The sequence below is a fragment of the Lactuca virosa genome, chromosome 2 (assembly GCF_052849685.1).
Source record: "Lactuca virosa cultivar CGN04683 chromosome 2, Lactuca_virosa_CGN04683_v6, whole genome shotgun sequence".
NCBI lineage: Eukaryota > Viridiplantae > Streptophyta > Magnoliopsida > Asterales > Asteraceae > Lactuca > Lactuca virosa.
Genome location: NC_136427.1, coordinates 22588234 through 22660322, shown reverse-complemented (window position 1 = coordinate 22660322; position 72089 = coordinate 22588234). Strand labels below are relative to the sequence as shown.

The 72089-nt window shown below is 37.8% G+C and overlaps 3 protein-coding genes and 2 pseudogenes across 3 annotated transcripts; 3 read left to right on the top strand and 2 right to left on the bottom strand.

The window, feature by feature from the left end:
- The first annotated feature begins 15802 nt into the window (after positions 1-15802).
- Positions 15803-27514, top strand: LOC145158962 (ABC transporter B family member 13-like). The gene is made up of 9 exons (XM_079077822.1): positions 15803-16171; positions 16270-16324; positions 17422-17597; positions 21816-22016; positions 22668-22927; positions 24273-24586; positions 24696-25691; positions 25817-26058; positions 26143-27514. The coding sequence occupies exons 1-9, from the start codon at positions 15899-15901 to the stop codon at positions 27352-27354; spliced, it is 3729 nt and encodes a 1242-aa protein (XP_078933948.1). The 5' UTR covers positions 15803-15898; the 3' UTR covers positions 27355-27514.
- LOC145156180 (uncharacterized) lies at positions 18218-19467 on the bottom strand (annotated as a pseudogene).
- Positions 27515-38432: 10918 nt separating the features above from the next.
- Positions 38433-39384, bottom strand: LOC145157288 (lycopene beta cyclase, chloroplastic-like; annotated as a pseudogene).
- Positions 39303-42497, top strand: LOC145158961 (uncharacterized). Its single transcript, XM_079077821.1, has 6 exons — positions 39303-39719; positions 40402-40536; positions 40646-40721; positions 41000-41094; positions 41492-41659; positions 42149-42497. Exons 1-6 carry the CDS (start codon positions 39383-39385, stop codon positions 42316-42318), a joined length of 981 nt encoding a protein of 326 aa, XP_078933947.1. The 5' UTR covers positions 39303-39382; the 3' UTR covers positions 42319-42497.
- Positions 42498-45614: 3117 nt separating this feature from the next.
- LOC145158960 (uncharacterized) lies at positions 45615-49274 on the top strand. Its single transcript, XM_079077820.1, has 4 exons — positions 45615-46421; positions 47318-47404; positions 47828-47980; positions 48161-49274. The coding sequence occupies exons 1-4, from the start codon at positions 45690-45692 to the stop codon at positions 49070-49072; spliced, it is 1884 nt and encodes a 627-aa protein (XP_078933946.1). The 5' UTR covers positions 45615-45689; the 3' UTR covers positions 49073-49274.
- Positions 49275-72089: the final 22815 nt, after the last annotated feature.

Genomic DNA, 72089 nt, shown 5'->3' with positions numbered 1-72089 from the left:
TTTACATACGACTTTCATATACCGATCGATCATAGAATGATCGGTCGGGGATCATAATATAAGGAATCACTACTAGTATTCAGAACACACTTACTACCAATACTACCTGTTGTGATATGAATCATTTGCAGTAACAATAACACCGATCAAAACAGAGCACAATAACAGGAATCACATGATACTCTATTCGTACGAATACAACTTAGCACATGTATTACTAAAAAGATCTGTTGTCGTCATCCAATGTTGATTGGTATAATCCTCACTTTCCCGATTAATCGGCTACGAAAAGACCCTTCACCTAACCTCGAAACCCTCGTCTCTTATAAACGTAAATCCGACACGAACCTCCGGGCCATCTCTCGCTGTGAAACCTCAAAACACTCAACAGAGGAGTGTTACACTTTCCGCACCTTTTCAAATTATTCCTAGTAAACCCTTCGAGAATATCACACGTATAACAGGACAAGAGCAAGCACAGAAGCTTGAGACGGATACAGTTAGTCTATCACTACGAAGTGTATACGCGAGGATAATATATAATTAAGATTCTATAGACATTGGATGTGTGTTTCCGCCCTATTTCCTGTTCCTTGTCTGGTTGTGGACTTGGGGCGGAGTCACCCATCCAACTGTTTTACCAATCCTAATTACATACGACCTCTATACGCAAGTTAAAGATAGATGGACCAGGTACGAGTCCTACCATGAACTTCGGGACAAGGCTACCCAGGAGTGCGAATGAACGTCCTACCATCCAAATAAGTCTAGTCTCGTAAACCGAACCCATATGCTCCCTACCGACCTAATCAAACGAGGAGCACTAAAGCAGACCCTATGCAGCGCTCCGAGGGGGAAGTTATTACTTACGACTTAGTATAAATTCGAGAAAGGCTGAAAGCATCTCGAAGCCGACAAAAGAACTGCACAGATAAGGGACACAAACCCTCGGAATTGCAGGTTGGCGACCGAGTTCTACCGAAGGCCTCACCATTCAAAAGAATGATATGTTTCGGTAAACAAGGGAAACTAAACCCAAGGTACAACGGGTCATTCGAAATCCTTGCTAGGATTGGCCCAGTAGCATACAAACTCCGACTGCCCCAAGAACCTAATGATGTACATCCAACCATCTACGCATCAAATTTAAAGGAAGGTATGTCCGACGAGACTCTTGTGATACCTACCAACGAAACCAAAGACGCATCCCTGTTGTGAAGGTCTGTTGGATCGTGAAACAAGGACCTGAGTTCACCTGGGAACGCGAAGACCAAATAAAGCAAAAAAATACCCACATCTATTCCCCAACCCTTGATGTCCCACTCAAATACAAATTTCGGGACGAAATTCCTTCTAACGGGGGGATAATGTGACAACCGTCAAATTCAAGTCAAAGTCAACAAGTCAAACCGGTCAAACTTAACTAGTACTTGTATGTTAAAAGTTATTCTAGGTATAAAAATGTGCATCTTTATGTCAAAAATTCAAGTGTCTCGAAGAATCTATGTGTTAACAATGTAAAAACCCTAAAAAGGGAGTTAAACGCATCAAAACACGACTAAGGACCCTTTCGGGGACTTAAAACAATCATAAACGAAACATAACGGGGTTCACGAACCTTGCATTACGAGATTATACAATAATAAAGGCTAAGATTAAAATCTCTCCCAAATCTCTCCAAGTATGTGGAATCTCCCCCAAATCTCTCTAAGTATGTGAAATCTCTCCAAGTATGTGAAATCTCTCCCAAATCTCTCCAAGTATGTGAAATCTCTCCCAAATCTCTCTAAGTATGTGAAATCTCTCCAAGTATGTGAAATCTCTCCCAAATCTCTCTAAGTATGTGGAATCTCTCCAAGAATGTGAAATCTCTCCCAAATCTCTCCAAGTATGTGAAATCTCTCCCAAATCTCTCCAAGTATGTGAAATCTCTCCCAAATCTCTCTAAGTATGTGGAATCTCTCCCAAATCTCTCTAAGTATGTGGAATCTCTCCAAGAATGTGAAATCTCTCCCAAATCTCTCTAAGTATGTGAAATCTCTCCAAGTATGTGAAATCTCTCCCAAATCTCTCTAAGTATGTGGAATCTCTCCAAGAATGTGAAATCTCTCCCAAATCTCTCTAAGTATGTGGAATCTCTCCAAGAATGTGAAATCTCTCCCAAATCTCTCTAAGTATGTGAAATCTCTCCCAAATCTCTCCCAAAACCTCTTTTGATCTTTTTGTAATCAATTGGGACATCCCGACACTTGACTTGGTGAAAAACCATGCGAAACGGGAAGATACCTTGGAAAATAGCCTTTTAGAGCCGGAGTCCCTCTATAGGGGCCAAACTACTTGAACCGGAGTCCTTCTATAGGGGCCAAACCCTACTTGAACCGGAGTCCCTCTATAGGGACCAAACCTTACTTGGACCGGAGTGGGACTACTAAGGACCAAGGCTGCTGAAGACCGCAGCCACCTAGCCGCAGCCGGACCGCAGCCAAGCCGACCGCAGCCAAGCGAACCGCAGCCAAGCAAGCGCAGCCTCCGAACCGCGGTTCTCCTTCCCTTCGGATCCACTTCAGTGACCAAGCCTGACTTCGGATTTTCCCCTTTTCACCCGGTTTTCGACCACGACTTCGTTTTAAGCCCGTTTTTCATGATTTTAACGTGGGATTTTCACTAAAATCCATATTTTATCATTTTTAACCCCCGGACTCTTATTTTATTTATTTCTCAAGAGTTTATTAATTAAAAATCATTAGTTTATATTAAGAAGATATTAACCCCACAAGTGGGTCAAGTGTGCCTACTTGCCTTCCATGTGTCACCCACTCACTTGCCACCTTATCAACATCACACAAACCAATGCACACATCACTTCAAGCTCACAAGTTGCTCCAGCAACCTTCCATATAAGGAAATCCCTGGAGGATTTCTTGAGTTACTTGCTCATTTCAAACATACACACTTCTCATATCACCACTAAAGAAAGCTTCTTTCTCTCTACTTTCCACCACCTTGTGCAAGTGTTCTTGAGTTGCTACGGCACTTTTTGGTAAGTATTCCATCTAAACTCAAGTGTCATTCCATAATTTCATAACACTCTTGGATCATTGACTCATATCTTAAACACCCGAAAAATCGTTCTTAGGATCATCCAAACTCTCACGTGTTCATCAAGTGTTCTTGACTTGATACTCCCCGTCTTCGACCTTCCACTCTTCAAGTCATCACTCAAGGTGAGTTCATACCCCTACATTTTCTAGTTTTCTTCAGTTTTCAGGGGGGGGGAATACAAGTTAAAACACCAAAACATATTCAAAACTCAACTTGACAGCTTACAACAGAAAAGTTGTGACCCGTTCACGAACTGTTTTACCCAACTTAAACTTAATATCTTTCAAAACTGTATAATATTCAAATAGTTCAGGTTTATACCTTTAAAATGACTACTTGCACATCTCCATATGATGTTTCTACGATTTATGGTGATTTTTACAAAACTGCCTATCATTTCAGAAACGAATTCGGACCAGTCTGTGATTATGAACACTTTCAAATAAGTTAGAGACTTCTAAAAATCATAATAAAAATTATGAGTAAACTAGACACATTTTCTAAACTCTCAGAGTTTACGGAGTTAGTTTTTGACTCCGTATGATTTTTCTATGATAATTTCAAAACAGTCCAGAAAGGATAAAAACTAGTTGCATAGTTTACCATATTAACAACACTTTGTATTATGTTGAGCAAAGTGCATAACAATAAGTTTCTCAATGTTTGGATGCATTCTTTTTAGTTTATCATCATAAACAAAAATTAGTCATTCATGTTAAGGATTTCCTCCATTCATTTCGAACACATCTAATAAACTACATTAAGTATAGTTTATGAATTTTCGATAAAAGCATACTACATGGAAAAGGTTTTACTCTCAAAACAAATGGGTTTTTCATATACTACTTGATAAACTATTATAGTAATAGTTTATGGATTTATATCACAAATGTATTTTCATAAAATGTGATTTCATTTCCTCCACGGAAGAGGTTTCTTTCTCAAAACTATATGTAAACTAGTTAACGTAAGTTGTGAGACATTCTCCTTCGCGGTACTCTTAAGTACCACAGAAAATCCTGAATTAGTTATAACCAGAGTCTCTTGTAGGGAAAGCGTGATAATTGTGTATAGATCTATATTGGGATTGACAACCCACACCCACGCTGCTTGCATAAGTCCGATCGGCCGATCGGGGGTGACAAATGTCATTTCGATTCCGACATCTGAAGAACGTCGCAGCAGGTTATTCTGTCATAGTATGGTTATAGCGACTCACATAGGGAGTTAACAATCTTTCAAGTTTACATGAAAAATTCTACTTTGAAAAGGGGTTTTACTTCTAAATTAAACGAGTTTATGCCGATTTAAACTTGCATGAATTACTCTAAGTATGGAAAAATACTTGTAGATTCTCGGTCTTGACGCTTAAGGCTACATGACTTTTTATAAGGAAAATATTGGATTTTCTTTGGAAACACATTCCCATTATGAACATTATAAGCACAAAACACACACATACTCTATGTCTTAACAATTAGGACTACATGACTTTTTATAAGGAAAATATTGGATTTTCTTTGGAAACACATTCCCATTATGAACATTATAAGCACAAAACACACACATACTCTCTGTCTTAACAATTATGACTACATGACTTTTATAAGGAAAATATTCGATTTTCTTTGGAAACATATTTCTATCAAAACTACATTTCATCTAGAATTGTTAGACTTCAGCTATAATTGCTAAGTGTATATGCTAGAGTTATATAAGAATCTAGCCGAAATCGACCTAGAATTGGTGGGTCCGCCTTACTTCCTGTTCCTTGTTTGGTTGTGGACCTAGGGCAGACCCATTATATTCGATGATTTATGTCAATTAAATTTTATATAACTTATATACACTGGGTGATTATAGAAGGAATCTACGGGTCTTTCTAGGGTACATTATTGCATAACATAGGAAAATATTAAATTTTCTAGAATCATATTCTATCGCTTTCTACAAGGAAAACGGTTTCTTTCTCAAACAAAACTCTTATGAACTCACCAACTTAATTGTTGACACTTTTTCAAACTACTTGTATTCTCAGGAATTCAGTGAAACAGGAAATCAACCGCTTTTGAGGATGGGACGTTAAATCGTCAAACATTTCATTTTTGTCGTCATAAGTGTAATTGATTGGAAACATGTAAACACATACTATTGTATAACTTTTTCAATTATATTTATGATGGTAGTACTTACTTTGGGCACTATTATACTCGTTGTTGTGATACTATACATGAAGTCCTCCACCCCCGGACGTTTCCGCCATCCTTGGTTTGGGGGTGTGCACACTCAAACCACTCCAAACATGGTAGAAAGTAGATAAAAACCTAGATCTAGCATGCTTAACATAAAAAGGTAGGAGCTTGAGGACTTACAAGAGACCTAAAATGGCACAATATAATGAGGGGGGTTTGCTTGTTGAAAGAATACACCAAGAACATCTTCTTCTCCTTCTTCTTCAAGAGGCTAAAATCATCCCAAAATCTCACAAGGTCAAAAATGGAGGTTATGGTTTCTTCTAGGGTGAAAGGGAAGGTGATGGAGGCTGAGGATGTGAAAACCCTAGCCATCAAATTCCTTAAATAAGGGGAAAACCTGGAAAATTAGGGTTTGCACTCTAGTGACTACCACGTCGTGGCCATACATCTGTCTCTTCATGGTGCAGAAGAATGATGTGTGTCTCATAAGGCCATGATCATGTCGTGGTGTATCATCCACCACGTCCTGGTCATAAAAAACCCATATTTTACTTCTTTAATTGCAAAAAACATATATGAATCATTTACCTAGAGCAGGTGTTACAAATAATGTATAGCCTTTTTGCATGCATGGGATATATAAGAAAGTCTTATGCATGAAAGTTGCTAGCTTTTTTGTCTTCCATTCTCTAAGTAATATGTAGCTTATTCTCCTTCTCTTACTCTCTACCTTCTGATGTTAGTTGTCTAGATTTGGTTCTTCCTTTTGTTTCTCCTTTAGCGCTTATTTTGTTAAGCACTTAAAGGCTTAAGAAACTCAAGAATACAAGAAGGAACTAGCATTTAAAAATGCCTTATTCTTGGTTATAGATACTTATAGAGAAGATCATACTCTTTGATCTTGCCATTTACTTCAACACCCTAAAACCAAGTGGGTTCAAAGGCTCCAAAGGTTGTCATTATTAAACATCGTATAGTTGTTTTTTATATCATTCTAACCTATGTAAAAGGATCCTTGATGTTTTGTTTTAAAATGCTCTTAAATAAACAAGTTATTTTATAAATGTTTCCCTTGCGGTTTTTGTGAAAAACACTTTATTTTATGTATCAAAACCCATCATCGGTATCAAAGTTATCTTTTATATGTTAGAATGATTTTTTATGTTTGATGATCTTTGGTGTTTTGGAAAACATGGATAGATTTCTTTTTTGCTAAAGAAATGTCCATATTTGTTTTCTATAGCAACTTGTAGTTTAAAAGTGTTTATTTTTTATATAACCATTTTCCATGCTTTTTGATTATATAAAATTTGCCTTAGAAAAAACTGTAACAACCATAAAATTCAAGCCAAAATTAAAACTTTTTAAAACATTTCAAAACCAATCAGTATTACAATTGTATTTCCAAAATGGTTTTAATATCAGAGTTTCCCAGAGACCATAAGTCCAAAACACGAGGATGTGTACGATCACGCCTTCGCCTTGCCGAGACATCTGAAGCACCTGAAACAATAAACTGAAACCGTAAGCACAAAGCTTAGTGAGTTCCCCCAAAATACCAACATCATACAAATATGACCATATTATATAACAATTATAGAACAACATGCATACTGAGCCTTCAGCCTTACTGGACCGCCTCACAGGGCCTACAGCCTATCTGGACCGCTCCCGAGCCTTCGGCATGACTGGACCGCCTCGCAGGGCCTACAGCCTATCCGGACCGCCTTGGGTATGTTGGCCTTCAGCACAAAGCAGGACCGCCTCAACCCAACCTGAAATCAAACAAACATGTGTACATAAATATCATACACTTGCATATATATGACAGTCATACCGATCTAACAGATCATCAATCATAGCAACATCCTATAGCCAGGATACCGACCTAACCAGGTCACTAACATAGCATCATCCTATATACCAGGATACCGATCTAACAGATCATAATAGCATAACAACATCCTATCTACCAGGATACCGATCTAACATATCATAATAGCATAACAACATCCTATCTACCAGGATACCAATCTAACAGATCATAACAACATACAACATCCTATCTACCAGGATACCGATCTAACAGATCATAACAGCATAAAACATCCTATCTACCAGGATACCGATCTAACAGCTCATAACAGCATACAACATCCTATCTACCAGGATACTGATCTAACAGATCATAACAGCATACAAGCATACTATAACCAGAATAACAATCCAAAGGGTCGGCCTTGGTGCCTTAGACCCTGTTGATATAGTGAGGATAACTCACCTGGCACTGCTGAAGTCCCGCAGATATAACTCCAGCTGCTGGTTGACAGATTCCCAAGCTGTCAACATCAAACAATACCAAATTAATAATTGGGTTCCAAGCCCAAGGTCCAACTCACACACCAAAAGCCCAAAAGTCAAGTAATGGGTCAAAGCCCAACATATGGCCCAATTTTCCAAATTGGGCCCGGACCTCTACCTGGTCTTTCCTTAAGGCCCATCCAATTATTCTAGTCCAAACTCTTGGTATTCCCATGACCCAATATCACATAATCATAAAGGCCCAACTATGGCCCGCCTATGGCCTAATTATCCAAATTGGGCCCAAGTCCTTCACATGGGCCTTACCCTAAAACTCATCAAATTATTTTGGTCCATTTACTTGTTCTTGGATAGCCCATCAATAGTCCAACCACCAAGGCCCAAGTGAAATTAGGTTTCCTACATGAAATAACGATTAGGGTTAAGTGTTTCTTACTTAACCCATTAAGGACTTAATCCATTAAGTCCATTATTGCCTTAGGTTAATTTTCCAATGATTATTAATTATTATTTTAGGTTTAATAATTAATTATCATGTGGTCCCGATCAATCCCAAAATTAGGGTTTCACATAAAATGACAATTCGGGTTAGGTGTTTCTCATTTAACCCATTAAGGACTTAATCCATTAAGTTCATCACTCTTCTAAATAAATCATATGTGGGTGGGCTTAATACGCAATTCCATTCCAATGGTCCAAATGTGGGTCCCGATAAGTCCAAGCCCATAAATCCAATATTAGGGTTTTCTAAACCCTAATTAGGGTTTCCAACCCCATCTTAGCCCAATAGGCCCAATAGCTAGGTCTTTTGACCATTTAGGGTTTATTAGGCCCATTAGGGTTTCAAGCATCCCAAAACAAATCACAATACAAATGAGGCACACCGCCACCTGACACGGCGGCCGGTGGCGGCAGGAGGCGGCAACCACCACCTTACGGTGGTGGTTTTGAGTTTCTTTCATTATTCTTTTGGCTTTTACAGTTTTTACAATGAAGACCCAAAATAAACACACACACTACACTAAAATAAACACACACACGCAACCACCTTTGTGGTGGCCGGCGGTGGCACGTGGCGGCAGCCACCACCTCACGGTGGTAGTGGTGGCCTCCAAGGTTTTCCAGCCACACAAAACTCACACACACTCACTTCATAATGCACTCCAGCGGAAAATAACATGCACACACACATCCTCTTTGCTCGGAAATAAACCCAACACCCACCTAGGGTAGGTAGCGACGGCAGTAGCACAGGAAACAGCGGCAGCAGCGGCCATTCGCGGCAACAGCATCGTCATCTGCGGCAGCCACCATGGTCGGCGGCCATGGTGGTTCTTCATGATCTCCAGTCGACAGAAAGCCACACACACACCCACGCGACTACATCACAAACCACAACCCAGCCACCGTTTCACGGTGGTATGCAGCGGACGGGAACATCAGCGGTGTTGAGCAGCCTCCAGATGGCAGCGGCGGACGCCGGTCATTAGTTACGGAGAAGTAACAGGAGGGGGAGGTGGTTTAGGGCGGAAACAGCGGCTACAGCCATGCTTGTCGTCGGCAATGAAACAGTGGCGAGAGATGTCTTCGCCGGCAGCATGGTCTGCCGATGGCCTTGGTTGAACGGAGTAGCTAGGTGAGGAGGAAGGTGACGGCCGGGTTTGAGGGGGTTAACGCTATATACCCGCCTCATATGGAACATCTTCCCATATTGACACAACCGGCCCCTCCTCCCCTTATTCCTTTAAAAATGAGTCCTAATTTTACCCTTGTAGCCCTCAGCATTGACATTCTTTACATTTCAGGTTCAATATTTACTAATTTCACCCCTGCTTCCATAATTATTCTCAAATTCGATCCCTAATTTACCAAACAGCCCCTTAGCCCCAAAATCTCTTCAAATGAAGTCCCAGAAGTTACCATTTAGTCTCTGCCTTCATAAATACTTACAAAATAAATCTGAAACTTACATTTTAACCCCCAACTTCTATAATTGTGACTTTTAACTCCTCGAAACCAACACCTTGCTCGATTATTATTGATTTTAGGGCTTCTATTCATTTATTTATTTATTTAATAAACGGGGTGTTACAAAAACAAATTGTAGTTTGTTAATATGTTTTATTTTGTGTATAAACAAGTCATTAGGACATTTGTGGTTGTTATTTATTTATTCATATGATGATATAATAGATAAATATGTATTATTTCATTTGTTCATTTTTATGTGTAATAAATTAATTTAGTCTAGTTTGTTTATTTTTTTTTTTAAAATATATAACAAGATGGAGCAATGAAGACTTTATTAGGACATTGAGCTTTTAAAGATCTTGAAGTGTCCTAATAAGTCCTTTAGAAAATGACTTAATAATTGTTGTGATGGCTCACAATAATTATTCCTAGAAAATAGCTTTGTTTTAGATTTACTTATGGGAAAGAGTTCACCTAACAATTTGTGAAATGTAGTTCACAAGTTTTTTAAATGGATGATTTAATCAAGTATCTTATGTGGTAAAAGTCACCTAAGCATTAGAGAGTAGAGGTATAGATGGGATTAACATGCCATTAAAAACAAATACATATTTTTTGGATCCCACTATTACTAAGAATTACATAAGAGTTGTAACTGGTTATCACAACCTACCGATCAACAAAATCACTTGGGTTGTGGGTCACCGCCTCAAGTTATTTTGAGTGATGTGGATCTTAGCCTTTCAATCTTAATTTAAAGGGTAACTAAATTTAATAGAAACTATATCAAAGATATTAAAATGAATCTTATTATTTTGTAGATGACTATCCCAACTATAACCACCTCATCACTCACCATCCGATCCATCCACGTAAAGGAAAAACTAAGCGGACCCAACTTTCTTAATTGGTTCAGAAAACTTAGGATTGTCCTCAAACATGAGAAAAGTACTATATCCTTGATGAGCCTATTCCAGAATAGCTCCCAAAAAATGCCACCAAGGCATTGAAAGATGCTCAGGAGAAACATGTAAAAGATTCGACCGAAGTAGCATGCATCATGTTTGCCATAATGAGCCCTGAGCTTCAGAAAACTTTTGAGTTACATGAAGTATTTGACACGATTGAACAACTAAGAATCATATTTCATGTTCAGGAACCTCGTTCCATCTCAGATATGGAACTATCTCAATATCATCTTCATCTCGGTTGAGAAGTGATCTCGGAATCACTTCTCCATCTCTGAATCTCACTTCTAACATTTCATCTCTGAATTAGGCTATCTTTGAATTGCTATGTCATATCTGAATCTCTTTACATCATGGATTGTCTGAGGGGCACTTTCATGTACTAACATGATTTAATTAACTTAAAACTAAATAAACAAAGGTTTAACTACTTTTATTAACTTAAAATTAAACAAAACGAATCTAAAAAACAATTAAAATTAAAATTACTGGTTTACCTACTTCGTTAACTTAAAATCTAACCAACCAGAGGCTAAAACACGAATATTCAAACATGATTACGAGAATCTATAAAACGTTTTCAAATTGTAAAAATCGATTGATACTTGGATGATGATCGACAATGGAGAATAAAGGTTTTCACGAAACTCGGTAATTATTGAACGAAATTGAAGACACATAACCAAAAATTCGAAAATTGAAGTCGAATTTTGTAGTTTACAGCAAGATTTGGCGTCAATTATAACATCTTATAACTTTTTTACAGAAATATGGAAGGAATAAAAAGGAAGAAGTAAGAGGAAAAGAGGAGAATATCGATGTAAATCAAGTCAGTGTTTAGATGTGAAATTTGACCATAGTACCCTCAAATCCTTTGCCCTTAGGAAGAAAAAGATAAAAAGTTCCAACAAATTGCAAAAATATCACCGCCTATTTAATTAAAAAAACAAAAATCCGAAATAATCACAACCACACAATTTTTAAGATTAAAAGTTTGGATTTGTCATTGCAGTCCTCATCGATTCCACCCGTTCCTAATTCTCTATTACAAGATAAAATCTTTGGATTTTTCTAGGGCTTTTTGGTAGGGATAATGCCATAAAAAGCCTTAAGTTTGACAGAAAATGTCGGTTTTACCCTCTGACGGATTTTTGGTTTGTTTATGCCGCAAACTTGTCACTTTTTTGTTGGTTTTGCCATTTTTACCTGTAATAGCAGGTTTACAGGTTACCATAAAATATTATTTGCGAAAGAACCATTAAGTTTACAAATATTTTGCAAAAAACCCCTTTAGATTATAAACATATAAAATATAATTATATATTCACAATTTGATAAAACTAAATAGTTTTTAAATTTTAAATATCAAAATTTTATATCAAACCAATATAAATTTTACCGTACTTATATTACGAAACCAAAACCGAAATATATTTTTACCTTTAAATACGATAAATTTTATATTGGTTTGATTTAAACTTTTGATATTTAAATTTTAAAAAATTATTTAGTTTTATCAAATTCTAAATATATTTGTTAATTAATACTTAAACTTTTCAAAACAAAATTGTAGAAAAAAATTAATAAAAAAAACGTTGTTAACTAATAATTAACTATGCTATAATAGTTAAACCTTTTAAACATATAAAATATTTATGTTTGTGTTTCAGAAATAATAACTTTTAGAACTATATTTATTTTTATAAAAAAATATGATATATTATTATTTCTGAAATACAGACCTTTTAAACATATAAAATAAATTTTCCCTTTAAAAAATAATTGCATGGAAATAATCTCACTACATAGTGATTATGATCACCTCTAAAACTGCTTTACGAGCCATGAGTATATACTACGAATCCAAAAAACCACGTAAATCGCGGATAATAATAAGATTAGACAAGCATATATCACACCAACGATTTATCTTGAGAAGAATTTGAGATGTCACTTAACACTTTATGTTGATGATTTTATATCATCAATATTATTTAAGTGTAATAGGATTAAATTTGTTGACCAAAAGTGATTTTGTTGAATATTGAACAAGTTAGGATGGTGTAGGAGTGCACACTTGTTCAAGTTTTTCAAGATTCAAAGTACATTGTTATTTAGGGGCGAAGCCCCTAAACAAACGGGGGTCAGGGGGCAGTGCCCCTGGGAGCAGGGTCCCAGGGGCGGCAGCCCCTGGCGGGGTCCAAGGGGCAGAGCCCCTGGCTGGGATCGAAAATCCAATTTTAGAAAGTTGACCATTTTTTCCCTGAGATCCGTTTAATGACAGGTTTGGTAGTTTTATGACAGTTTTTAACTGTCTATTGACAGTTTTCAGACATGAATGATATATCCGTTTTTGGTCATTTTCTGGTACATCTTGAAGAACATTTTCACATACATTCTCAGATTTCATTCTCTGAATTTCATCCAATTGAGTGTTCGATCTGTACCATCGAAATACTTTAATTTGATAGTGAATCACGACTTTCAGAGAATCCAAGCAATCTATTCATCCCCTAATTTCTAACACTTGATGAGCATATGCCAAATATTTTTTTGTAGAGTTGTTACAAATCGGTCATAAGGAAGAATGAATGTCAATACCACAACTAGACAAATTTGTTTTGGTAGTAAAACTGTCCAGGACAGCTCTCTATCGAAATATGTTAACCTTACTAAGAACAATTTTATTACATTCGGTCTTTATATGAAGCGATGTCACTTTGAGGTTCCTTAATAACATATTCCATACGATTATTAAAATTTATAATCTTAAGGGTTTCTTTGTGAAATATATGTAAACTTAAGGGGTTTTCGTAAATAATATTTCATGGCAAAACCAATAAAAAAAAATAACAAGCTTGCAGCATAAACAAATAAAAAATTCGTCGGAGGATAAAACCGACATTTTCGGCCAAACTTAAGACTTATCTCTTTTAGGGTAACCTTTTATGCAATAGATAAATAAAAATACTAGAGGGCGCGTACATGTCTTTGGTCGGTTGGAACGCTCTCCATCACGGGTTTGAAGTTACCGAACACATTCGAAAACCCCACCAAAAACCATTTTGAATCAAAGACTTTGGGGGCTCATCAGTGAACAGGTAAGCACTCTCAAGTCTCAACACCGTTATATTGAAAAATCAATACTGCTCGTAGTTAATTCCAACTAATTTTACCTACAGATTGACACTATTTTGCTGATTCATTATTACAGTTGTCAAAAATAAATGCCATTGAATGCTCACATGTTCTCCGGTACTAGTTTTAAATCTAATTTATACTTTTCTTCATCTTCTTTGTTCTAATGCTGATAATGAAAATGCATATTTCATATATTTTTATATTACTTTGTTAGATTTCGGGGGGGAGTATTGCTATGTAATTTGATTATTTTGACTTGTAGTTACTCATATTAATTGGAAAACCATTGAAGCAGCTGTCATTCAGTAATTGAAAGTTATGATCCGTACATGCTTTTTCTAACATACATGTAAGGCGATGTAGGTGAGAGTTTATGACACTTTATTTAAAGCTACTTGGATGTGTATATTTTTGGCCGAGTTGATTTTTCTTTTTTTCCACCCAAAACCTTCATTTCTAATTTTGGAAATAAATTCAAGTTTGTACATTCAAGAAAAGGAAATATCATTGTATTTTAGACAAAAGTGAGTGTTAATTATAGTCATAATTACATCATATACACTACTTAGATGCAAAGGGGAATTTTGTAGAAAAGGAAAGTAGTTCCATGAAAGCATGATACTACATGCCCGAAATGTGGAATCCTTCGTATTGATAAGAAGAATACGTTTCTTCTGCTAGAATCCAAATGATACAAAACATATGTACCTATTTATTACAAAGAAATACTACAACCATCGAAGCTGTTTAGTTAAAAAAAGGTATTGTACGATTTGTATGGTAGAGTTTTTGAGTGTCTTGTATTTTACCATGCATGGAATTTTTTAAATTGATTACCATATTAGGGGTAGAGCTTAATTATAAGAAGTGGTACCACACTAAAGTATGTTGTTAGCTTCAATATGTTGAAAAATTTCTCTAATAATTGCATCTTTCTACCTTGTCCTGATCAGAAAATATTTCTTTTATTATGATTGTCATGTGCAAAGCTATCAAAGTCTACCAACAATATATTAAGACTACTAAAGTAGCTATCACATGATCTGGCAACTTACCCCACATAAAGTTTGCATATACTTTTACATGTTAATGAATAGTACTCTCTTGCAAAAGGGTAAACACTAAACACCCCTACCAACCGGTCTAAATGAAAAAAAAAAACATACTTCATGTTATTTGTGTATTATAGCATCATACTTGTGTTTCTTTCTATTACAACATTATAAATTTCAAATCTTTTTCTTGTTAAGGCATTGTATTTTGAAAAAAACTTCCTTAGTACTATACTTTGAATAATCCACTCAATTGTAGCAGTGAAAATTGTTTTGTATTTGGATGAAATTGCTATTATTCGGTAGAATGTTGAAAATAAAATTGTGTAACTAAAATAAATGAAAGTAGATTTCTACAATAAACAAATCAAGGAATGTAAGTAGCAATTTCTTGCATGTAGGTACATTCTTTAGCAACAAAGTTACTCAAAATCCCAATTTATGCCAATTTTCATTTCTATGTAGGACCAGTAATTTGCCTATGGTATATATATATATATATATATATATATATATATATATATATATATATATATATATATATATATATATATCCTTGCTTTTACCCTGATTGTGACTGATGATCATTTCCTTTTTTACAAGACCATTCATATGTTCTTTTATGGAATGTACGCATTAATATTTCAGTGGATGTTACCAGTATTACCCACAAAGCATTGTTGTTATAATTTACAAAACTGGAAAATCAAGAGTTATTAATCCTAATTTGAGTTGGTTATTTGTGCATTCGCTTTCATCAGGTTAAACAGCCGACAAATTTGGTGCATTGGGTTTGTATTATTTTGTGGCCCATGGTTCTATGTGTAGCTATAGTCATAGTAGTTATTAGCTTTAATTAGAAGACTAAATCACAGCCATTGAAGATTTCAGAAAAATGAGGCTATGTGCATAATCTTGATCTTTTTCCTTTATTAAAAGTTATAGTTAAAAAAAAAACGAATTGTTAGTTGCTCAACTATTAACTGCTTCATTTATTGGCGGGAAATTGACATCATCTTGTGCATAATGAAATGAAACTTCCCACATTTCATTTTTCATTTCTAACATACTCTCTCTCTCTCTCTCTCTCACACACACACACACACACAAACATTCTCTTTGCAAACTGTCAAAATAGCTTCAAAAAATGGGGGAAGTTGAAATTTTATCAAATCAAGATTATGGTGAAAACCCAACTCCAAAGGTGGAGTTAAAAACGGATTCAAGTTCAAAAGCTTCATTTTCGGTATTATTTTATGCAGCTGATAAATGGGATTTGCTTTTAATGTTGTTTGGGAGCATTGGAGCTTGTGTTCATGGTGCTGCTCTTCCAATTTTCTTTGTTTTGTTTGGTCGAATGATTGATTCTTTGGGCCATTTATCTTCACATCCTCATAGATTGTCTTCAGAGGTTTGTAAGGTAAAAAAATATGATCATTTTATTAAACTTTATTCATTCTCCCACTTAGTTAAATACTCACCATTTGCATTTTTTTTTTTTTGTGTGTGTGTGTGCAGAATTCTCTATACTTGGTTTATCTTGGACTCGTTGTTTTTGTGTCATCATGGATAGGTACATTTCTTTTGCTTTGCTCTTACTCCCTTCATTCCATCGTTACTTTTTCTTTAAAAAAATCTTGAAAGTTAATATGCGTTTCTTAAATAACTAGCTTTGACTTGAGGATAATTTAACATGGCATTGCATTAAATTATTTCAAAATTTTGTTTTTGCTTTTTTCTGAAATGTAGCTGTTTTTTCTCCCTTTTTTTCAAACTTATGTAGTTCCATTTTTCTTGTTTATAAGTTTTCATTTTGCAAATTTATAAAAGATGGTAAAGTGCACCATCTTAGTGGATAAACCCGCCCTAGGGCCCATCACATGGGAGGTTAATAGTGTTTATAATTCTAAAATAAAGTATATAAGTATATAACATGCATTTTTTGTAATCTTTAAATATTAAAAATTTCCGTTTCTTTTGTTCAAAATTTCTATCTATAAATTTTAGGAGTAATAATTATAAGTACTCAATTAATGATGTATATTTTATAAAAGAAAAAATAGAACCCAAATTCGGCAGGTCGGGGGACTAAGATAACAAGTCAAAATGACTTGAGGTCAAAATGTGTAAATATTTATTTTGGGTGAAATTGTACAGGTTGTGTTGACCCCACCACCTTACTAACTTTTTGTCTTTTTTTAAATGGGTACTGATATTTTCACGATGAATCAAAACATCTTATTTTTATTTTGATGAATCAAAAGTGGAAATATCTATCGGCATTCACAATGCATTGAACTTTATAGAGTTCAATAGATTGTCACATCATCTTCTTATAATCTATATAATTCTATCATTTTTTTCCTACAATGCATTAAATTCTACAAAGTTCAATAGAATATTACAAAATATAATTTATATTATATATTTAAGAATTAAAAACTTTCTTTTTTTCAATTGAAGAGTTCAATAGTCTTTGAACACCAAATTCATTGAATGTCAAAGTGGCATCTCACAATGATAGAGTTTCATCCATTGAATGATACATAGACTTGCCATTTCATTCAACTCTCTCATTAAATTCACAATTGTGGATGTTCTTATATTTGACGGATAAATAAAATATTTAATATGATTACTAATACTTATATTTAAAATGGTGATTTACAGGTGTTGCATGTTGGATGCAAACAGGAGAAAGGCAAACAAGCCGTCTGCGTTTCAAATATCTCCAATCTGTGTTGAGAAAAGATATTAAGTTTTTTGACACAATAGCCAAGGATAAAAACATACTTTTCCACATTTCTAGTGACGCGATACTTGTGCAAGATGCAATAGGTGACAAGGTACAAAAAAAAATAATAATAATAATAATAAAAAGAACTCATAACTATAAAAAAATCGTTTATCGGGTGTTTGGATGTAGATTTTGAAATTGATTATGCAATAATCTATTTTGGTAAATTGCAGGATACTTATATTTTTTGCCGAAAATTATAATATGTAACTCATAAGGGAGGAGGGAGTCATTCCCTCGCAACCCATTGAACCTATTAGTACATCAGCTTTTTTTATTTTCTCTTTCTTCTATATTTCCCAACCCATATCATATGCAAACCTTATCTTTTCCAACCCACTTAACCCACTTTCCATATCATTCTTTTTCATTTTTTCATTTTTTTTGCTAATTTAAAAAAAATTCTAAAATAATATTAAAAGTAACATTTAATATTCTTTTTTATTTAATTAAAATAGAAAACATAAATTAAAATAAAACATAACTTTTTCTTGATTTTTTTTTTGCTAATTTAAAAAAAATCTAAAATAATATTTAAAATAACATTAAATTAAAAAACCACACTACAAATAAAAAAAATACACGATAATTATAAAACACGATAATTAAAAAAGAATACATTTAAAAAAAACAACATAATTTAAATCCTAAAACGACAATTGAAATTAACTAGTTATTATCTAGAGTTGGAATGTAGACATGTTCAATGTGATCAGTAAGATCAGATCGAAGTTGGTGGTGGGTTTCAGCATTGCGCAATTCGTGTATTATTTCTTGGTCATCAACTTCGTCGGTGGGGGGATCGAACTGATACACAGGAGATATCGCAGCACCCTCATCTTTCAATATCATATTGTGTAGTATAATACAAGCGTACATTATATTTTTTTTGTTTTCTTCACCGTCATAGCTCGTGCAGGCATCTTTAATATGTCCCAACGTCCTTTAAGGACCCCAAAAGCACGTTCTACATCCTTTCTTGCTGATTCTTGTGTCGCCTTGAACCGTTTCTTTTTGTCGGTAACCGGATATGGATATGCCTTCACAAATACAATCCATGGTTGATATATTCCATCCGCAAGATAGTAACCATGTTTATAGTGTTCACCATTTAGATAAAATGAACAATCGGGTCCTGTTCCATGATATTTCTCATCAAACAATGGTGATTGGTAGAGGACGTTTAAATCATTGTTAGACCCAGCTACACCATAGAATGCATGCCAAAACCATAAATCTTGTGACGTCACCGCTTCTAGTATCATTGATAGATACTGATGGTCACCTCTCATGTATTGGCCTCTCAATTCCGTTGGACAATTCCTCCAATTCCAATGTGTGCAGTCAATGCTACCAAGCATTCCAGGGAATCCATGTCTAGCTTCATGTGCTTCATACAAAAGTTGAATGTCAATGGATGTTGGATGGCGTAAATATTCAGCCTTGTAAATTTGGACAACACCATAGCAAAAGTTTTCAAGAGCTTCACGAGAAGTTATTTCTGAAATATTCAGATACTCATCTAACGAGTCTGGGTTATAACCCTTCGCTAATTGACGTATTGTTGATGTGCATTTTTGTAGCGCACTAAAACTTCTTTGATTTGTTGCATCCCATGTTGTTTGAAAATAAGGATAATTCGTCTCCAGGTCACCAACAAGTCGCATAAACAAACCTTTGCTCATACGAAATCTTCTGCGGAATTGCACGTGACCATAGGTTGAATCATCTGCAAAATAATGTCGGATCAGCAGTTGTTCAGCCTCTAAACGATCTATGTGGAGTGTGTTTCTCCTTTGAATGTTGCTTGAACTAGCATTATTCTGAAGAAGCAATTGTGCAGTACGAGACAATACATGTAACAAATTATTGTTGATAAGTTCATCCTCAGATGATGAACTATCATCGTTAACTTCCATTACTATTTTCCGAATGTTTGGATTCAAACATACATATATATAGATAATGAAACAAGCATAACTATATATAGATAATGAAACAATGATACACATAGAGAATCTTAATAAAAAGAAAATTAAAAATAAAAATAAAAATAAAAAACATAATAATAAAGAGAAAGATTCTCCAGTCATACGATGTCGACATTTTGAACTTCACATGTTATCCAACTCCCAACCATACTTAGTTGCAATTTGTCGTTTCCTTTCAAGCACCGTGCGCAAAATACCTCCAGTCAAATGATCATGCGGCCGGAGAAAATACTCCATATCTTGGTTCTCTATCTCCCGATCCAACAATTGAGCTTTTCGTTCTTCATTGGTTTCGAGAATGCGTAATTTTTGTTCCCGGTACAGTTGTCTCTATTCCGCCTCTATTTCGGTTGCAGTCTTGATGCCGACAATTTGTTTGACGATATCAAACATTTCATTTTCTGTTGATGATGTCGATGTCGCTTTCTTTCCTTTTCTTTTTCTCTGGGGCGGTGAGTCTTCAACACTAAATGACTATTGTTGTTGGGGAGAGAATCCAGGAGGATACTGTGGATCAGATGATGATGTGTAGGTGTTGGATGAAGATGTTTTGGTTCGTTTCGAAGAAGGATGTGGGGAATCTTCACCCACTTTTGTAACAAATGCCCATTTTGCGTTATCTTTCAACCACTCCCAAGCTTGTTGATGAGGAAAACCTTTCTGGTTAATAGTCCTCCGATACTCACTTAGTGAAGATTGTAAAACATCAGCCTCAGATCTCCCGCTAGCCACACTGTTCATCTTATGGTTATAGATACCGTTGAAAGCATTACATTTCTTTTGGAGGTCTTTCCATTTTGAGTTTACTTGGTGTCGTGACCGATCCGAACCTCCCATTTAAACATTAAAATGATCTAGAACCCTCTCCCAAATACATCGAACCTTTGTTGATTTCCGCGTTGTTTATCTTTAGAAACATCGACATATGCCCTAGCCAAAGCCAACTCTTCGCGTTCCACCCATTTCTTTCGCTTCTGGCGGTGTGTATAGTTGTGTTTTTTCTCAGCAACGGGTTGCAACTCCTCGCTAGTTTCTTCTTCGTTTCTTTCGGGAGTCGGGTCGTCACTAGAACTGTCAGATTCTTCATTCTGAGCATCACGAAACTGAAAATTCTCGGGTTGAGAAGATTGGAATTGGGTTTCTGGAACCCTTTGAGAAAACTGATTCCATAGATTATAACTCTGATTTTCCTCTGGAAGCCTAAATGTGTTGTAAGATTGTTGCACCAGGAAATATTGTTGTTGGTAGTTTTGGTAGTTTTGGTATTGCCGATAGTTTGGATTTTGAAAATCTTGAGAAAAAAATGAAATATCTTGACTTGAACCGCATTGTGTGGATTTACGTTTTTGGCTAGAACCGGTTTGTTTAGATTTGCCTCGGGAATCCATTGAATGTAACTAAAGGAATCGAATGAAATATAAAATTTTCTAGAGTAAAAACACTACAAATAAATGAAATATGTATTATGTATTTATAAACTTCTAAAACAAAATAAATAAATAAATAAAAAGAATCCGTGACTATGGTCAAATGGAAAGTGTATATAGTCAAAGTGATAGTGACGTTTAATTGAATTGAAGTAATGGTGCAGGGAATCTCTTTTGCTTCTGAAAAAGTATTTTACATTCATTCACAAGAAAATTAATAGTCCTTATATTTTAACGGGTTCACCAACCCACTTTAACACAATTAAACCACGGAACCCGCTCAACCTAAATTGAAGGAATTGTTTCCCGGCGGTACCCCCGGTACCAACACCCAAACCCACAACGACTCCGTCTTCCCTAAAGCAACATTCTTACATTTTTCTACACATAATAGCAACCTAATTACAATTCATTACCCATGCATAATAGCAATATATTTATATTTTTTACCCATAGTAGCAATATGCAACAAATACAATAAATTTGTACATTGCTATTGTGGTGTAAAAAAAATACAAGTACGTTGCTATTATGGGAAAAATGGAAAGTATATAGCTATTATTTGTAAAAGAAATGTAAGTATATTGCTGTTATGGCTATGATAAAATTTGTACACTGTGAATATGTGTAACAAAATTAAGTAATTGCCTATATTGGTAAAAAAAAGTAGAGTATGTTGTTGTTCTCCTTAGTTTTCCCTAATATATTCTAGTGTTTGATGATATCTTCAACAATACTAATTAGTAAATGGTGGAGTAAAATAACTTAAAGCACCCTTAGTCACTTAAAAAGATGACCTTAATATTATTTGAACAATTTTGTTAAGTTTTTTATTGTGTAAAAATGCAGATAGGCCATGGTTTACGTTATCTTGCACAATTCTTTGTTGGATTCACTGTGGGATTTACTTCGGTATGGCAACTCACACTTCTCACATTGGCAATTGTCCCACTCATAGCTTTTGCTGGAGGAGCTTATACAGTGGTCATGTCTACATTGTCTGAAAAAAGTGAGGCTGCTTATGCTGAAGCTGGAAAGGTCGCAGAGGAGGTAAAAACACTTGCTAAAATATTTATTTTCAGTTATAGCAACTTGAAAAAATTATAAAGAAATTAGTTCAAGATTGCAGAATTTGAAGTGTACAATGAATTACGTGTCCACAATTTTTTTTTCGTAAAAGCCCTTTCATTACATAGCTAGGAAGAATCATAACATAATGTTAATAGCAAGTTGTTAATATAGTAGAATGAATTGTTTCTAGTATCATTTTTCAAATCAAAGTATGCAAGACAAACTTTAAATCGGAGGGTACAATGAATTTCATCTTCGTCCCATATAAAATGAGTAAATTTCCATGTTATGTGTTTGCACTTTTTTTTAGTTCAGGACCAAAAAATAATTGTTTTTTTCAATTTTGGTACCTACTTGAGGATTTCATAACGTTTTTTTATCTCTGTCCCAAGTAAATGACTATTTTTTCCCTTATCTTATTTTCTTTTACAAAAGTGTTATGGAACCCTGAAACTAGGTAGGGACCAAACCTGAAAAAAGTTGTTTTTTTGAACCTAAACCAAAAAAAAAAAGTGCAAACTACATAGACCAATTTTGTAATTTAGTCTCTTATTTTAATTTTTTTCACAATACAGTTTTTTTTTTCATGCCTAAGGGAGAATTTTTGTTTTGTGTATATGGATTTGTCAGAATATATCACAAGTTCGTACTGTATATTCGTTTGTGGGGGAGAATAAGGCAATTGAAATGTACTCTATGTCACTTCAAAATGCATTAAAATTTGGGAAAAAAAGTGGGCTTGCAAAGGGAGTGGGAATTGGGTTCACATATGCACTTTTGTTTTGCGCTTGGGCTTTACTTTTATGGTATGCGGGTATACTCGTGCAACACCATCGCACAAATGGTGGTAAAGCATTCACAACAATCATCAATGTCATCTTCAGTGGATTGTAAGTTCGCGTTATTAAATTTCAGCATAGTTTTTTGAACAATATATAGATTAGTAGTTGTAATTTCCATGTTTTAGCGATTATTTCACCCCTTGACTTTTTAAATTACTAATTTTCATGTTTATCAAATTTTAAAAAGGGAAAAATACTGAGAAACACAACTTGCTTTCATCATATTATTGATTTAGCCGCTTAACTGTGTTTTGTATACCATTATATTCTTTTAGTATATACTGTATATTGCATTTTTCGACCATGTGCTTATAGCAAAATCATGATCGAATTGAGTCCTCCGTAGGAAGTTTTTTGGTGATTTAATCCTTGTGATTTCAATATATTAAAAGCAAAAGCCAGCGGGGAGCTGGGCAAAATAACAGTGACCCAATTCATGATTTTACTATAAGTACGATAAAGACATAAGCAATTTACTCTTCTTTTTTAACCATTTAGAACAATCACTTTTCCTGATTATCATCTTGATTCAGCCACTTTTTATGATTATTACAATAATAGTTTTGTATTTAAATAGATAAAATGAAATAGTTCAGTGCGTAAATCAATAAAATGTTGAAATTATGTCATGCTTTTCCGGTTACCCGATTTTAATAAATCTAGCTATTTCCAGGTTACCCAGATTTGAATAGATCAAAATATAAAAAATCACAATGTACTTCCACCATTTTATTGACTTACCACTCAACTTTTTTTTTTTTTTTTGTGATTGTTAAAAAATAACTTGATGGGTGAATCTATTAACAGTTGAGTGGCACTCGATAAAATAATGAAAGTATGTTATGCTTTACCCAATACCTATTTGTTTGTTTTTTAAAGCAAAAAAAAAACACAATATATCTTAAGCATTTGATCTATTTAGCTCTTTTAATGATTATTTTAATAGTATTCTGACGGTTAACTTGATAAAAAATAACATTTTATTGGCTATATGGATAGAATGGTGAAAAGGCGTTATACTTTTTGGCCTATTGCGAGTACATAAAGTTATCAACAAGGTAGGCGACTTAGAAAAATGTGTTTTTTTTAACCGTTAAGAAGTATAATGATTTAACCATTACAAAAGTAGTTAAGTAATAGTATAAAGTTTTTTGTATTTCATCTCTCAAAATTGGTAACCTGGAAAAATGTTTATATCCCCCACATAAAAAAATGGGGTAATAAAGAAAAATATATTTAACTGTCAAAGTAAAACGGCTTAATCACTAGGAAAAATCTGTTACGTGGCTAAACCAATAAAATGGCAAAAGTACGTTGTGCTTTTCTGTATTCCATCCAAATTTTAATTTGGTTTTCTAGAATTTAACGAAAATCAGAACACCTGATTTTGTAGTGCTCTTGGTCAGGCTGCACCAAATCTTGCGGCCATTGCTAAAGGTAAAGCTGCTGCTACAAACATCGTAAGCATGCTTGAAGAAGACATTGACAGTACAAGAAAGTTGAATTCCGGAATGGCATTCTCAAAAGTGGCCGGGAATATCGAATTCCATGAGGTCTGTTTCGCGTATCCGTCTCGACAAAATACGGTTTTAGAAAATTTGAGTTTTTCAATCGGTGCGGGGAAAAAGATTGCAGTTGTTGGTCCAAGTGGTTCGGGAAAAAGCACAATCATTTCTATGATCCAACGATTTTATGATCCTATCTCAGGTATAATTTGTTAATATGATTATGAAACTATATTAGTTAAATTATAGTGATGAGTTAAGTGCACAGTTATGGAAAAACGTGTAACACTTGTTCTAATCTGAATTTCTAGGGCAAATATTGTTAGATGGCCATGATATAAAAACTGTGCAGTTAAGTTGGTTAAGAGGGCTCATGGGCCTAGTCAGTCAAGAACCAGCCTTATTTGCCACAACAATAGCCGAAAACATTCTGTATGGAAAACCCAATGCCGATATGGCCCACATAATCGAAGCCTCCATAGCCGCAAACGCCCATTCTTTCATTCAAAAACTACCGGAAGGCTACCAAACTCACGTCGGCGAAGGCGGAACCCAGCTTTCCGGTGGCCAGAAACAAAGAATCGCAATCGCAAGAGCCACAATTCGAAACCCTAAAATTTTACTTCTCGATGAAGCAACAAGCGCCCTCGATTCCGAATCAGAACACGTCGTTCAACAATCGTTAAACACCGTCATGTCAAATCGGACCACCGTCATCGTCGCTCATCGATTATCCACAGTTCGAGATGTCGACACCATTATCGTTCTGAAAAACGGTCAAATCATCGAAAAAGGTAATCATTTGGAGTTGATCTCTAAAGGCGGAGAGTATTCCGGTCTAGTAAGTCTCCAAAACAATTCGGGTCAAACCGGGTCGAACTCAAACCCCCAAAACTCGCCAGATACTACCCGCACCAATTTCGAAGAGTTTGACCCGATAACAACAAATTTAAATACACTGAACTCAAATGAGAAAAACCAATCGGCGTCCACATCTTCGAAGAATACGCCGTCGATTTGGGACCTTGTGAAGCTAAATCAGCCAGAGTGGCCGTATGCGGTGGTGGGATCGGTGGGTGCGATTTTGGCGGGAATGCAAGCTCCATTATTTGCTCTTGGGATTACTTATATCTTGACGTCGTTTTATTCTCGTGATAATTCGAAAATCAAAGATGACGTGGATCGTGCATCGCTTATATTTGTGGCGGCGGGTGTTGTAACGATTCCGATTTATATGTTGCAGCACTATTTCTATACGTTGATGGGAGAACGCCTCACCACTAGGGTCCGTTTATCCATGTTTTCAGGTTCGTTAACTTTCTTAAAGTAGAAAAAAATTTGTATATTTATTGTTATTGAAAAATTGAATTTGCAATATTCGCATAGAAATACCATTAAAAATGGTAACCGGTTTATTTTTTATTTTTTTCAGCTATACTAAGCAATGAGATTGGTTGGTTTGATTTTGATGAAAATTCTACGGGATCGCTTTTATCAAAGTTGGCAGCAGATGCAACACTAGTACGAAGTGCATTAGCAGATCGTCTATCAACAATCGTACAAAATATAGCGCTCACAGTGACTGCGTTTGTGATCTCATTTATATTAAGTTGGAGAATTGCATTAGTTGTCATTTCGACTTTTCCCCTTTTAATTGCAGCTTCCTTAACAGAGGTTAAACTTTATATTAATCATTCTTTCTATATTAAGTAAAAAAAGAAACAACAAATGACAATTTGTCTTTTGTTATGTTTGTAGCAACTCTTTCTTAAGGGATTTGGTGGAGACTACACAACTGCGTATTCCCGAGCCACATCCGTGGCTCGTGAAGCCATGACTAACATCCAAACCGTAGCCGCTTTCGGAGCCGAAGACCGAGTCTCAACTCAGTTCGCCGCCGAACTCGACCGCCCTGGGAAACAAGCTTGTCTCCGCGGTCACATATCGGGAATCGGATACGGTTTTTCCCAACTCCTAGCATTTTGCTCATACGCGCTTGGCCTTTGGTACGCATCGGTATTAATCCAACACAAAAATTCCAATTTCGGCGACATTATTAAATCCTTCATGGTCCTAATAATCACCGCGTTATCAATAGCTGAAACCCTCGCACTCGCCCCCGACATCGTGAAGGGGACACAAGCACTCGGTTCGGTATTCGAAATATTGAACCGAGTGTCTGCTATAAATCCCGACCATCGGGATTTATTAGCAGTAGATAACATCAAAGGAGATATTGAATTTAGAAACGTGAGCTTCGCGTACCCGACTAGACCGGAAATTAAAGTTTTGAATGGTTTAAATTTGAAATTAATGGCGGGAAATAGTTTGGCGGTAGTTGGACCGAGTGGGTCCGGGAAAAGCACCGTGATCGGACTTGTAACGAGATTTTATGATCCTGATCTCGGTGCAATTTTCATTGACGGTTTCGATATCAAGAATTTGAATTTAAAATCGTTAAGGAAACGAATTGGATTGGTTCAACAAGAACCATCGTTATTTTCAACGAATATATACGAAAATATAAAATATGGTAATGAAAACGCATCCGAAATTGAAGTCATAAACGCCGCAAAACTTGCGAATGCTCATGAATTCATTAGTCGGATGCCGGAGGGTTACAAAACGGATGTAGGGAACAAAGGGGTGCAGTTGTCCGGAGGACAAAAACAACGGGTGGCGATTGCGAGAGCAGCATTGAAAGATCCGTCGATTCTTCTGTTAGATGAAGCGACGAGCGCTCTTGATACAGCCTCTGAGAGGCTGGTTCAAGAAGCGCTTGATAAGTTGATGGAGGGAAGAACCACCGTTGTGGTGGCCCACCGCCTGTCGACAGTACGTAATGCCGACAGTATCGCGGTGCTCCAGAATGGAACGGTGGTTGAGAGTGGGACACATGACATGCTTGCTGGCATGCCAGGGAGTGTGTATGCACATTTAGTTAGTCTTCAAGAAGAGAAAAGCATGTAGTGTAGGGTATATATTTTTGGTAAATACTTAATTGTTGTTAACGTTAGAAGAATGATAAATTGATGGTATATTTGTGTTGCCATATATACCATACTGCAATGAATTTGTACCGTACAAATAGCAACTGCAAAGTGTTTCATGAATTTCTATCTTGTCACAACATTAGATGTAGTTTTTATCATATTTGATCGTTGCTTGCTAATCTTTGGGGTGATATTCTTATTCATACCAAAAACATTTAAAAGTTTCAGTGCGAAATTGAAAAGGTTAAAATGTGAAAGAAAACGCTTGTAACTTATGGTTTTATTTCTTTGTTCCAAACTCGCCACATGTTATTTTATTCGATCAGAATAAGGTAAAATGATGTATTTAACTCGATATTTTTATATAATCAAACAAAGCCACTATTTTTATTTAAAGACAACATGATCCAATATAAAATATGATAATATCAACAAGTAATATGAAAATCCCCATGATTAATTCTTGATGGAATTTGGTGCATTTTCGACAGTATTTACACGTTTAACAAGTATTGGCAACGGGACTAGCGGTGTATATATGTATTGTTTATGTATATTTGGTATAATTAACAAAAAATATGACATTTAAATATGGTGGTTTGATCAATAATTCAATCATTTAGAGCACTTACTACGCCGAGAAGATTACAAATGGGAAGCTAATCCGTACACAACGAATTTTTGCCATTCACAACAATTTTTTATAAATGGACAAATTTACCCTTTCTTTTATTTTACCAAACTTTATACATTACCCCCTCCAACTAAGTTAATATATTTCTTCTACCATGTATATAAATTTTTTCCAAAATTTTTGTTTTACAATTTCATTTATTTTACTAAATTAATATACTTATTGCACGTGGTATATGTTAAACTTAGAATTATGTTAGAAACCACTCATAGTAAATTGGTTTACTGTTTTCTTTTCAACTAAAAAAATGTATTATGTAATATTTAAAACAACCTTTAATAATAACTTCTAAAATAAAAAAAATATATTTATATCAGTAAACTTTTTACCAAACAAATTATCAAACAACCGTCCAAAGTAGAAAATCAAATAACTATCCAAATAAAAAATAAAAACACTATGACGAGCTCAAAAAGAACTGTCCAAATCAAAGGTATCTAATGGATATACATTTAAATCAATTAAGTTGTTTTCACCATCCACTTTGTTGCGTGTTTGTGATGATTCTACCAACTCAAAACTTGAAGGATCTCGTGTCGTGAAAGTTATTCCTCTTTTCTTTTTTGATTTTGGAGGTCTTCCTTTTGGTCGTTGAATCACGGACTCAAAAATGGTAACAGATTAGTTCACAAGTTTTGTAATCACTGAAAGAACATGTTCTTTCTTGGGTCATCTTTGATACGTTGAGGGCAATTCATTAAGCAACTCATCGAATCTATCGATGCCTTCACAATGCAAATCATTTTGGACATTTAACGATAACTTGTCAATCCTCCAATGAGGGTGGGTTAAATGCAACCAAAAAGTAGTTCATTGTCAATATTTTATCTTGTGAGCACATGGAAGACCCGTAGTTGTTGTAAAGTGACCGTTACAAGGAGTTATAATACCTAAAAATACCAAATAATTATGCTTTCGGATGGAAACTGACGAAACGATGGATGCCCAGACATGTTCATGTTCGTAGATGGCTCATGGTTATGTGTCAAGTCCTTCACGTTAAATGTCCAAGCGCCATCACCAGCAGGTACATCGCTACATTTTTTGCCCACAATCTTGAAAGGACAATCGTTCAAACGAGATGCGGTAGTTTATTTTCTTTTATTTGTAATACCTCGCATATCTCGATATGAACCACTCCTGTCACATTGCAAAATTGTGTGCTTATCTTTTCTTGAACCACGAACAGATATCTCATATCCTTTAGAATAATAAAATTCTCGAACACTTTTTAATAAATCGTCACACGAGTCAAATTTTGAAGTAGTTAAATAAACTTTTTCACTATTTCCATTTATTCAACAAATCTGGAAGTTCAAATGAATATTCTGGATTAGCTAATCAACAAAAAACAAAAGTACGAAAACAATAATATGGAAGTGGTGTAATATAACAATTCAATACACATATATATCTTTAAGCACGTGATATTCATATAAGAAATACAATATGCAAAACAGTGTAAATCCACTCAAATTGAATATCATAAAGCCTCCTCTATTAAAAAAAGATGTATAATATTGATCATAATTTCATAGAGCACCACAAGAAATGAACCCACTGATCGATGATAATTCCATACAATTTAGAAAACAACCGTAGACTTCCTTTTTGAAGTTTTATACGTACCTTTGCTGGAAGTGATGGCAGAACAGTGGGACGCCGGTGGAGCAAGCTGGCAATGGCGATGAATGGGACGGCGGTGGAACAATCCGGCGACGATGGGTGGTCATGGAGGCTAGAGATGGCAGAATCGATTGTGGGAATTAAATTGCCTTGCATGGAGTCGTTGGTCTAATACTTAGGTAGGGTTTTTTTTAGACTATTTGTGGGGACGGGGTCAAGTGTAAAATAAAAAAAATAAAAAAAAGATAAATTTGTCTATTTATAGAAATTTTGTTGTGGGTGGCCAAAAATCATTATGTACGAATCAGCTCCCTTACAAATGTCATGTCACCCTCTCCCAGGCGGAAAACAAGCCCTTCAAATAATTTCAATAACGGTCTTACCCATATAATTTAGTTATATTTTGAGCCTACACGTAGGTCCAAATGCAATAAATATTGTTGTAGAAAGGATTGATAATCATATAGAAACAATATACACTTTGTTCGGGAAAATTCATATCGGTCAAATCCGGGATCATCACATCCCCTCAGCCGACCAATATGTCACCATCTTCACCAAAGTGCTCTATGTAACATTCCGTTTAAAATTAATTAAATAAATAATAAACTCTAAAGCCCCGAGATGTAATTATTATTATTATTATTCAGACAAATCAATAATATTTAGCGGAGTGTTGGTTTCAGGGAGCCAAATGATATAATTTAGACTTTCGGGGGTTAAAGTGTAATTCCAGGATTTATTTTGTGAATATTTTTAGAAGTCAGGGGGTGTTTGGTAAAATATTGGACTTACATTGAATAAGATTTGGAGGCTAAGGAGCTAAATGGTAAATATTGGGGTTATGTCGAAAAGTTTTGGCGAAGGAGGGGCCATACTTGTAAAAATGGATGGATGTTTGAAAAGAGCACGGGTTTAGACCCGGGCCACCCTTCCCTTCCCGCTTCAAGATTTAGCATCGGTAACCCTAACCCTAGAGCGTCATTTCCCCAGCCGCCACTTGTTGGATTAGTGTCTAAGCCCATAACTATATTTGGGATGTACTTGACTCGGTTGTGCATGGTCCTTTTGGGTTGCCTTCACCATAGCAACTTGACAGGGTGATTCATGGAGAGAGAGAGAGAAGATATTATGGTTTATTAATATATTATTAGAATAATATATTAATAAGAGAAATCATATTATTTAATTAATATTAGTTATAGATTAATTAAGAATTAATTTGGTGACTAAAAGAGATTAATTGAAGAAAGGGGACTTAAACTGTCAAATGTGTGATAGTTGAATTTTAGGCTGGGAAACCTAATGGATCAAAGGGGTGAACGAAATTATGATGGGAGGCCATCATATTTTCGTCCATGTCCTTATTCCAGAAGGTTCCATGGGCTGCTTAGAGTTTAAGCTGTCCATTAGGGTTTTGACTGAAACCCTAACTGCCCACAGTATAAATAAAACCCTTAGGCTACAAAAATCGGCGAACCCTATTCCTAAGAGCTATAGAGCCGAATTCAAGAAGCCTCCAACCTCTCTCCAAGATCATTCTTTTTGCTATTGGTGTTTGTAAGCCATTAGAGGAGTGACACTTGTGACTCTAAGCTCCAAAGACAAGAAGATTCAAGCCATTGAAGAAGAGGTAATCATCTAGATCTGTTTTCTTATTACAAGGTGATCTTCATTGTCAACAATGATGAAGAATTGCGGGGGGTTGCATTTGTGTACCGGGTGGTATTTTTATGGGCAACGAAAACAAAGGTCGGAGGCCTTCCGTTGTTGAAGAGCTTCAGCGGATAATGGGGTGTATGGGAGAGCAGGGTTGATTTTGGTGGGGGTGGGTAAAAGACCCGCTGAGGTGGGCTATGTGGTGACAGTGGTGTTGGGTTGAGTAGTTGTTGATGGTGTTGAGCGGAAGGGAACGGTGTAGCGGGTTCGGAGACAGGAATCACCCTGTTTATCTTCGATCAATCTGGCCAAGCCAATTGCTTGCTTGATGTTTGATGGTCGGAGTATTGCAAGCTCTTAACTGATGTCGGTACGGAGGCCAGACAAGAAACAATTAAATAGTGCTTCGGGTGGCCGGCCTGTGATGCAATTGCATAATTGCTCAAATTCGGTCTGATAAGCTGTCACTGAGGATGTTTGACGAAGCTTAAATAAAGCGGCCTGGTGGTTGTCATACGTGGAAGGGCCAAATCGAGTATCAAGCGCTCGTGTGAATGCATCCCGCGTGGTCAGGAGGTCGTTATTGAACAAATATTTATACCAGCTCAAGGCATCGCCGGTCAAGAAGAAGGCGACCATGGTAAGCCGTTCCGGTGGCTCGATTCTGTAGAATGCAAAGTATTGGTCGGCCTGAAAAAGCCAATCCAAAGGGTTGGTGCCATTGAACATAGCGAGTGTGAGTTTGGGTGGTCGAATTAGGTTATCACTGGAACCCGATTTGAACTCGAATTTGGGGGTTTTTCTGAAATGGAGGGATTTTTATCAGTTTTAATTAGGTTCACCAGGAGTGTGTTTGTCTGTTCGTATTGGGTAGAGAGTTGCTTCATAATGATATCAAGTTGAGATTCGGTAGCGGATTGGTTGGCGGTGGACGACTAGTTTGGATAAACTGTCAACCATGGTTGTGATGGCAGATTTCGAGGGTAGGTGGTACATCAGTTGAAACAGATGAAGAGGAGGAGCCGTTTTTGGGAGGCATGATTGAGTTGGGTGAGAGATGAAAGCACCAAATTGTTACAACCTGGTTGAAGGGGGTCAGCCTCCACAGAAAGAAGGAACAGAGGAAAAAGCTTGGAGCAATTTTCAATAATCCTCATTAATACCGAAATTACAATTTAAAAGAAAAGAACTTGCTAGAGGCTTCCACCTAAATAGGAACGGAAACTAACGTGCAAAGAATTATTCTAAACAAAAACAACCATAGTGTTTCCTAAAACAAAGCAACTAAATACTCTAAAGCTAACAGCTGATGGTGCAACTTATCTTCCAAGTATCCATTAGTCTCTATAACCGGCGGGTTGGACGATAGGTCTTTTGGGCCGGGTGTGGGTTGTACCCGTATCAGGTTCTATTCCCGACACCGATATAAAGTTCCCCTTTCCGAGCTGTATTCTTTCTCCTTTTCCCATGTCCATAAATCTACTTCAACCTTTAAGTATCCTATTATCTGGTAGCTCTCAGGGCTTGTTTTGCTTCAGTGGTATTACAAATGCTTCTCAATTATCAAATTGTCACAATATTCACATGTAACACCCAGAATCAGAAAGACCAAGAAAAGGAAGGAAAGGCTCTAAGTCAAGAGTCAACTCGTCGAATCCAGGGAGGAACTCGACGAGTCGAAGCGGGATCAGGGGCATAGATTAAGTGACCGACTCGGCGAGTCTGGTCTGGGCGAGAAAAACCCTAATCCCGGGGGTTGTGCCCTATTTAAAGAACATTACATCCCTTCCCCAGCCTCTTTACTCCCCTTTTGAGATCCAAAAACCCTAAATCGTGAGTGAGAGCCCTTGGAAGCAATTTAGAGCCTAGATAAGTGATTTTGGTGGAAATGGGCTTGAAGATCAAGAGGCTTGCTGCAAAGGAGTGGTGTAGATCCGGGATCCATTTCAGTTGGAGCATATATTGGAGGTAATAAGTTGTTGCTTTGGCTTTATTGCAAATAGATCTATCTTATGTTTGAGATTTGGGGAATTTTGGGCATGATTGAGATCTATGTCGAGTTAGAGGCCTAGATCCGAGGTTGCTACCTCAGATCTAGACTTGTGATGGTCCAGAAGGTCATAAAGTTTATGTCAATAAGTTATTGGTGAAGCCCCTTTGCCTTAAACCCTAACCCTAGAGTGTTTTGGGCCTTTAGCTCCTTGGTTTCACGTAAAGTTTGCAACTTTACGTGGGGGATAGACTGTAGAAGAGTGGATCTATGGATTGGAGCCCATGTATGGCTCGAAAAGCCACTGTATGGATTGAGAAATGGAGAGACTCGGCGAGTCACATGGGTGTACTCGACGAGTTGTATGAATATGTGCATGGGCTCGGCGAGTTGGAAGAACAACTCAGCGAGTCTGTTGAAGATTGCCTAGGACTCGGCGAGTCTGTTCTTGGACTCGACGAGTCAGGTCGCAGAACCCCCAACCTCTTCTGGTTAAGACGCAGATCAGTGAGTTGAGCGGTGACTTAGTGAGTTGGACAGGATGGGACTCAGAGATCGTTGAACTCGACGAGTCCTGGGGTGACTCAGCGAGTTGGGTCGTATTTTGAGAGCTTCTGAGTTTAAGGACTCGGCGAGTCTTCGGGGTGACTCGGCGAGTCGAGTCAACTAGAAGGTTGACTTTGACCAGGACTTTGACTTTAACCAGAGTTGTCTTAGTTTGACTTCTAGAGTTCAGTTTGGAACTAAGTGTTTTATTGATATTAGTAGTGATGGGTTTTAGGTACAACAAATAAACTAGAAACAATTCCTAAGTTCACATGCAACCTACTTTGGATCTATGTTTTAACTATTGAACATACAACTTTGAATTGCAAAACAAGAACCCTAGAGGAGAGAGGCTAATTTCGAAATTAACAAACTAGGGTTTAGGAGTTACATACCTTTCAATTGTTATAGCAAACAATTGATAATCCTCTTGATCTTGATCTTGATCTTCTTGGAAGCTTAGCACCACAAATGTAATGCCTCTAATGGAATCACACCCAAGAACTAGCAAGAAGGAAACTTGGAGGAGAGAGGATGGAGAGAGTATGCAATTTCGGCCTTAGGGTTTCTTCCAAAGAAATCAGTGACCAAAAACATGAACCAGGAGGCTCCTTATATAGCTGAGGGATCTAGGGTTCAAGGGAAACCCTAGTTATCCTTTGCTTAGGGCCTAAGCAAACCCAAGGGCCTTATCCAAGCCCCTATGGACGAAATTATTAGGGTTTCCCCTAAAGATTTCGTCCACCCTCTTCCAAGGGGGTTCTAGAGCCTTCCACTCAACTATTAGATAATTGCAAACTAGTCCCTGCACCTTATAATTAATTCTTTTAACCCCAAAATCAATTCTGATTAATTTCTGGCTAACAATTAATTAAACATGATGATTTCTAATTAATATATTAATCCATTAACATATTAATAAATCATTTATATATATTAATTTATTAATCTTATAAATTAATATCTCTCCTTTCATAATTTCCTTGTCCAGTTGCTAGGTTGAGGGCAACCCAAAAGGACTGTGCTGCTATCAATTCAAGTACATACCAATTATAGTTATGGGCTTAGACACCTAATCCAACAAGTAGCTCGGGGAGCTAGCGGAGCAGCGGTTCAGAGAGTGGTCGGACAGCAGCCAGAGGGTTATTAGCAAAGTTCAGCAGTGCGAGGTGAGTCTCCTCACTGTTTGTATGGGTCTACGACCACAATGCCGACCCATTTAGTTTATGTATGGTAGGAAGACCCGGGGGTTAGCCCTAGGCATTATGCATGAAAGACTAGGAGGAGGCTCCTGGCACACAGTATGTTATTATGTATGGTAGGAAGACCCGGGGGTTAGCCCTAGGCATTATGCATGAAAGATCAGGAGGAGGCTCCTGGCACACAGTATGTTATTATGTATGGTAGGAAGACCCGGGGGTTAGCCCTAGGCATTATGCATGAAAGACCAGGAGGAGGCTCCTGACACACAGTATGTTATTATGTATGGTAGGAAGACCCGGAGGTTAGCCCTAGGCAACATGTATGAAAGACCAGGAGGTGGCTCCTGGCACACTGTATACTATTATGAATGAGAGACCAGGAGGTGGCTCCTGGCACACTGTATGTTGAGTAGCCTAGTAGAGTAGTAGGTATAGTTTTCTTTGTGATGCTTGCATGGAAGACCAGGGGGTGGCCCTTGGCACTTGTCTATAAGACCCAGGAAGTGGCCCCCAGGCTTGACAAGAAAGACCACGAAAGACCACATGCGGCCCGTGGCAATACAGCAAGACTATGTTTGACACATAGCACTTTACTTGATTATGGATATGTTTGTTATGTATGACTCATGGTTACGTATGGTATGTATGGATCAGTTGGTTTGTATGGTATGTGGTATCTGGGGAACTCACTAAGCTTCGTGCTTACGGTTTTCAGTTTTGGTTTCAGGTATTCAGTTTTCAGAAGAGGAGCTCGGAAGGGTTGCAGTGCACACACCATGACAAGTTAGCCTGGGATGTTTACTCTGATAACTAAACAAGTGTTTTGGAAATGAAACTATGATTTGTCATATAAACCCCTTTTAGTATGTTTGAATGACTTAATGCTATGAATCAGTAATGTTTTTAAAAGAAATTTTTGGACTCGAAATTTGGGATGTTACATCACAGGGTAAATATAGTTGTTATTTAGAATCCTTCGATTAGAAAATCAGTTCCTGTTGTTGTGCCTTATCCGAACAAGTTATCAACATCCCATGAAGCAGTTATTGGTTTTGGTGTTTGTCCTTTCACTAGTGACCCTAAGATTATAGACATTACACAGTGTGTCATGTCTCCTCAGGAATTCAGCAGAAACTATGTCATGTGTGTACATTGAGCTCAGGTGGTTATTGGTACGTTTATCTATTGGATGAATTTAGATTTAGATAGTGGCCATAATTCGATTACGTCATTTGATATGACTAATGATGGTTTTAAAGTAGTAGACCTCCCAGATAGCTTAGCACACAAACAACAAGATCATGTTTTTGAAGAGTTGTTGATTTTTAAGTTTAGGGAGTCTCTTGCTGTTATTGAATACCACTTATATAGAGGTTATGTTGTATGGATGATGAAGCATGAAGGTGTTCAAATACACTTTACAAAAGCGCTCACCCTTAAAGAGGTACACTGTAAGTCAAAACTTATGGGATTTAGCAAAAGTGGCACACCTATAATGGAAAAAGATTATATTTACGATTGGCACGTTGTCCATTTGCGCCAACACTTGGGTCATTTGGTGTTTTCTCGGATACGTAATATGTTTATGAATTCCTACATGGAAACACTACTTTTGTTTGGTGGTTATGATTATTCTAGTAGTTCATTATGCAAAAATTCTGCACAAATTACTTGTTGTTGTAGCCAATTAAATACGAGTATTTTTCATTGCTTCAAGGGTTTTCCATTTTAAGGTATTTCTACTTAAAATTAATATTTTCTTGTATATATATTCTGTGTTATAGAGTCTACGCAAATGATCATGTGGAAAGATTTAATTTTGGGCCTACTTCTTAAAATAATTTCCAAACGAGGAGATGGAATTTGATGCTAAGTTTTATCGTAAAATCTTGTGTAATTTGAACTAAATAGGTTTTTATAGAGTAGCTTATTCTAATACTTATTCTTTTATGACGTAGAATGGTGCCCTAATGAGATTGAAATTGTTGACCATGTTCTGGTTCGATGTATTCACGCAAAGAAGGTTTGGGGTTCGATCTTTAACTGGTTTGGCCTCCTGGCGCATCAATTTAATGGTGTTGTGGAGTTTTTAAACTTTGTTGCAGTTTGGGGGATGTTATCTTTATTTGGTTTAAACATTAGGGTAGCAAGGTGAGTTTAGATGGAGTGATTGTAATTCTCTTCATTTCTTTGCTTGTAATTCGTACTCTGTTTTGTTTCTTACTTATGCAACCAAGTTTAGTCGTTTTTTCGATTTATGCAATTATGTTATTTCTATACAAAACATACAACAATGTTTTAAATTAGGTCCAAATTATGAAACTTCTTAACCTTGCTACTGTTAAATTTTTAATTAATGTTATCTTTCGGTTGTGAATCCATGTAATCGCTTATGTGGACAATCCACATATACTTATTTGACCATGTCACTCCTCCTCCAAACAATCGAAATCTATCATTTAAAATCTTAAGTCGTGATCTTGTTTTGAGGTTGATACGTCGTCATTGTCTTTATGGGGATATGATACCAATCTATTCTGCTAGTTCACTTCTCTTCATTGTGCCATCGTTTCTCCTTGCTCTGTCTTTCTCTTTATTCACTATTCAGTCGTCATATATCAGGGGATCGGTTGGAGGACATTGCTCATTCGGAATTTACCGTGTACTTATTTGACCTTCTGATGATCCTGCATTATATCGCTATATCTTTTAGTGATTAGGGCAAGATTAAGAGTTAAAAACCTGTGTGAATTTTTTTCATGTACCACTCTACCAATTTTGTGTTCTATGTTCTTCAATTTCTATATCAACAATCTTCAATTGCTAAAAACCAAAGTATAAATAAATTATTAGAAAATTGAGAATTTTAAACAAAGTATTAGTTATCAGAAATTGGTTTGTTTGATTGCAAAATTCAAATTTCTCTTATCCAATACATTACATTATTAGTAGAGAAAATTACAAAAAATGGTCCATGTGGTATGACATAATAGGCACGTAAAATCCAACTTCAATAAAATGGACAAACTCGGTCCTTGTGGTATTTGGATATTACAAATGCTCCCTCCGTCAGACGGCGTCAGCGGGTAGCCGTTAAATGTCCATCACGTACATAAGATGTGAGGGTATTTTCGTCTTTTCACCACCTCCCCTTTCCTCTCTCTAGTGGTAAGTTGTTCTTTCTTCCTTTCAATTCATCGACTTAAGATAACTTATTGCATGATTCACTACAAATCGAGTCAGGGAGGTTGTGTTAAGGCCATTAATAGTGCTCTTATAGAACTAGTTCCCGAAATCAAGAAAGAAATCCTCAATTTCAAGCTTCTCAATATGATCCTTCAAAGGGTCTCGTAGTGGATCTTGTGGTGGTCAGCGGTGGCTCGTCGGGCATTGGCGGTGCCCAACAAGGTTCTAGCTACTGTGTATCCGATGGAAGAATGCACCATACCGGCGGTGCCGCATATTCCAAGAACTCTTTGAGGGAGGACTGGAAGCGGCCCACCCATTGGAATAACATATCGTTCATCTTCTTCAATGCTTTTCACTTTTATGCCCAAATGCTTTAACCTACACACCATACATTCTTGAATATCTTCAAATTTGAGTGAAGTTTCTTCAAGAAAGATTCCATTGGATGAAAACAACATTTCTTAAGGAAAGTTGGGATGTTTGAATTTCGTTCTTTAATTCCAGAATTATTATTCAGATGTGAATCTCTCCAATCCATGAAGAGCATTTTGTCAACATCAAAAGGGTGGTCTTCGACTTCTGCTAGAATCCATATGCCACTTGGTATCCCGGATTGTAAGGCTTGTCATATTGAACCAAAGATCTTGAAAACCAGTTGCATCGAGGACTAATGTCGCTTGAATGGTGACACCATCGTTGCATATATACATTTATTTAAAATCTTTGATTTGAGTTGTTTTTGGTTAACTCTTCCGCAAGGTCTACAGAGATTCTTGGGGGAATTTTTGTTGATGTAAACACTAATATAAAGTCAATTGAACATAAAAGGACAAAAATATCCTCACATGCTATGCACGTGATGGACATTTAACGGCGATTACTGGCTAACGATGTCTGATGGAGGGACCAGGTTTGTAATATCCAAATACTACAAGGACCGAGTTTATCCATTTTAATGAAGTTGGACTTTCCGTGCCCGTTATGTCCTACCACATAGACCATTTTCACCCAAGGGTTTAAAATGGCGAAGGTGCATTGTTGTCCATCTCCTCATCGCTACTAAAACCCTGACTTTCTAGAACGGTCGTTTACATCTTCCATGGCAATAACGATGAGAAAACTCAGCCGACTCGCTACCACGGCCCGCGCGGCGGCGTCTTTTTCCGCCCCCGCTACCTCCGCTACCTCTCGCCGCACAATTGATTTTCAAACGGCTTTGTATGGTAGCAGGAGTAGCACTTATTCCAACGCACACCACTCTCACTGCTTCTCAACGCTCGATAAGGCCATCGGCGGGAACATTTCCTATTCCTCGATCGCCTCAGCTGCTCGAGAGCTCCACGAGAAAGATCTACCGCATTCTAACACGAATTACGCCCCTAAAGACGTCGTTCTTTATCAATACCAAGCTTGCCCTTTCTGCAACAAGGTTAAAGGTGATGATGATCCCTGTTTTGTACCTAATGACATATTATGCTCCTGTTTTATGTATTTGTTACAAGTTAATGACATATTTGAGTGTTTAAAGTGTTTGTTTGCTTCTGTTGACGATGACAAAATTTGTGCTATGCATTCAACTTTTTTCCTAAACCAAAAGACGAACATTCATGATCGATTTGTTGCAATCAAGTGTAGCGTGCTGCAGTAAATATTATAATTCATATCAATTTATAGGTGTTTTTATACTATATGACACAAATCAAAGCTCATCTCTTCGTTGAGGGGATAAAGGACTATTTCATGATATTTCTTTCTGTAGGCTGTAGCTTACAGCTTCTGTTTGATATGCAATAAAGAGTATCCCCTCTCTTTCCTTCCCTCCTTAACTCGAGAACACACTTATTTTCCTTTCATTCCTTAAAAAAAATGCAAGAACACACATTTCCTTCCCCTTCCCTCCTTTTTCCTTCCTTGTGTAATCTCAAGAACAGGGAAAAAGGTTTTATTGGGAGTGATAGAGTATAAGACTCTCATTCCTTGTGTTCTTGTTTTATAATCATGATGTTAATATATTTTTCAATGATGTAATTTAGTCTCAAAGACATAAATTGTTATGTCTGTGATGTGTTCCATCACATTTCTTGGTTTACTTAGCTGTATATTCTCTGATTTTTACAGCATTCCTTGAATATTATGATATTCCATACAAAATTGTGGAAGTCAATCCCATCAACAAAAAGGAAATCAAATGGTCCGACTACAAGAAGGTGCCAATATTGATGGTAGATGGTGAACAAATGGTTGACTCTACAGGTTTAAAATCTTGTCTCTATTAGCTACATTGCTAAAGTTTTTCTGCTTTTTTATAATTCTTTTTTCTTCTTAAATATTTCTTGAAGACAATATTGATTGATGTTGACAGATATTATTGATAAAATGTTTCAAAGAATGCATCCTGACTCTGTCTCTGAGGATGAGGAAACTCAGAAGTGGCGTGGGTATCACCTCTTTTTACATTTTTACTTTATACTCTTTAATTTTGTTGGAATCAAGGAAGGAGAGGAATTGTCTATTTTGTTTTGTCTAATGAAATTGAATGAACATTTGCAATGTAACCCATTTTCATATATTGTAATGAGAACTTGTAATGTAAGTATTACATTGTATTACACGTGATAATGGAATGTAACGACTCATTCCATTCCATTGCTTATTCCATTCCATTCCTCTCATCAATTCATTTAATCCTTAAAATGACTAAAACTTTTTATTGTAGGTGGGTGGACAATCACTTGGTGCATGTATTATCACCAAATATATACAGAAGTCCCTCTGAAGCTCTTGAATCATTTGATTACATCACTAGCCATGGTAATATTTTGGATCTTTATAAAATATATTGACAAGCTTTTAGATTCTTTTATTTTATTTAGATTTAGATTAAATTACAGAACTGGTCCCTGTGGTATAGTAGAGATTTCAACTTTGATCTAGCCTTACATTTCGTTACATGGGCAATCCTCATGGTTTCATTTTGTTGCATGTTTGGTCCTTATCACTAACTTTGTTAAAAACACAGTGTTAAATGCTTGTAAAAAGACAATTTTACCCTTCTTTTGTCTTTTTAGAAAAAAATTGTTGAATGAATCTCGTAATTCTTATATGATGGTTTTAGAACCTCAATATATAGAATAGAAACAGACACAATATATAGAACCTCAAATTGATATAATAACAAATAATATTATAAATTATTTTAATATTTCAGGTAATTTCAGCTTTACTGAAAGGCTAGTAGCAAAGTATGCTGGAGCTGCAGCTATGTATTTTGTATCAAAAAAACTCAAGAAAAGACATAATATATCTGATGAACGTAAAGCTTTGTATGAAGCTTCAGAAACATGGGTGGATGCTTTGAATGGAAGACAATATCTTGGTATGTACAAATTCCTCTAATTTTTACATTTTGTTTTTTTATAGAGTAAATTACACGAATGGTCCCTATGGTTTGGGATAATTTGCACATTTGGTCCCTAACTTATTTTTTTAACTTGGAAAGTCCCTACTGTTTGTTTTTGTTACGCGATTGGTCCCTGTATTACCTAAAAAGAATATTATTTAAATAGGGAAAAATGGTGAGGTAGGTAAGGTAAGGTAAGGTGAGGGGGGGGGGTGTGTTTATTTAAATAAATTAAAAAATCAAGGGCAAAATAGTTTGTTTAAGTAAGACAGGGACCAAGTGCGTAACAAAAACAAACAGTAGGGACCTTCCGAGTTAAAAAAATAAATTAGGGACCAAACGTGAAAACTACCCTAAACCATAGGGACCATTCGTGTAATTTACCCAATTTTATATTATCTCGCTGAAAAAAAATATGAAAGTATGTTGATTTATAAATTTACATATATTTTTGATACTATGCAGGAGGTTTAGAACCAAATTTGGGTGATCTTGCTGTATTTGGTGTTTTGAGACCAATTCGCTACCTAAAATCGGGGAAAGATATGGTGGAGAATACACGTATTGGGGAATGGTTTACTAGAATGGAGAATGAAATGAAGCCTCATCGTGACACAAGTTTTCAAGAAGCATAAATCGCTTTATATCTTTTAACTTGTTTTTTAGTATTTTATAAATGAGAAAAATAAAGGTAACAGTTTTGAGGATGATGGGATATTAATAATGGTTATATTTGTATTGCTAAATGAGTGTATTGGGACAAGTTTCATGTTAATGGTTCTATGGATTTACATACTGCTTGCCTTGTTAAGAATATGTTTATTAATAACTTTGACTAAAACTTTTTCTATAGAAAACTCTTCCGGGTTATGTGGATGATTGTTATTCTCATCTTGTTTGTTACTAATTGTTTTTTTCCGTAGTTTAGTACCTTCAAATTTGGAGTAACTTGTAAAATGGTATCGTGGTTCCTTTTACAGGTAAACAAGAGGACTTGCAACATCATACGTGTTTGGCAAAGCACATTCTCCTCTTCGAAGTGTGTGCATCTATTTATCTTTATTTTTCTCATGAAAAAACCTTTTAATATAATCGGTGATAACATCTATTTTAGACATTTCCGGCGTAATCTTATTACTTTATGCTATGTTTTTATATTAGGTGTTTATAAAGTTTTAAATTATTATTTTACAAATATAATATGTTGCTAGAGCAAAAAGAAAACAAAAACGTTGAAAAACGGAGCTGGATCAGAAAAATTGAAAAACGAGCTAATATTACATGAGAAACGTTGCACTTCACTAAAGCGCACCTCGCCCTCTTGAAAAGGGAAATTTATCTGCGACTTGTTTACGTGTTTGTGTACGATGTGGATTCTCAATTTTCACGCCACGACAAAGTCATTATCGTGTCGCGGTGCCGTTGAATTCTATAAATTGATGCGAAAATTCTTCACAATTATATATCTTACAACCCACTTCACCTTATGTGAGATGATACCTCCAAATCGCCGTTTTGAGGGTTTAGAAGACGATTGGAGGGCCATTAAACTGATATGGAGCGAATATCTGACAGATTTGAGAGCTGATTCATGACGAAAATCATTCGATTTGCTAGTCTGGCCATGATTAGCATTCCGATTGTTTTTCTACTGTTTTTACTTTATGATCTACGGCTCTAAACCCTTTTGCTTTGTGTCTAAATTAGATGAATCATTGAGATTATGTGTGACATCCTCAATTTTTACGGCCAAATAAAATTTTTTATGCTTATTTAAAACAAAGTATCCTTTTTGTAAAATATAATAGTGTGGGTTTTTCCCAAAACATTTTCTTTAAATATAAATCAAAGTCAAAATAATTTTAAGAAACTTTTAATATTAAAAACTTTAGATGTCAACGCTAATACAAAAACATATATATAAACTAGTTATTACAAGCCTTATAACTGCTTATTATACTAATGGTCTTAAACTCTTAAAATCTCTCAACAAATATCATTATGTTTGTATCTTTGTACCACTACTTGTGATATAAAGAAACTGAGTGGGTCGAGTTTGGGAGTTTGGTGAGCACATATTGGTTTTCAACGCACAATGATATCATTAAAATCTTATATATATATATATATATATATATATATATATATATATATATATATATATATATATATATATATCACACCAAACAATTAACCCGATTACTCATTCTCGTTATTCTCACTCGCTGGTCCTAAAATTATAATCTCAATGGATCTATTCTAAAGGATCAATATAAGCAATGAGTAGACAATACCGCTTTGGGGGTTCCGTAGCAATATATGTCAATAAGGCAACCATAAGGGGGATAGAGTACTCGAATGAACACACAGTTCATACTCCCAGATAGTATGATTCATTAACAACTACAGATTACGAGTGTGCTAGTGTTCCATTGGACTGTCTAAAATAGTCTGTGGTCGTCATCTATACTATATTAGATGACTAGTCTCTGTAGTACAATAGTACAAGTTGGTCATGACCTCTCATCTTTATTTTTTTGGACTTTATGAAAAAATTTCCAAAATAATAAGACATTTCTATATAAAACTCTATCCTTTTTAAGAACATATAAAACTTGGTTTTTTAAAATTGTATTTGGTTTTTTAGCCAAAATAACTTCAAAAATAAAATTACAAGCCAAACATTTTTAAACTTGATTTTTTCAATGTAAAATAACTTCAAAAATAAAAGTTAAATTGCTTTTTGGCTTTTTATCTAAAAACACTTTTAATTTAAAAAGAAGGGATATATACACTAAAGTCCCAATATTTTCATCGATTTGACAAGAAAATCCTGAACTTTATTTTTTTGACAGTAAAGTCCAAATTACCGGCAGTTTTTGACATTTTTACCCTTTTTTTCCGGTTAGCCGGTAATTAGGACTTTTTTTGTCAAAAAAACAAAGTTTAGGACTTTCTTGTCAAATCGTTAATTAGGACTTTACTGTCAAAAAAATTAAATTTAGGACATTCTTGTCAAATCGTTGAAAATATTGGGACTTTAGTGTATTTTTGTAACCCAAGAACTTTTAATTGTGACTTTTGTTGCAACACCACTGTTTTTCTTACCATCATCATCTTTATCCTGACACAATCACGACCAGGAGAAACATATGCAAAAGAGAGAGCGAGAAAGGGTGAAAAGACTTGTAAAACTTTCTTCTTGCTTCGCCGCCAAATCTTGAACTAAAAAGTGGGAACAGATTATACAAACACAAACAACACGTGCCTAATTAAAAAGATGTGAATGTGGAGACGGGAAAGAAGGGCAATTTCGTTTTTTTCGGTTTCTTATTTCTCCATTTTTGGGACTGCAAAATGTCAACACAACCTGGTTCTTTCTTTCTTTCTTTCTTGATTATCTCCATTTTTTTCAATATCGGTTTGCTGAGATTAAAAAAAGGATTTAACAAGAAGCAAACGTTAAAGATTTCAATAGGATCTAGCTGACGAGAGAAAGTTTCAATAACTCTCATGCTTAAAGAGTGTCATACCATTAAATTTCTAACCAAAAAAAGGGATATATACACTAAAGTCTCAATATTTTCAACGATTTGACAAGAAAGTCCTAAACTTTATTTTTTTGACAGTAAAGTCCTAATTAACGATTTGACAAGAAAGTCCTCAACTTTATTTTTTTGACAATTAACGATTTGACAAGAAAGTCCTCAACTTTATTTTTTTGACAAAAAAGTCCTAATTACTGGCTAACCGGAAAAAAAAGGGTAAAAGTGTCTAAAATTACCGGTAATTTAGAGTTTATTGTCAAAAAAATAAAATTTAGGATTTTCTTGTCAAATCAATAAAAATATTTTACTTTAATACTTCTTAAAAAGAAATCCGAAACAACCCCCTCTTCTGACAAGAAATAAAAATATTGGACTTTAATACGTCTTAAAAAGAAATCCGAAACAACCCCCTCTTCTTCGATCATCAATCAATCAATCGCCAACCACCGGCAACCACAATGCAACAAGGCGATCACACCCCCACCACTCCGTATCATCGCAATTACCCTCAAAACCCTAAACCTAATCCCATCACCACCGATCACCACCATCCTCCGGTAACTTACGCCTCCGCCAACACCACTACTTACCATCCTCCAACCTCCGAATACTATCCTGCTTACCCTCAACAGAATCCCGATCCTCTCTCTCCTACTGACCCTTCTTACGATCCTCCCCCTCCAAACCCTAATCCACAACCCTCAATTTTCCCCAAAGTTGAAGCATCGCATACTCCCTATCGATCTCAACAGCCTTATAATCCACCTTATGATCATCATCAGACGCATTCCACTTACCCATCTCCACCCGCGTCTTCGATTCCTCAAAATCGTATCCCTTTGAACCACAGTTCAAGCGTTCAGTACTCATCGTCTCTGTATAATAATGCACCTTCGGTTCCTAGTCAGGTCCAGGGTCCCGTATATGAGAGTCCATATGAGACAGGTTATGATGGTAATTACGGTAGGAGCTCATCGGATCTAAGGGTCGGGGGTGGGAGTGCTGATTATCATGGGAAGCGACCGGATGTGGGGATGTCTAGGTTTGAATCAAGCGGTGGGTATGGTGAAGGTGTTAATGATATACCAAAGGCTGATACAAGGGAAGGTGTTAAGGGTGGGGTAAAGAAGTTCAGGGTGAAGTTGTTGGCTGAAAGTGGCAACCAGATCACCATGGATGTTCTTTGCCAGGTATGGTGAAACCACTTTTTTTACTTTTTGGCTGATTAATCTTTCTGCTGGTTAGTATGTATGTTTGTCTATGATGTTTTTTCTTAGAGAAATTCTATCCATCATGCATTATACTTTGTCATTGTTAGTCCTCATCTGCATTTAATATGTTTATCTGCCTTCTGGTGATGATTGATTACGATTTGATCTACATTCTGGCATGCAGTTTTCATAATCATTAAATTTTGTTCCTTTAGAGTTCCAGAGTTCACTTATTTTTGTCAGACTAATTGTAAAGACAGTTTGCACATAAAAGAAAGGAACCCTGTTAAATTCTTATTTTAAGAAACATACTCTTAAACTCAACTCAACATTTATGTGCATACATGATAAGTTTATAATCAAATGCCAGACCTTGTCACTTCATATAGGAATTGACTTATTATTTGTATTATACTTTTATAATCACATCAATTACATCATGTAATATCCCTCAATTTTGGTCCAAACTCCAATGGTTGCGTCCTAATTAACATTATAAAGTGAATTGTAGTGTGATATATGGTATGTTACAATGATGACTCGATTGAAATTAACAAAATATTTTGTTATTAAACTTCATCTTTGACTTTATATGGATCATTGGTAGTGCAAATATACACAAACATTTCATGTGAAATAAAAATTTAATATAATTTTGAACTCGATTAACATTGGGAATATGATTAACTATGTGGTATTGATTTCATGTGATGTCATAATAGGCATTGATTCCTGTTGTAAGTTGTAACTTGCAGTTGTATTAATTGTGTTTCTGGATTATGTTATAACATTTTTTTAGTCTTGTATTTGATATAATGCACCTTATTTCCTCATCTATTTCATGGTGAATCTAAATCCCTTGTTTCTTTTCTCAGATTGGATCGGATGATATCCAAATTCTTGATCCATCTACCAATCGGACTTTGAGAATATATTCTCTTGATACAGTAACAAGATGTGAAGTATGTTCTTTCATCATCCTTTTCCTTTATGTCTAAATGCAAGAAATAACAACATACTTTTATTTATTTATCATTACCTCATCCTCTTTTTTTCTTTTTATTACACATTATGCTTTTGATTTTTATCCTAGTAAGGCATTGTATTTTGAAAATCTACCTTACTGAAGCATTGTACTTTCAATGTTTTTCTTATTAGGACATTATGATTTGAAAAATCTACCCAATTATTGCAGTGAAAATTGTTATGTATTTGGTTAACAAGACTATAATGGGTAGATCTTTTAAAGCATACCGATGTAATAAGAAGAAATAAAAGTAGAATACTATAAAAAAACACATCAATTAAAGTACGTTACTATTTCTTCTATTTAACCCTTTTATTTATTTGTTACAATATACCTTTTTTCTTTATGTATTTTGTAGGTGTATGACTCATCTACCTTTGCATTTTGGTCGAAGAGTTCTTTAGACATTGAGCCAAGGCGTATAAGGCTCCAATCCAATAGTTACATTACAAACACATTATTGGACACTCTTACAACAACAACCACAAGAACCACTCAAGCAACCACTCAGGTTAGATATTCAATATTGTAGATTAAAAAAATCATTTTTTTTTAAAAATTATCTTTAACTTTTTTTCATGAAACCCTTCTTATGTGAGAAATATAAATGTTTCTTAAAGAAACAAAAGGGTAGTTAGTAATTAAAGGATTAAATACCGAAAATACTAAATTAAACCTTGCTATATTGTAGATGACAAACTCAAATGTTTCCACACACCAAAAAACTCTATCCCTCCGTTCCATCCTAGACAAAGAAAAACTAAGCGGTCTTAATTTCCTCGATTGGTTTAGAAATATGAGAATTGTTCTCAGAAGCGAAAAGAAAGATTATATCCTTGACGGACCAATCCCAGAAGAACCACCAACCAATGCTTCTAAGGCCATAAAAGATACCTGGGCGAAACATAACGATGATTCGAATGAGGTGGCTTGCATCATGCTTGCATGTATGGTACCTGAACTTCAGAAAACATTTGAGTTTCATACAGCGTTCGATATGATCGAACAATTGAAACTGATGTTTCAAGTTCAAGCTAAGCAGGAGCGTTTTGCAACCATGAATGCATTCATTGGTTGCAAAATGACTGAAGGTTCTTCTGTGAGTGCACATGTTTTCAAAATGAAAGCTTACGTTGAGCAGCTTTCTCACCTTGGATTCTCTATCCGTGATGAGCTTGCAATTGATGTGATCCTTGGCTCATTGCCTAAATTGTTTAGTCAGTTCGTGTTGAATTACAACAAGAACAACCGGGAGAAATCTATCTCTGAATTGCATTCGATGCTGAAAACTGCTGAGGCGAACATTAAGAAATCAAGACCTCAAGTTTTGATGGTCCGTGAAGGAAAAATCACCAAGAATGTTAAAATCGGTAATGTGTCCGGAAAGGGAAAAGCCTTTGAGAAAGGCAAAGAGAAGTTCAAGGTTAAAGGCAAGGCGCCTGCCTCTAAACCTATAGCAAAACCAAAGCCTCATGCAGACGCTGACTGTTTTCACTGCAATCAAAAGGGACATTGGAAACGCAATTGTCCCCTTTACCTAGAGGAAATTAAGAAGAACAAGGCCAACACGATTGGTACCTCAGGGATTAAGGAAGAGAGTTGAGATCTGACGATTTGGAGTTGCATGTACAAATTAGTAAATGGTGCTAGAGTAGTAGTTAATGCCATAGGCCAATATCATCTCCTACTACTAAATGACATGCATCTTATTTTGAACAATTGTTATTTAGCTAATCTAACTAGAAACATTATCTCAGCTTTCTGATTGTATGTTTCCGTATTTAATTTGATTTTGGTTATGGAAATTGATGTGTAATTTATATGCTTGCTAGGTTACAAACTTGTATACATGGCTGACCAATTAAAATAACTTGGATAATAAGAAATAATTATTATTCATTCATAAAATTGCAAAAATGTTTTTGTACATAACATCTCAAATGATATTAAAATGTACAAGAAAAAAAAGCTTTTTAATTCATGATTAATGAGAACCTTATGGTGTATAATAAAAGATTAAAATTTGATAGACCGAAGATAACAATAATCATACATGATACTACCATCTAGATATTATAAAAAACATATATGATACTATCATCTAGATATTATAAAAAGAATTATAACGAATAAGGTGATCTAACAAAGTTATTAAAACTTGATAAATTCCAGATAAAAATCCCAACAAAAAAATATAATAGAATTATATGTATGTAAAAATAAAAATAACTCATAACTCAAAAAATGAGGAATACATAGTAATAAAGAAATTATGTTCTAAGTGATAAAACATATCCCTTAAACATAAAAGAATATAAAATCATGTTATAATTATCTATCTTATGAGTTTTTGGTTTCATAAAGTAGTTTATATTGAAAACATATCATATTTCTTTTAATAATTAACCCTTAAATCTTAAAAGTTGCCATTGAAGGAATCATTTAATAAAATGATCATCATTTGTGTTTTATACAAAAATGAACACCAATTTCTAAGTATAGAGACATGGCAACACTCTTCATATCACTTTTTGTACGGTTCATATCTTAAAAAATAAGAAATAAGTCGAAATTCATAATGTTATTTTATCCATTTCTTTTAAAGTCCCTGCTAAGCATCTTCAAAAAAAAATTTAGTAGCAAACAAATATCATAATGAAAATTGGAAAGTTAGTTTGAGAGATATTTTAAAGCAATTTGTTTGAAAATAAAAAATTGACAAAAAATGACATATATTGAGGATATAGATATGTAGGATAATTTCACAATATAAATAAAAATTGGTGGTCATTTTGTTTGAACATTAAAAAATAGGGTAAATTACACCGGTGGTCCCTCGTGCACATGCCAGAAAGTGTGTTTAGTCCTTATTTCCAAAATTTAACTCGGGCAGCCCCTTGTTGTTATTTTTCTTGCACGGTTAGTCCCTATAGACGTTAACCGTTAAATGATTCTGTTTAAGCTCCCCACGTGCCTTGCACGCAGGGGCATTTTCGTCTTTTCAGGGTTTGTGTCCATTCTTAATGTCGTTGCACCTTAAAATCTTATAAAACACTACAACCCTCTTTTCCTCTGATATCCTCTCCTTCGTCTCCTCCCTTCGTTCGATCGATTTCTTCCAAGTAGATAACAATGATCGATATAAAATGCAATTGTGGAGCCACTGCAGTGATTCACACATCTTATAGCAAAAGAAACCCTGTGAAACTCTACTATGCTTGTACAGTAAATGTAAGGTTAATGATTTTAATTTTGTTCTTCATCTTCTCTAATTTTGCCCTAATTCTTGATCTACTTTAATTGGTTCAGGGACCATTATGCAAGTTCATAGGATGGGTGAATGATTATGATCAGGAGTGTGATTGTATGGCGTTTAGGATGAAACTTGAAGAACAAAATCGCAAATCGAAGTTTTACCTAGTTATTAGCTGTTTTTTTTTTCGGTCCTTATATATAAAGTGTAGGTTTAGTAATGAAGTTGTTAGTATTTTGTATTGCTATTTGTATTATGAAAAAACCTTCAATTTCAGTTACAATATGTTGTGTAATCATAATGTGGGGTTCTCAGTTGGTGTTCAAATTTAATGAAAATGTGGTATTTGCAACATATGCAATATACCATTCAATACATGTAGCATCCAATATAACAATAAAAAGGGACAAAACTTAAAATATCCAAGATGACCATTTACCATTAACATAAAGGGATATCCAAAATAGCAACATAGTGTTATTGCATACAGATAGTTATCCTAGATAGCAACAAAGTATCAAAATGCAAAACATAACAACAAAGTAATAAGGCAATCAATGCCTAACAAAAACATACTTATCCTTCATGATCATGATACCAAACTACAAGTTCTCAAAGCATGGGGCTTTTTCCCTTCTTCCCAACTCCTTTTTTTACACCACCACTGCTACCTGCTGCACCTTGACCTATATTTGCTCCTACACTCTTGTTAACTCCTACATTGCAACCTTCTGCACCTTCTCCTGTTCCATTCTTAGTCTGTGATTGTCCCTTGCAGGTCCTTCCATTATGGCCCACATTTCCACATTTTGTGTATGTTACAGATTTCCATTTTGTGGACACTCCATCATCTTCTGTTGCAGATCTTCTTCTCTCTTTTTTTTTGTCTGCCAATAAGGACACGATACTTTGGTGGTATCAACTTGGTAGGACATGTGCTTTTTTCCCACAAAAACCTCCCATTAGTAGGTTCAACTTTGAAGACATACATTTCTTTCCAAGTCTTGAGCCAATATGTTGGGTGAACCCATGTCTCAGATATTCCAACATTTTCATTGTTGAGCCTCATATCCCATATAGCTGCTATACTATGTTTGCAGGGTATGCCTGTCAGTTCCCACCTGTTACATGAACAAGTTTGTTGTTCCATATTAACCACACACTGATTAGTACCTTCACTTGTAACCTGGTACTTCCCATTTGTAACATCCCGTTTAAAATAGAATAATTAAATAATTAAATAATAACCTGGTACTTTCCATTTGTAACATCCCGTTTCAAAATACTATCGTCGTGAGCTGTTGCCTATCGTCGTGATAGCGGTTGTGCTGCCAATGGCCGCCTGCTGCCATTCTTTCGTCGCCAACGGCCACCGTGGAAGGTGGCTGTGTGCGTGTTTTTGCTATGTATTTAGGTGTGTGTGTGTGTACTGTTGTTGCATTGCATTAAGAATGTGTGTGGTTTGTGTAAACTGGAAACAAAAGTGAGCCACCACCACCACCGTGAGGTGGTGGCTAGCACCTCTGGCCACCGCCTGCCGCCACAGTGCGGCTGTGTGTATGTGTGTCATTTATGTGTGTGTGTGTTTATTTGAATTTTTGGAAGTTGATTGTAAAATTATAATCGACCGGAATAATAATAAAAAGCTTATAACCACCACCGTGAGGTGGTGGCTGCTGCCACCAGCCGCCGTGTTGGGTGGCTGTGTGCCTCGTTTGCGTTTTGACTCGTTTGGGGATACTTGGACAAAATGGGCCCAATGAAACCCTATTGGGCCCAATGAAACCCTAATGGGCCCAATGAAGCCCAATTGATCTGAAAGCCCAACCATTTGATTAATGGGCTAGTATTTGAGTTGGAGAACCCTAATGCCTTGAAACCCTAATTTTGGGATTTGATCGGGACCGCACGAGAATTAATTATTAAACCTAAAATAATAATTAATAATCATTGTCAAATTAACCTAAGGCCATATTGGACTTAAGGGATTAAGTCATTAATGGGTTAAGTAGGAAACACTTAACCCTAATCGTCATTTCATGTGGAAACCCTAATTTCACTTGGGTCTTGAGTTGGGCCTTTCTATTGGGCTTTGGTGATTGGACTATTAATGGACTTTCCAAGAATAAGTAAATGGACTAAATAATTGTATGGGTTTTAGGATAAGGCCCATGTGAGAGTCTTGGGCCCAATTTGGAAAATTAGGCCATAAATGGGCCATAATTAGGCCTTTCTGATTATGTGATATTGGGCCATGGGAATACCAATAGTTTGGACTAGAATAATTGAATGGTCCTTAAGGAAAGACCATGTAGAGGTTTGGGCCCAATTTACCAATACCAATAGTTTGGACTAGAATAATTGAATGGGCCTTAAGGAAATAAAATAATAATTAATAATCATTGGCAAATTAACCTAAGGCAATATTGGACTTAAGGGATTAAGTCATTAATGGGTTAAGTAAGAAACACTTAACCCTAATCGTCATTTCATGTGGAAACCCTAATTTCACTTGGGTCTTGAGTTGGGCCTTTCTATTGGGCTTTGGTGATTGGACTATTAATGGACTTTCCAAGAATAAGTAAATGGACTAAATAATTGTATGGGTTTTAGGATAAGGCCCATGTGAGAGTCTTGGGCCCAATTTGGAAAATTAGGCCATAGATGGGCCATAATTAGGCCTTTCTGATTATGTGATATTGGGCCATGGGAATACCAATAGTTTAGACTAGAATAATTGAATGGTCCTTAAGGAAAGACCATGTAGAGGTTTGGGCCCAATTTACCAATACCAATAGTTTGGACTAGAATAATTGAATGGGCCTTAAGGAAATACCATGTAGAGGTTTGGGCCCAATTTGGTAAATTGGGCCATATGTTGGGCTTTAGCCCATTACTTGACTTTTGGGTCTTTGGAGTGTGAGTTGGACCTTGGGCTTGGAACCCAATTATTAATTGGGTATTGTTTGATGTTGACAGTTCGAGAATCTGTCAACCAGCAGCTGGAGTTTTATCTGTGGGACTTCAGCAGTGTCAGGTGAGTTTTCCTCACTATACTCAAGGGTCTAAGGTACCAAGGTCGACCCTTTTGGATTGTTATCCTGATATGTTATGCTAGTATGATCCGTTATATCAATATCCTGGTTGATAGGATGGTATTATGCTATTACGATCTGTTAGATCAGTATCTTGGTAGATAGGATGATATTATGTTATTATGCTATTGTGATCTGTTAGATCAGTATCCTGGTAGATAGGATGTTATATGCTGTTATGATCCGTTAGATCAGTATCCTGGTAGATAGGATGTTATATGTTGCTATGATCCGTTAAATTAGTATCCTGGTAGATAGGATGTTACTATGTTGTTATGATATGTTAGATCGATTTGTCTGTCTATAGTCTGTTATGTGATTATTTGTTATATGTGCACATGTTTGATTGGTGGTTGAAGCTTATCTGCTTTGTGCGAAAGCCAATAGACCTGGGCATTCCAACCTGTTGGTTGTGGGCCGTGAGTATTCCATCCCGAGGATGATTGGACTCATAGTATGTGGGCATTCCAACCTGTTGGTTGTGGGCCTGGGGTATTCCATCCTGAGGATGATTGGACCCATAGTATGTTGGCATTCTAACCGGATGGTTGAGGGCCTGGTGTATTCCAACCGATGGTTGACTGGACCCATAGTATGTTGTTTGTGATTATATGTGTATTGTTGTGTGTATGGGTATTTTGGGGGAATTCACTAAGCTTTGTGCTTACGGTTTCAGTTTATTGTTTCAGGTGCTTCAGATGTCTCGGCAAGGCGAAGGCGTGACCGTACACATCCTCGTGTTTTGGACTTATGGTTTCAGGGATACTCTGATATTAAACTATTTTGAAAACATTTTGTAATAACGAATGGTTTTGGATGTTTGAAAAAGTTTTAAATTGGCTTGATTTTTATGGGTGTTACAAGTTGGTATCAGAGCCTTGGTTTGAGTGAATTGGAGGAACACTCGTGTGAATCCAGTCTCCAATCAAGGAAAGAATTTTTAAATGGTTTTCAAAATACTAAGGGAGGATGCAGAGCTAAGATCCGATTCGCCTTGGATCTCTTGTATCGGGCAGTAAGGATTGATTGTGCGATTTATTGCACTTTTGGGATTGGAGACTATGTCTTGGGAGTAGTTTATAGCCCGGTATAGGGCAGAGGTTGCTTCAGCTACTGCAGTTCAGCTGTGGACGACTGAGTTGGTGAGTGAGTCAGGGTGCGAGACCCTGAATGATATGATTTTTAGAGTCCGAGAGCGGAAGATTTGTTTGGAGCACCTTGGGAAGAGGGGTATTAGGTAGGAGGCATGCGAACAGGGTTCCACAGGATGGTTATTCAGCATTGTCAGGATTCAGTGGTTATAGTAACCGTTATTGATTGGCGGATGAGGGCACCAAGGGAAGTAGCTCGTTGCTGAGATATTAGTTGGAGCACCTATCTTTAGGTCTTAAAGATTTGAGTGTGAGATCATTCAAGCATTAGAGACTTTCAGTTTCACTGGGATTCAGGAAGTATTCAACTAGTTCTTAGAAGTGTGTGATCACTGGGGATTGGCTGGTAATGGAGCACTAGTGGGAAAGAGTTGGTTGTCATCGGATCGATCGTTGGAAAGCGAGGACGATTGGGAATTCTCCAACTTCCATGTATTGTGAAGACTTAGTCGAATCCAAGTGGAGGAGAATTATCCCGTGATTCAGAAGCAGGAGCGGTTTTGAAAATGGGATAAGTTTGGCATCGTTGTCAGGAAGGAAGACAACCCAAGTGGCTGTTTGGTTTGAGGGTTGTGTGAGTTGGGAGTTCGGTAAAACTCCCCAGCATGAGAATCGCGTCTTCTCAATGCTTGATAACAGAATTTGGGGAATCAGGTTGGGATTCTAGCCATGAATTAAGTTCAGTTGTGTGTTAGGTTGAGTGTGTAACACCCAAATTTTGAAAAAAATTTCACAATTTTAAAACATACTTTCATTCATAAAATAATAATAAACATAATGTCTCCACTGTCATCATAGAAAAACATATCCCAGAATCATATAAACAAAAGCTCCATGAGTGTGTACAGATCATGCCGACGCCTTCCCGCGATCATCACTGGTACCTGAAACACATACACAAAACTCTGTAAGCATAAATGCTTAGCGAGTTCCCCATAATACCACATAAACACATATCAGCCACTCAAGGCTGTAACTCTGATGACCCTCTGGTCGAATATCTCTGTGGGACCCTCTTGGTCCCATAACTCTGTGGACCCACTGGTCCTAACTCTGTAAACTCTGAATCATGCATATCACATATCACATAGAATCACAACACATAAATAGCATACAAGATACACTGTCACATAGCACTGATTACCACTCTAGGTAAAGTATAGTGAGAAGACTCACCTCAGGAATCTCGGTAAACTCTCGATATCAGAATACTGCCCTAGCCTCCACCTAGTCACAATAATAAATTTCACTAAATAAATGTCTCTTCACAATTTGGATATTCTCTCATGCAAATCCCTAGAAGGGTAAAAGACCATTCTACCCCTCTACAGGCCCAAGGCCCATTTGTTGACAAACCCTAAAAGTCAACCCAAAAGTCAACTGTCCATTTTGACCAGACTCACCGAGTGCATACGACGACTCGGCGATTCCCATCGTCCCCACAAACTCCTCCCTTTCTAAGCCTCACTCGACTCACTGAGTCACCCCTCAACTCACCGGATCATCACTGGAGTCAGACCCCGGGGCAACCCGGTCCGACTCGTCGAGTCTACATATGGACTCGGCGAGTTTCCTCCATGGACTTACTCATACTACCTCCTGAGGTCAGATCTGCTTAGCCAAAACATAGATCTAACCCTTAAACACTCAAAAGTCACGTAAAGGTGCAACCTTTACGTGCATGCAACCCAATTCAAGCCTCAAATGGAGAAATAACACTAGAAATGGCAACCTAGTCTCCAATTGCTTATTTGCTTGCAAAAAGCTAGAAGGTAATGACTCTAGGGACCTCTCATGGTCTAGATCTGATGTCATAACCCCAAAGAGGACCTCATACTCACTAGATCTTTCATAAAATGAGGGTAAAAACCCTAAAATCAAGAAGTCCATCAATATAACACGAAATGGAAAGGTTTATACCTCCAAAGATGATATCACGAGATGATTAGCTCAGATCCAGTCCCCTTCACACTCTAGATTTGTGCTCCTATCTTCCTTCAAGCAAAACCACACAAAAAGATGAAGAAATAGCCTCCTCTTGCCCTCAAACTCACTATCTCAGCTCTCTAGGGTTTCTCTGGAACAAGGTGGCCGCAAATGAAGGCCATAAAGGTCTTTAAATAGGCTCCCAAACCCGGGGATTAGGGTTTTCCTAATCAGCACTGACTCAGCGAGTCTGGTCCCGACTCGTCGAGTCCGTTCGCGAAAATGCGCCAATAGATCATACTCTACTCGACGAGTTCAGGCATCAACTCGTCGAGTTCCTCAATAAAACAATAAATAAATAATTAAATTAACATACCCGAACTCAGGATGTTACAATTCTCCTCCACTAGAATCAGACTTCGCCCTCGAAGTCTCGCTCTGCAAATAACTCTGGATACTACTCACGCATCTCAATCTCTGGTTCCCATGTCAGATCGGACCCCTTCCGAAGCTGCCACTGAACCTGCACCAAGGACACCTCCTTGTTTCTCAAAACCTTGATTCCCCGATCCCGAATCGCAATTGGCCTTTCAACATAATTCAGGCTAGCATCCACCTGAATATCCTCTAACGGTACCACCGCCGATTCATCTGCAATACACTTCCTCAACTGAGACACGTGGAAGGTATCATGAATCTGACTCAACTCCGCAGGTAACTCCAAACGATACGCTACCCTGCCTACTCTCGCGATCACCCTGAATGGACCAATATACCGAGTCCCCAACTTGCCTCTCTTCCTGAACCGGATCACACCTTTCCAAGGTGACACCTTCAGGAGAACGAAATTACCAACCTGGAACTCGAGCTCTGAGCGACGCCTATCCGCGTAGCTCTTCTGACGACTCTGAGCCGTCAGCAACCTCTGCATGACCTGCTGTATCTGCTCAGTCGTCTGAAGCACTATCTCCGTGCTACCCATCACTCGCTGTCCTACCTCTCCCCAACAGATGGGAGTTCGACACTTCCTCCCATACAACAACTCGAAGGGAGGCATACCAATGCTCGAATGGTGGTTGTTGTTATAGGAAAACTCACCCAAAGGAAGATATGTGTCCCAACTCCCTCCGAAGTCCAACACACATGCCCGAAGCATGTCCTCGAGCGTCTGAATCGTCCGCTCACTCTGTCCGTCCGTCTGTGGGTGGTAAGCGGTACTGAAATGCAGCCTAGTACCCAACTCCTCATGGAACTTCTTCCAGAATCTGGAAGTGAAACGCACATCTCGATCTGACACAATCGAGATCGGTACACCATGCCGCGATACCACCTCCCTCACATACACCTCTGCCAGCCTCTCCGCGGAAGAGCTCTCGCTGATAGCAAGAAAATGAGCGCTCTTTGTCAGCCAGTCGACGATCACCTAAATTGCATCGACGCCTCTCGCAGTCCTCGGCAATTTGGTGATAAAATCCATGGAAATCTGTTCCCACTTCCACTGGGGAACCTCAAACGGCTGCAACTTGACATGTGGACACTAGTGCTCGGCCTTAACCCTGCGACAGGTCAAGCACCTCTCTACAAACCACGCCACATCCCTCTTCATACAGGGCCACCAATAGTCTCTTTTCAGGTCCAAATACATCTTGGTGATCCCGGGATGGATCGAAAACCTCGACCTGTGCGCTTCCTCCATCAAAATGGCACGTGCTCCGCCCTCAAATGGCACCCAAATCCGGCCCTGGAAGGTCATAAGCCCCCGACTATAACAATTGAAAGGTATGTAACTCTTAAACCCTAGTTTGTTAATTTCGAAATTAGCCTCTCTCCTTTAGGGTTCTTGTTTGCAATTCAAAGTTATATGTTCAATAGTTAAAACATAGATCCAAAGTAGGTTGCATGTGAACTTAGGAATTGTTTTTCTAGTTTATTTGTTTCACCTAAAACCCATCAGTGGTATCAGAGCAATTGTTTGTTTTAAATTGAATTGCTATAATAGTTGAATTGCAAATTAGGGTTTATAACCATTAAACCCTAAAGGCCAAATTTTCGCAATTAGGGTTTTTGGATTGAAGGGTTTTCGAAAACCCTAGCCTCCAAAGAACCCTAATCGAAATTAGGGTTATGGTTTTGAAAACCCTAGCCTCCTCCCTTGTAAATTTCGAAATATGCCTAGAAGTTTTAGGTTTTCTTGTTTTGGATAATTGTTACTTGATTAGATTAATTAGATAATTATCCTTACCCTAATTTTCGAAATTTAGAGGGATAAGGATTAGGATTAAATTAATTGATTAATTTAATTAGATAATCCTTACAAGATTTAATAAATTGATTAAAAGTTAATTAATAGATAAATATTAAATCTAGTTAATTGGTTTATTTAAATTTAATTTAATAGTTTAAATTTCGAAATTTACATAAACCTTGAAGTTTTAAAACACACCTTATATATGTATTATGATTAAATGTTTAATATTATATATGTATAAGAATATGGTCAGTCAAATCGCTAGTATGCCTCATTCACGAAGCTAGTTTATAAGGGGGGTATAAGGAAACTGCCTATAAAATGGTAGTTGAATGGGTGTCCACTCTCACCCACCGCTTCCTTGATTAGTGGAGGGTCGTTAGCAGAACGGATTTGATAGGACAACTACTTCTCATTAAAAGTATAATGGTATTAAAGAAAGTACTAGAACATTATTTTACAAAATCCCAACTCTAGTTACTTTAGGAAAAATGTGAAAAGTATGCTAATCCATGAAATTGCACATTGTGCTTTATTGGTCGTTAGTGGAGCGTGTGTGGTTAACCAGCACACTAAAAGGCACTAATAAAGAGTAGTAATGGGTATCTCATAATTATCATTTTGATGGAGCGTGTGTGGCTTACCAGCACATCAATAGTTAATGATAAAGACAATGAGGTTACCAAGCACATTTGCGTGGTTATTCACATCTTGTTTGTGATCCTCGGCATCCCAGTCACAAATAGAAGAGCATAATCTGAGATTAAAACATGCCATTGAATAGTTTCAATGTATCTCAAAAGAATTAGGAATTTCACTTCGTTTGTTTCGTCTAATGGTGGAATTGGTGAATCGTCATTCACCTACCTTTATGAAATTTACACTTGGATCTCGGCATCCCATTTCTAAGTTGTGAACCTTCATAGTTGGATCCTAACCTTGATATTATATCTTTGGGTTATTATATTGAGGTATCTTGAAATCTAACTAAAACTTTCTTTCTTTTTCAGATGTCTACTCCTGGAAACACTTCTGCTTCATCCTCCTCCAACCAAAACTTCTCTTTGCTCAATATCTGCTCCAAAGTCGTTATGGATGGCTCTAACTATAACGATTGGATGCGCAACATCAAGATGGCTCTTCGTTTTGAGAACAAAGAATATGTTCTTGAAAAGGAGCTTAAAGAGCTTGATGAGTCTGAAGCTACTCCTGAAGATCTAGCTGCCTACAAGAAACATTACGATGATGCTACCAAAGTGGCGTGCATCATGGTGGCAACCATGTACCCAGAACTGCAGAGGTACTATGAGGACTACTGGCCTTTCGAGATGAACAAGGACCTTATGGAAAAGTACCATAAGCGAGCTCGTCAAGAAAAGTTTGAAGTAGTCAAGTCACTCATGGCTTGCAAGATGAAAGAGGGGGAGTCGGTTGTGTCACATGTGCAAAGAATGCAACGCTACATAGAGCGTTTGGTCAAGCTCAACATTCACTTTGATGAGGAATTGGCCATTGACATGGTCTTGAACTCACTACCTGATTGTTATTGTCAGTTTATTCTAACTTACCATTTGAACAATACTGAGCAGACTTTGGCCCAATGGCACAACTTGTTGCAGACAGCTGAAGCAGGGATGAAGGGTAAAAGTATACCCTCCAAACCTGCAAGTGCCCCTGTGTTGGCTATTGGACAGGGAAAGGGGAAAAAGAGGAAAGGTCCTCACAAGCAAAATTGGAAGAGCAAGGCTCAAGCTGGGTCGTCTAGTAATGGCCCAAAGGCTAAGCCCACTGGTTCCACTCCCCATGTTTCTGATCCAAAAGAGGCCGTTTGCTTTTATTGCAATCAAAAGGGGCATTGGAAGAGATCTTGCCCACAATATCTGCAAGATATCAAGGATGGCAAAGTGAAGCCATCTTCTGCAGGTATTTACACTATTTCTGCTAATAACTCATTATCTTCTCGTTCATGGGTCCTTGATACAGGATGTGGTTTTCATATCTGTTCTGATTTGTAGGGGCTAAAGGAAAGTGAGGAGATAGAGCGAGGGAGGATAAACTTGATCATGGGAAACAGAAAGTCTTCACCAGTAACCAAGATCGGAGTTTATCAACTTTTGCTTAGTAATGATGTTAGATTAGATTTAATAAATTGTTGTTATTCGTCTGAGATGACGAGAAACATTATTTCATTTCATGCATTGTTCAGACAAGGTTTTAAATATTCTTTTAATGATTTGAATGGTTCAATTTCTGTTTATAAGAATGGTGTTTTTATGTTTGAAGCTTTACCTTGTGATGGTGTGTATGAAACAGTGACTTGTGTTGATAGCTTAGGAAATAGTGTACTTAATATTGACTTGTCTAATAGTGTAGACAAGGCATGCTTGTGGCATTGTTGTCTTGGACACATTAACAAGAAACGCATAGCCCAACTCCAAAAGGATGGAGTGTTGGAATCATTTGACCTAAAATCAGATGATATGTGTGAATCTTGTCTTTTGGGAAAGATGACAAAATCACCATTCATAGGGTCTTGTGAAAGAGGTGAAGGTCTGTTGGATCTCATACACACAGATGTGTGTGGGCCCTTCAGATCAACTACAAGAGATGCTAATCGATTCTATGTGACTTTCACTGACGATTATAGCAGATATGGTTATATCTACTTGATCAAGCATAAGTCAGAAACCTTTGAAAAGTTCAAAGAGTTTAAGCATGAGGTCGAAAATCAATTGGGCAGGAAGATAAAGATACTTAGATCCGATAGAGGCGGGGAGTATCTTAGTATCGAGTTTAACGACTATCTGAAAGAATGTGGGATAGTCTCATAATTGACTCCTCCTAGGACACCACAATTAAATGGTGTAGCTGAGAGGCGTAATCGGACCTTGTTAGACATGGTTCGTTCTATGATGAGTCGTGCTTCACTTCCTATTCACTTCTGGGGGTATGCCTTAGAGGCAGCCGCCCACATCCTCAATCTTGTCCCTACAAAGAAGGTTGCCAAAACACCTCACGAAATGTGGACGGGGAAAGTTCCCTCGTTGGCACATATTAAAGTCTGGGGTTGTGAAGCTTTCGTAAGACGAGAGACTCACGACAAGCTAGCAGCTAGAAGTGAGAAATGTGTTTTCATTGGTTACCCAAAGCAGTCTTTTGGATATTTGTTCTACAGGCCTAGTGAAAACGTGGTCTTTGTAGCACGAAGAGGAGTCTTTCTAGAAAGGGAGCTCATATTCAAAGAGGACAGTGGGAGTACATTGAACTTGAAGAAATTCAAGAGTTAGCCAATGAAGGAACCTTAGATGACACTAGCACTCAACCAGAGGAAACAGTTCCTGTTGAACCAGTTGATAATTCATTACCTCTTCGAAGGTCCACTAGGGTGAGTGTGCCACCTGAGTTGTATGGTTTTCATATTACTTCAGATGGTGACACATTCATAAGTGACAGAACACTGGTAAACTTGGATGAACCAGTCACTTATAAGGAAGCAATGGCAGGCCCAGAGGCTTCCAAGTGGAAAGAGGCAATGGACAGCGAGATTAAGTCCATGTATGATAACCAAGTTTGGAATTTGGTTGATAGTGCACCAGATCGTAAGACAGTTGGGTGCAAATGGATCTTCAAGAAGAAGACAAACATGGATGGGAATGTGCATAAATTCAAGGTTCGACTGGTTGCAAAAGGTTTCACTCAAACCCCAGGGGTTGACTATGATGAGACTTTTTCGCCAGTAGCTAAGATTAAATCTATTAGGATATTTCTCGCCATAGCTGCCTTTCATGACTATGAAATCTGGCAGATGGATGTCAAGACTGCTTTCCTTAACGGGAAGTTGGCTGAGGATGTTTACATGAATCAGCCAGAGGGTTTTGTTGATGCAAAGTTTCCTAATAGAGTGTGCAAGCTTGAGAAATCCATTTATGGATTGAAACAAGCATCTCGCAACTTGAATCTTTGCTTCCATGAGAAAGTCAAAGAGTTTGGTTTCTCTAGAAGTGAAGATGAGTTTTGTGTGTATATCAAGGCTAGTGGGAGTATAGTAACTTTTCTGGTGTTATATGTCGATGACATATTACTCATTGGTAACGACGTTCCAACCTTGAAAGAAGTTAAGTCTTGGCTTGGAAAGTGTTTTGCCATGAAAGACCTTGGAGAAGCTGCCTATATTGTTGGGATTAGAATATTGAGAGATAGAAAGAAGAGACTAATTGGACTTAGTCAGAGCACATACTTGGATAAGGTACTAAAGAGGTTTAGTATGGAAAATTCCAAGAAGGGAGAGCTACCTATCCAGAGCAATACCAAATTGAGTAAGACTCAATGCCCGAGTACAGATGAGGAAATAGATGACATGAGTCGTGTACCTTATGCTTCCGCTGTCGGATCGATCATGTACGCTATGACATGTACTCGCCCTGATGTGGCATTTGCTTTGAGCATGGTCAGTCGCTATCAGGGAAACCCGGGTAGAGCTCATTGGATAGCAGTAAAGAACATACTCAAGTATTTGCGAAGGACGAAGGACTGGGTCCTTGTACTTGGTGGCAATGATACTTTGAGAGTAGATGGTTACAGTGATGCCAGCTTTCAGACGGATAGAGATAACTTTCGTTCACAGTCAGGCTGGGTATTTTTACTGAATGGAGGAGCAGTTACTTGGAAGAGTTCCAAGCAAGATACGGTGGCTGATTCTACTTGTGAATCAGAGTACATAGCAGCGAGTGAAGCTTCGAAAGAAGCAGCTTGGTTGAGGAACTTCATCGGAGATCTCGGAGTTGTTCCAACCATCCAGGAGCCTATGGAACTGTTCTGCAATAATGAAGGAGCGGTTGCCTTGACAAAGGAACCGAGAGATCATGGTAAAACCAGACATATCGACAGAAAGTACCATTTCATCAGACATAGAGTAGAAGAAGGCCATCTTGTAGTAAAGAGGGTGTCATCTGAAGATAACCCAGCAGATCCCCTCACAAAGGGTCTGAGTAGGGCTAAGCATATTCAGCATGCTCGGAGCATAGGACTGAAAGATGATATTAGTTTTAGTAGTTAGATTGGTTTTGTTCTGAAACTTGTAACAAAGTAAATGTAATTGAATTTTGGTGATTAAATAATAAAGTATTATTTATAAGTTTGGTTTCTGCCTTTTGTCAATTGTTTATTATTGTGTTTCATTTTTGCATGTTTTACTTCCCGAATAATAAGATTATTCAAACTCCACAGTCGCTCGTACTTTTGGAAGTAAGTAGTGAATTAAGACTGTCATGAACTGGATTGTAGATTGTCTAAGGATAGACATGGCAATAGAATTGCTGCAACGTTCATGAGTACTCAGAAATTGAGATTTGAGTATTGGATAAACCCTCGCTCAGAGTATCACTTCATGGAATTCATCACGAGTAATACTGAGACAATAATATCTTATAATTTTGAAACGAAGATATATGAGTTGTGATTTACAAGTCGGTCATGCATTGGTGATACGAAAACGCGTCAGTAACTTGGTGTTATAAAACGTATTGTCATGCATAATTTGATGAGTAAAAGATACAAGCATATGAGTCAACGTTTATTCGTTCCTTTTTCCCTAACAGGAAAAGCGATATCTGTGGGCCCCTCGATGATTTGGTGTTGACTTATGTGCTGGGCCCAACCAGGACTAAATTGATGTGTTCAATTAGAAGTCCTACATTATCACAAATCAGGAATCGGGAAACATAGATTCTGGACAAAGAGATTGATCACATTCCATGTCTTATGTCTAGGGATATCTAGCAGAACGAAGGATTATATGATCACTTATCTTAGGACACGTAACTGACTGGGTCAGAGTTCGGCAGCAGCTTTTGGAAGCTATAATTTGCTGGTCAAATTTAGAAGGCATACTAGCAATTATAGTTACAGACTTATCCAAGTGGGAGACTGTTGGATTAGGTGTCTAAGCCCATAACTATAATTGGTATGTACTTGAATTGATAGCAACACAGTCCTTTTGGGTTGCCCTCAACCTAGCAACTGGACAAGGAAATTATGAAAGGAGAGATATTAATTTATAAGATTAATAAATTAATATAAATGATTTATTAATATGTTAAAAGATTAATATATTAATTAGAAATCATTATGTTTAATTAATAGTTAGCCAGAAATTAATCGGAATTAATTTTGGGGTTAAAAGAATTAATTATAAAGTGCAGGGACTAGTTTGCAATTAACTAATAATTGAGTGGAAGGATCCAGAACCCCTTGGAAGGAGGTGGACGAAATTCATAGGGGAAACCCTAGAGATTTCATCCAAGGGGTCCAGATAAGGCCCTTGGGTTTTGCTTAGGCCCTAAGCAAAGGATAACTAGGGTTTTCCCTAAACCCTAGATCCCTCAGCTATTTAAGGAGCCTCCTGGCTCACATTTGAGGTGACTGATTCTTTGGAAGAAACCCTAAGGCCGAAATTGCATACTCTCTCCATCCTCTCTCCTCCAAGTTTCCTTCTTGCTAGTTCTTGGGTGTGATTCCATTAGACATTACATTTGTGGTGCTAAGCTTCCAAGGAGATCAAGATCAAGATCAAGGGAATTGTCAATTGTTTGCTATAACAATTGAAAGGTATGTAACTCTTAAACCCTAGTTTGTTAATTTCGAAATTAGCCTCTCTCCTCTAGGGTTCTTGTTTGCAATTCAAAGTTATATGTTCAATAGTTAAAACATAGATCCAAAGTAGGTTGCATGTGAACTTAGGAATTGTTTTTCTAGTTTATTTGTTTCACCTAAAACCCATCATGTCAACCTCAGACAAACATCTCGCAAAGGGGCACTCTCTGCCCTGCGACTCAAGGCATCGGCTACCACGTTAGCCTTGCCCGGGTGGTACCAGATCTCACACTCATAATCCTTTACCACGTCGAACCATCTCCTCTGACGCATGTTCAGGTTGGGCTGATCCATCAGATACTTCAAGCTCTTGTGGTCCGTGTATATGGTACACCAAACCCCATACAAATAGTGACGCCAGATCTTGAGGGCGAACACCACAACCCCCAACTCCAGATCGTGAGTAGGATACCTCGTCTCATGAGGCTTCAGCTGCCTCGATGCGTATGCTATCACATGCCCTCTCTGCATCAGCACCGCACCCAGTCCCGATATCGACGCGTCACAATATACCACAAAGTCCTCCATTCCCTCCGGAAGGGCCAACACTGGGGCTTCGCACAATCTTTGGCGAAGTGTCTCGAATGAGGCCTGCTGCTCCGGGCCCCAACTGAAAGTCACGCCCTTCCGGGTTAGTCTGGTGAGAGGAACAACAATCCTGGAGAAATCTTGGATGAATCTCCGATAATAACCAGCCAACCCCAGGAAACTCCTGATCTCCGAAGGGGATCTCGGCACCTCCCAAATCATCACCGCCTCAATCTTGGCCAGATCGACCAATATCCCATTCTGGTTGACGAGGTGTCCTAAAAACTGGACCTCTCGTAACCAGAAATCGCACTTGGAGAATTTGGCGTAAAGCCTCTCCGATCTCAGAACTCCGAGGATCTCCCTCAAATGCTCCTCATGCTGCTCTCTGGATCTTGAATACACCAATATATCATCTATGAACACGATCACCGAACGATCCAACATCGGCCTGCACACCCTGTTCATGAGATCCATGAACGCCGCCGATGCATTGGTGAGCCCGAAAGGCATCACCACGAACTCGTGATGCCCGTAAAGATGTTCTGAACGTTGTCTTATGGATATCCTCATCACGCACCCTCATCTGATGATATCCAGACCTCAAATCAATCTTGGACAACCAAGACGCTCCCTGCAACTGATCGAACAAATCGTCGATCCTCGGTAAGGGGTAACGGTTCTTGACCGTCAGCTTGTTCAACTCGGCCGTATAAACCCCTTTCCCAGCAGCTCCTGAAGCTGCGAGGATAACTCTTGCATCTCGAGGTGCAAGGCGGTAGGGCGCCTTGGCAATAGGCGCTGCCCCCGGAACCAAATCGATACGGAACTCCACCTGTCTCTCGGGAGGCACACCCGGCAACTCCTCGGGGAAAACATCCGGGAACTCACGCACTATCGGGACCTCATCGACCGACCTCGGTCTCTCTGCACCTACCCTCGTATCCACCACATAAGCCACAAACCCACTACAGCCCTGCTGTAGACTCTGCCTCGCTCTCGCGGCTGAACAAAATGCTGACCCAGAACGGGTACCCTCGCCATAAACTGTAAGAACTCCCCCACTAGGGTCTCGTATGGTCACCAGTTGTCGCTCGCAGTCGATAACCGCTCCAAATCTGCTCAACCAGTCCATGCCCACGATGACATAGACATCTCCCATAGCAATCGGGACCAAATCAATCGGAAACTCAACACCGAAGATCTCGAGTACACATCCTCAAATCACATCAGTGGCATGCACTGCTCTCTCGTCAGCTATGGAAACTCGCAAAGGTCGACTTAACGCCTCTCGACGAATACTGATGTGCTGACTAAAGGCTAACGACACAAAAGACCGACTCGCACCCGAGTCAAATAACACCAAAGCAGGTACAGAACACACAAGAAATGTACTTACGCATATCAAAATATAAGCATAACACCACAAACTCAAAATAAACAGATGAAAGAATACATACCAGCCACAACATCGGGTGCTGCGCGGACCTCCTCCGCTGTCAACTGGAAGGCTCTCCCGCGAGCCTTCGGCGCCTCGGCCTTCACCGGCCGACTCTCCGTAGCTCGAACAGCAGCAGGGACAGATCCCTGAGAAGCTCCCTGAGCTGACCCTCGTAACTGCGGACACTCGGCCTTCCGGTGTCCGGTCTGGTTGCAGTGAAAACAAACTGCAAACCCCTTGGGGCAATCCTTGGCCATGTGCCCCTCCTTGCCACACTTGTAGCAAGACCCTGCTCTGCATACCCCCTCATGACTCTTGCCGCACTTGCCACAAATGCGGCCCTTCTGGTTCCCTGATCTCGAATCGGCGGGCTTAGCCCGCTTGGCAGCCGGCTGGGACTGTGCCGGTCGCCGATCCCTCCCCTGAGACTCCGCCTCCTCCCTGGCCTGAGTCTCTAGCTCAATCTCTCTCTTCCGGGCATTTGCCTGAAGCTCGGCAAATGTCCGGTATGTCGAGTTCGCCACGAACTCGCGGATATCTCTCCTCAAAATACTCAAATATCTGCTCATGCGTGCCTGCTCGGAAGACACGTGCTCAGGGCAGAACATCCTGGTGATCACTGTAACAGACTCGGTACCCTGCTTGAGGGTCAGAAACTTCTGGGCCAAACGTTCCCTTTCCACCGGGGGAATGTACTCATCTCGAAACATGGCGGCAAACCTCTCCCAGGTCACCGCAGCAAGCTCAGCAGGCGAATAGTGCGCTGTAACAAACTTCCACCAGTCCTTCGCTCCCAAGCGAAGCTAGTTCAGCGCGAACCGAACCCTCAGATGCTCCGGACATGAACACGTATAGAAGCATCCCTCAATATCGGAAATCCATCTCATCGCAGCGATCGGATCCTGCGTCCCATCAAACTCGGGTGGCTTCGTGTTGCTAAACTCTCGGTACAGCAACGAGTCACCCACTGCGGTCTCGCAGCAGCGACGGCTGCGGTGGCCGCAGCAACAACACCATCAGCAAGAGCAGCGTACCGCTCATCAAAAGTCTCTATCAGTGTGGTCTTGATAGACCCGAACATCTCTGGTATCTCAGCTCGAATGGCCGCAGCCACCTCCTCGTGTATCAACCTACGGATCTCCTCATCACTGGTACCACTGGTACCACTGCCTCCTGGGTGGTGGCGCGTCCCAACCATGATGTCTCTGAAATACAACACAAAAGAAATCAGAGACTCGTTTGAGTATACTCGCACTCGATACCCAACCCTACTTGCTCTTTAGTACCCTAAGGATTCTTACTCGGACTGCTCACCGATCCGGTGTTTCCAGTAGTACGGGCCCTTATACTACCTTCCACAGCGCATCGGTATTCACCCCAAGTCCTCCTCCTAGGATCCCTGGTCACAAGTACTCTATATCTCACTAAACTCAAGCTACTCTCCGGTAGACCACTCGTAGGCTCCTCGCTGCTACCTATTTACTCTCGAAGTATCTCATAGCAGCAATAACTCCTAGGCTAAGGCATCACAAATCAGGCCCACTCTAGTCCTAACCATGAATACCTAGCCTACTCTAGCATACATAACATATCACATAATATCTCATAACACATAATGTAAGGGTATTTTGGGAAATCACCGTTCGGGCGCTGGCTGATCGTACACACTGCTCTGCTCCGCTCTTTTCAAAATCTTTTTACTCTTTTAGAAAAAATTTGGTTTTATTTCGAAAAATTCCTCAAATCCTCAGTTTCGAGTCCAAATGCGCTCGAAGGTGCATCCGAATCCCTCAAACGAAGGCTCTGATACCAACTTGTAACACCCAAATTTTGAAAAAAATTTCACAATTTTAAAACATACTTTCATTCATAAAATAATAATAAACATAATGTCTCCACTGTCGTCATAGAAAAACATATCCCAGAATCATATAAACAAAAGCTCCATGAGCGTGTACAGATCATGCCGGCGCCTTCCCGCGATCATCACTGGTACCTGAAACACATACACAAAACTCTGTAAGCATAAATGCTTAGTGAGTTCCCCATAATACCACATAAACACATATCAGCCACTCAAGGCTGTAACTCTGATAACCCTCTGGTCGAATATCTCTGTGGGACCCTCTTGGTCCCATAACTCTGTGGACCCACTGGTCCTAACTCTGTAAACTCTGAATCATGCATATCACATATCACATAGAATCACAACACATAAATAGCATACAAGATACACTGTCACATAGCTCTGATTACCACTCTAGGTAAAGTATAGTGAGAAGACTCAGCTCGGGAATCTCGGTAAACTCTCGATATCAGAATACCGCCCTAGCCTCCACCTAGTCACAATAATAAATTTCACTAAATAAATGTCTCTTCACAATTTGGATATTCTCTCATGCAAATCCCTAGAAGGGTAAAAGACCATTCTACCCCTCTACAGGCCCAAGGCCCATTTGTTGACAAACCCTAAAAGTCAACCCAAAAGTCAACTGTCCATTTTGACCAGACTCACCGAGTGCATACGACGACTCGGCGATTCCCATCGTCCCCACAAACTCCTCCCTTTCTAAGCCTCACTCGACTCACTGAGTCACCCCTCAACTCACCGGATCATCACTGGAGTCAGACCCCGGGGCAACCCGGTCCGAATCGTCGAGTCTACATATGGACTCGACGAGTTTCCTCCATGGACTTACTCATACTACCTCCTGAGGTCAGATCTGCTTAGCCAAAACATAGATCTAACCCTTAAACACTCAAAAGTCACGTAAAGGTGCAACCTTTACGTGCATGCAACCCAATTCAAGCCTCAAATGGAGAAATAACACTAGAAATGGCAACCTAGTCTCCAATTGCTTATTTGCTTGCAAAAAGCTAGAAGGTAATGACTCTAGGGACCTCTCATGGTCCAGATCTGATGCATAACCCCAAAGAGGACCTCATACTCACTAGATCTTTCATAAAATGAGGGTAAAAACCCTAAAATCAAGAAGTCCATCAATATAACACGAAATGGAAAGGTTTATACCTCCAAAGATGATATCACGAGATGATTAGCTCAGATCCAGTCCCCTTCACACTCTAGATTTGTGCTCCTATCTTCCTTCAAGCAAAACCACACAAAAAGATGAAGAAATAGCCTCCTCTTGCCCTCAAACTCACTATCTCAGCTCTCTAGGGTTTCTCTGGAACAAGGTGGCCGCAAATGAAGGCCATAAAGGTCTTTAAATAGGCTCCCAAACCCGGGGATTAGGGTTTTCCTAATCAGCACCGACTCGGCGAGTCTGGTCCCGACTCGTCGAGTCCATTCGCGAAAATGCGCCAACAGATCAGACTCTACTCGACTAGTTGAGGCATCAACTCGTCGAGTTCCTCAATAAAACAATAAATAAATAATTAAATTAACATACCCGAACTCAGGATGTTACAGAGTGCGTGTTCGAACGGTATGGAAAGTGTTGTAAGACTGCGGGGGTAGCCGTAGCATTCACTAGCGATCAGGTAGTATGGAAAGTATTGTAAGAATGCGGAGGTAGTCGTAGCATTCACTTGCGATCAGGTAGTATGGAAAGTGTTGTAAGACTGCAGGTGGGGATGAGATTTAGAACCGGAAAACCGGAACCGGAACCGTTAGAACCGAAATATATAGAACCGGTTCCGATTCCGGGTTTAAAAATTGGCTCTATCCGGGTTCCGGGTAATCCGGGTTTGGGTCCATCGGGTCCGGGTAAACCGGGTCTAAAACCGGAACCATTGTTAGGAACCGAAACCGGTTTTTTGTGAAACGTTTAAAAGATGCATATCTCATTCGTTTCAACTCCGATTGACATGCGGTTTTTTCCAACATGTAGGTTAGAGTTTGTACATGATTTTATACTATAAATTTGCCATTTTTAGTTTTATATTCATTGACTTATAGTCCTCCAAAGTCGAGATATCAAAGCTGAAAGTTTTTAGTTTTTCAGTTTTTTTGTATTCTATGAAAGTTTTAAAACACGCATATCTAATTCGTTTGAAGTCGGATTGACATGTGGTTTTTTCCAACACTACAATTTTGTCATTTTTTGGTTTAATATCCAATGATTTACAGTCACCCGAAGTCGGGATATCAAAACTGAAAATTTTCAACTTTTCAGCTATTTGTTTTTGTACTTTGTATTCTGTGAAAATGTTAACACATGCATATCTCATTTATTTAAAGTCGGATTGACATGCGGTTTTTTTCCAAAGTGTAGTTTAGAGTTTATACATGATTTTAGACTATAATTTTTTCAATTTTGGTTTCGTATTCAATGAGTTACAGTCCCCCAAAGTCGGAATATCA

Bases quoted from the DNA above. Each gene is read 5' to 3' on its own strand.
- LOC145158962 (XM_079077822.1), top strand. From the start codon at position 15,899: ATGGGGGAAGTTGAAATTTTATCAAATCAAGATTATGGTGAAAACCCA. The intron at 16,325-17,421 runs GTACATTTCTTT...GGTGATTTACAG, and splicing joins TTTTGTGTCATCATGGATAG to GTGTTGCATGTTGGATGCAA. The intron at 22,928-24,272 runs GTAAGTTCGCGT...CTGATTTTGTAG, and splicing joins AATGTCATCTTCAGTGGATT to TGCTCTTGGTCAGGCTGCAC.
- LOC145158961 (XM_079077821.1), top strand. From the start codon at position 39,383: ATGGCAATAACGATGAGAAAACTCAGCCGACTCGCTACCACGGCCCGC. The intron at 40,537-40,645 runs GTTTAAAATCTT...TGATGTTGACAG, and splicing joins ACAAATGGTTGACTCTACAG to ATATTATTGATAAAATGTTT. The intron at 41,095-41,491 runs GTAATATTTTGG...TTAATATTTCAG, and splicing joins TGATTACATCACTAGCCATG to GTAATTTCAGCTTTACTGAA.
- LOC145158960 (XM_079077820.1), top strand. From the start codon at position 45,690: ATGCAACAAGGCGATCACACCCCCACCACTCCGTATCATCGCAATTAC. The intron at 46,422-47,317 runs GTATGGTGAAAC...TTCTTTTCTCAG, and splicing joins CCATGGATGTTCTTTGCCAG to ATTGGATCGGATGATATCCA. The intron at 47,981-48,160 runs GTTAGATATTCA...GCTATATTGTAG, and splicing joins CCACTCAAGCAACCACTCAG to ATGACAAACTCAAATGTTTC.